Raw genomic sequence first — 70619 nt, 5'->3', positions numbered from 1 at the left:
CACCCCTCTGCCAACTGAAACCTACTCTTGGGGTGATTTGATGGCTCAGGAGGGGAATTCAAACTCGAACTTGTGAACTTTGTGACTCACTAACAGTTCCACTTTGGGGTGGGAGAAAAATGCAAGTATGAGCTAAAAAGGAGATTCTTTCAATTGCCTTTGCCCTTCTGTTTTCTAGGCTGTCTATGTCCTCCAACAAGTCAGAGACTCAGAGCTGATGGACTGGATTCTACTGCAAGTTTCATCTTGATAAACGTAATTACCCTATGAGCCAGCAAATTCCATTTCTAGATATATACCCAAGAGAAATAGAAACTCATGTTTATGTGAATACTTGTACACAAATGATCACAACAGCATCGTTTGTAATAGCCAAAGTGGAAGCAACCCAAATGTCGATCAAATAATGGATGGATAAACAAAATGTGGTCCAGTCATACAACAGAATATTATTTTGCCATTAAAAGGAATGAAATACTGATCTCTGCTACAACACGGATGGACCTGGAAAACATTAGGCTAAAAATGCCAGACACAGAAGGTATGACACATAATCAGACACGTGTTGTATGATTCTATTTATATGAAATGTACGGAATGGGCAAGTCCATAGAGACAGAAAGGAGATGAATGGTTGCCAGGGGCTGGGGGAGAGGGATGAAGAATGACTCCTTAATGGGTGCAAGCTTCCTTGTAGGGTGAAGAAAATATTCTAAACTTAATTTTATAATGGTGATTGCCCAACTCTGTGAATGTACTAAAAACCACAGATAGTACATTTTAAAATGGTTAAGTGGTAAATGTGTCTTTAAAAAATTTTATCGTTGCAATATATATATCTTAAAAGTTATTATTTTGGCCATTTTTAAATATACAATTCATTGGCATTAAGTACATTCACAAAATATGCAACTGTCACCACCATCCATCTCCAGAACTTTCTCATCATCCTAAACTGCAACTCCATACCCATTAAACACTCGCTATTACTCCCTTCCCCTAGTCCCCAGATTTTTTTTTTTTTTTGAGATGGAGTCTCACTCTGTCACCCAGGCTGGAGTGCAGTGGTGCCATCTCGGCTCACTGCAACCTCTGCCTCCTGGGTTCAAGTGATTCTCTTGCCTCAGCCTCCCGAGTAGCTGGGATTACTGGTGCATGCCACCATGCCCGGCCAATTTTTGTATTTTTAGTAGAGATGGGGTGTCACCACGTTGGCCAGGCTGGTCTTGAACTCTGACCTCAGGGGAGCTGCCCGCCTTGGTCTCCCAAAGTGCTGGGATTACCGGTGTGAGCCACCGTGCCTGCCTCCACCCCGCCCCATGGAGATTTCTAATCTATTTGCTCTCTCAATGAATTCGGCTATTCTAGGTACTTCATATAAGTGGAATCAAACAATATTTGGCCTTTTGTGTCTAGTTTATTGCACTTAGCAAAATGTTTTCAAAGTTCATTTGTCAGCCAGGTGCAGTGGCTCACGCCTGTAATCCCAGCACTTTAGGAAGCTGAGGCGAGTGGATCGCTTGAGCTCAGGAGTTTGAGACCAGACTGGACAATATGGTGAGACCTCATCTCTACAAAAACAAACAAACAAACAAAAAATTACCCAAGTATGATGGCATGTACCTGTGGTCCCACTACTTGGGAGGCTGAGATAGGAGGATCACTTGAACCTGGGAAGTCAAGGCTACGGTGAGCAGAGATGGCACCATTGCCCTCCAGTCTGGGTGACAGAACAAGACCTTGTCTTAAAAACAAAATAAAATAAAAACAAAAACAAGCTGGGCGAGGTGGCTCACACCTGTAATCCCAGCACTTTGGGATGTTGAGGTGAACGGATCATGAGGTCAAGAGATCGAGACCATCCTGGCCAACATGGTGAAACCCTGTCTCTACTAAAAATACAAAAATTAGGCAGGCGTGGTGGTGCATACCTGTAGTCCCAGCTACTCGGGAGGCTGAGGTGGGAGAATCACTTGAACCCAGGAGGTGGAGGTTGCAGTGATGCAAGATCATGCCACCGCACTCCAGCCTGGCAACAGAGCGAGACTCCATCTCAAAACAAAAACAAAAACAAAAAGCAAAATTCATTCTTGTTGTAGAATGGATTAAAATGTTAAATTTTATATTATGTGAGTTTTATCTCAATTTTAAAATTATTGGCCGGGCACAATGGCTCACGCCTGTAATCACAGCACTTTGAGAGGCTGAGGTGGTCAGATTGCTCAAGCTCGAGAGTTTGAGGCCAGCCTGGGCAACATAGTGAGACCTCGTCTCTACAAGAAAAATATACAAAAATGAGCCAGGCATGATGGTGCCACAGCACTCCAGCCTGGGTGACAGAGTGAGACCCTGCATCCAGGCTGGGCTCATGTCTATAATCCCAGAACTTTGAGAGGCCCAAGCACGAGGATCGCTTGAGCTCGGGAGTTCAACACCAGCCTGGGCAACATAGTGAGACCTTATCGCTACAAAAAATTAGCTGGGCATGGTGGCACACACCTGTAGTACCAGCTACTGAAAGGGCTTATTGGGGTGTGATATGTGGAGGATCACACAAGACTGGGAGGTAGAAGCTGCCGTGAGTCATGACGGCACCACTGCACTCCAGCCTTGGCAACAAAGCAAGACCTTGTCTCGAAAATACATATATAAACTGCACCCTGATGTGAGGTTTCCCTGTGCGTTAGGAACAGACACCTCTTAAACAACCTTGGTGTCAGGACATAGGGCCTAACCGGCCCCCACGGCCCCCTTGGGCTGTATGTAGCCATACATACAGGACTTCCTTCATACATGCATTTGAAACCCCTGTGCAGTTGCTGGGATCAGACATGCATGCACCACCCAGTCCGCACCCTGAGGGAATGGCATGGGTCAGACAGGCCTTCAAAGTGAATAACAGATACACAGAAGTGCAAGGACAGAGAAGGAAAGAATTGCTTTTGGAGGGGTTGCTGAGGGAAGTTGTCTTAGATGAAGTGGCCCTTGGAATCTGCACAGAGAGAAGAATCAACATGAATTCTGGTGGCAGAGATATTTAAGTTCACATCCTTTCTTGGTACTAGTTTTCTTTGGCCATTGTAACAGACTACTATAAATGTAGTGGCTTAAGAGAACACATATTTATTCTCTTCCAGTTCTGAAGGTCAGAAAAGGCTGAAATTGGTCTCACTGGGCTAAAATCAATGTCTTGGCAGGGCTGCAGGCCACCTAGAGACTCCAGGACAGAATCTGTTTCTGGGCCTTTTCCAACTTCTAGAGGCTAGCTGCATTCCTTGGCTCTGGCCCCTTCCTTGTATCACTCCAAGCTTTGGCTTCCATTCTCACATCTCCTTCTTTTTTGTGTCTAATGCCTCTATGCCCCACCTTTATAAGGGACACTTGTGATTGCATTTAGAGTTGACCTAGATAATCCAAGATAATCTCCCCATCTGAAGACCCTTAACTCAATCACATCTGAGAGTTACTTTTGGCATATAAGGTAACACTTAACAATTTCTGGAGCTTAGGACCTGGACATGTTTGGGGATCATTATTGAGCCAACCACAGACTTCATCACCTATTCGCTAGGTGACTGTGAACAAATCGCCTTCCATTTCAGTGTTTTAGTTTTCATAACTGGCGGAAAACAGGACTAGCCTTTCCTACTTTGCAGGACTCTTGTGATGACTAGGAGATACTACAGATGCTTTAGCGAGCCTGACACCTAGGAGGCGCACACCGTCTCCTCACTGCTCTTGAATGGTGAGTGCACTTGCAGGATTTCAGAAGACAATGCAGGCATTCTGAGCTGAGAGAATGTCATCAACAAAGGCAAAAAAGGCTAGGCACAGTGGCTCATGCTTGTAATCCCAGCACTTTGGGAGGCAAAGGTAGGAGGATTGCCTGAGCCCAGGAGTTTGAGATCAGCCTGGGCAACATGGCAAGACTCCGTCTCTATTTAAAACAAACAAAGGCACCAAGGTAGCAGTTCCATGGTTTGTTTCAGGAGACAGAAGTAGTCCAGGGAGAAGGGAGTAAAGGCTGTAGGTAGAGAAAGGAGGTGTTGTTGAAGACGGGGCTGACCCATCTATAGGGCCTGATCATGGAATGCCTTGCCAAATGGGAACCACAGAACTTAATCCTGCTGTCAGCCACGGGGAGCCACTGAAGGGCTTAACAGGGTGTGATATAGGGAGACATGGGCATTGGGAAGTTCATTCTCGGGCAGTGAGGGGGAAGAAGGGTTGTCGGGGAGCTCAGTTGGCAGGCTGGCATGCCACTACACCCTTGGAAGAAATGTAGGCATTGAGACAGGGCATTCCTTGGGGTAGTGCATGTGGCTCACTCTGCTGTGTCTGTAACGGGCTCTACCATACATATGAAGGCTGAAAAGTGCCATGATGCATCAGCAAGCAAAAACAGGTGATCTATTAACAAGAAGCAGTAATCAGGGAATATGGTGCTGACCTGAGGTCCAGGTGTCCACAAGACCAGTGGCTGGTGGCTGCTGTTGATCCCAGGAGCAGTGCTCCCGGTTTACCTGGGCACAATGTTCCTGGTGTCATTGTAATTCAGACCAGCAGTAAAAGAGTCTCTTGAGGGATCCTGAAGCCTCTCTCGTTGCCATTTTCCGCAGAAGGTTTGGGTTGGTCAGTGTAGATTCCAAACCCACAGGCAGACAGTTTCACCTCTTCTCCTGTGGGAAATTGAATAATGGCCTGCAAAGATGGCCACATCCTGATTCTCAGAGCCTGTGAATGTGATCTTAAATGGCAAAAAAGACTTTGCAGATGGGATTTATTTAAGGATCTTGACGTGGGGAGATTATCTTGGATTATCTGGATGAGTCCTCAAAAAAATCACAAGTGTCCTCATAAGAGAGAGACAGAGGGAGCTGGGCACGGTGGCTCACACCTGCAATCCCAGCACTATGGGAGGCCAAGGTGGGCAAATCATGAGGTCAGGAGTTCGAGACCAGCCTGGCCAACATGGTGAAATCCCGTCTCTACTAAAAATACAAAAATTAGCTGGGTGTGGAGGTACATGCCTCTAATCCCAGCTACCTAGGAGGCTGAGGCAGAAGAATCTCTTGAACCCGGAAGGTGGAGGTTGCCATGAGCTGAGATTGAGCCACTGCACTCCAGCCTGGGTGACAGAGCAAACCGCTGTCTCAAAAAAAAAAAAGAGAGAAAGAGAGAGACAGAGGGACATTGCACACAGAGGAGAAGGGCCATGTGACCACTGAAGTATGATGCTTTGCTGCTGGCTTTGAAGGTGGAGGAAGGGCCCATGAGCCAAGGAATGCCAAGAATCCAGCTGTAAATGCTGAAAAAAACAGGAAAATGGATTATTTCCTAGAGCTTCCTAAGGGTGGGCAGCCCAACATACACCATGGTTTGGAGCCAGTGACACTGATTTTGGACTTCAGACTTCCGGAAATGTAAGAGAATAAATATGTGTTTTTTTAAGCCATTAAGTTGTTACTAATTTGTTATAGCAACTCTAGGGAACAAATAAAACATCCCTGATGTAATCAGCTTCAAAAAGGCCCTACAATCAGAGGTATATTCTCAGGAACAGGGCATTTGGTGACCATTTGCTCTTTGCTAAGGACAGTCTCCACTGGCCTGACTGAGCTCTGTTATGTGCAATGCCCTGCCTGCTCTGGAACTTGCTGGAATGTTCCATGGAATAGTAGGAGGCATGCAGAGGGCCACACTGTTCAGTCCTGGCAGACCAGTTTGCCCGGTGTAGAGGATCCTGCTCCCTTAGCCTACAGTTGTGGGCAGAGCTGGCCCTCCCCAGCTCTGCCCAGGCATCCGAAAGGGCAGAACATGTTTAAAAGGAGTATATGTTCATTGTCTTAACAAATCTACTCTGCAGGGTCTACTCCAAGCAATGATTAAAAAGTCCTGATTTAATTCAAGTACTTCTTCGTTCTTCATTTCTTTCCAAACAAGTCCTGCTAATTTAGAGGGACCTCGGAGTGTTGGGTGAAAAATTAAAGTGAGACTTGAAGGGAAGTGGAATCACATGAAATAAAAAGAATTCCACGGGAACCCTTAGCTCTTACCTCTTTCATGTTTGGACCGTCTACAGGCTCCAAAGGTTATTAGTGGATCAGAAAGTGAGAAGGGGAGAAACAAAGGCCTATGGGCCTTAGACATTCTGCCTTGTGGCCGGGAAGACGTACATTTTCCCAGCCTGCTTTGAGAGCTCACCTTGGCAGGGGCCTTGTAGGCTCTTTCCCAGGTAGTTCTTGGCTTGCCCAGCAATCATCAGGCCTTCATGAGTTTCTCCTCTGTGCCCTTATATAAAATGGTGGGGTTTTTTTGGTTTTGTTTTTTGTTTTTTTTTGAAGGCTTAGTATTGCTCTGTTGTTCAGGCTGGAGGGCCGTGGTGTGATCTTGGCTCACCACAAGCTCTGCCTCCTAGGCTCAAGCAATCCTCCCAGTTCAGCCTCCTGAGTAGCCAGAACTACAGGCGGATGCTGCCACACCTAGCTGATTTTTGTAGAGGCGGGGTTTCACCATGTTGGTTTCAAACTCCTGGGCTCAAGCAATCTGCCGACTTTAGCCTCCCAAAGTGTTGGAATTACAGGTTTGAGCCACCATGCCCAGCCCGGTGTAATATTTGTGTGTAGTCAATGAACATCCTCCTTTATACTTTAAATTATGTCTAGATACAATAACTAATACAATATAAATGCTATACAAAAAGCTATTATACTGTATTTTTTAAATTTATAGTATTTTTATTGTTGTGTTATTTTTCATTGTTTTTTTTCCCCCCAAATATTTTCTCTCTTTTTTTTTTTTTCTTTTGAGGTGGAGTTTTGCTCTTGTCGCCCAGGCTGGAGTACAATGCCTCGATCTCGGCTCACTGCAACCTCCACCTCTTGGGTTCAAGCGATTCTTCTGCCTCAGCCTCCCGAGGAGCTGGGATTACACGCGTCTGCCACCATGCCTGGCTAATCTTTTGCATTTTTAGTAGTGATGGGGTTTCACCAGGTTGGCCAGGCTGGTCTTGAACTCCTGACCTCAGGTGATCCATCTGCCTCAACCTCCCAAAGTGCTGGGATTACAAGCGTGAGCCACAGCACCCAGCCTGCTCAAATATTTTCAAACTGAGGTTGGTAGAATCCACAGATACAGAATCCAAGGATATGAAGGGCTGACTTATTAGTTTACCCAACAGTCACCAAGGGCCATGCTCCCTCTGAAGGCTCTAGGGGAGGATCTGTTCCAGGCCTCTCTCCCAGCTTTTGGTGGCTTCTGGTAATTCCCGGCATTCCTTGGCTTATAGATGCATCACTCCAATCTCTGTCTTTGTCTTCACATTACCTTCTCTTCATGCATCTCCGTCCTTATGTCTTTACATGGCCTTAATTTTTTTTTTTTTCGGTAGAAACAGTCTTGCTATGTTGCCCAGGTCAATCTTAAATTCCTGGGCTCAAGCAACCCTCCTGCCTTGGCCTCCCAAAGTGTTGGGATTATAGGCATGAGCCACTCGCCTACATGGCTTTTTCACAAGGACACCAGACATTGGATTTAGGGCCTACCCTACTCCAGTATGACCTTACCTTATCTTGATTATATCTGCAAAGAGTCTACTTCCAAATAAGGACACACTGACAGGACAAGGGGTTACGACATTACCATATCTTTTTGGGGGATGTGATTCAACCCCGAACACCTTCCAAACAGTCTTGCCAATATCTTGCTGCTTTGGAACAAAGCTGACAGTCCCTCACATCCAGCATCAATTGTATTTCTTTTCCTTTTCTTAGCTAGGGCATCAGGATGAGAAGCAGACATCTTCAGGGCTGGGTGCAGTGGCTCACACCTGTAATCCCAGCACTTTGGGAGGCCGAGGCAGCAGGATGGCTTGGCCCCAGGAGTTTAAGACCAGCCTGGGCAACATAGTAAGACCCTGTGTCTACAAAAAATTTTGAAAAATCACCCAGGCACGGTGTTACGTGCCTGTAGTCTCAGCTACTCAGGAGGCTGAGGTGGGAGGATTGCTTAAGCCCAGGAGTTTGGGGCTGCCATCAGCTATGACCGAGCTACTACACTCCAACCTGAGTGACAGAGCAAGATCCTAACTTTAGAAAAAGGATAATAAGAAAATGAAAGAAAATTGACTGTGGTAATGGTGGCACAACTCTGTGAATATACTCAAAATCATTGAATTACTTACTTTAAATTGGTGAATGGTATGTAATGTGAAATATATCTCAATAAAGGTGTTTAAAAATATGCCATGGATTCATGTTATTCGTACATAGTATACTCATAATATATGGTTCCTATCTACTAAACTTACATGAGGGCCTTACACTCAGCTATCTTGTTATTACATGGTCGTTTTGTTTAATTACATTGGGTTAGTTCCACCCATAGTTTTGAATGATCACTGGAATTCAACTGACATGCAACAAGTAAACCTAACTTTACTAAATAACCTGTACTTTGTTCTTTAAGATAATTGGTATTTACCCATCGTCTGTTTTGTTCTATAATGCTAAGACTGGCCTTTAGTTTAAATGGATATATCAGTTTCCTATTGTTGCTGTAGTTAATTACCACAAACTTAGTGACTTCAAAGAACACAAATGCATTACTCTACAGTTCTGGCTATCAGAAATCTTAAAATGAGGGTGTCAGCAAGGCTGCATTCCTGCTGGAGGCCTAGGGAACAATCTACGTTCTTGCCTTTTGTAGCTTTCAGGGGCCACCTGCATTCCTTGGCTCATGGCCCTTTCCTCCATCTTCAAAGCCAACAGAGCAACATTTTCAAATCTCTGACTCTGACCCCCTACCCACCTCTTCAAAGGACGCTTGTGATGGCGTTGGGCCCACCTGGAAAATCCAAAATGATCTCCTTATCTCGAGATCATGAACTTAATCATATCTACCCCTTTTAGCATGTAAGGTCACATATTCACAGGTTTCAGGGATAAGGACAAGGCCATCTTGGGGGGCTGTTATCCAGCCTACCACAGTGATGTTTCTTTTTATTTATGTTATTTTTATTTTTACTTTTTTGACACAGAGTCTGACTCTGTCGCCCGGGGTGGAGTGCAATGGCTCAATCTCGGTTCACTGCAACCTCCACCTTCCAGGTTCAAGTGATTCTCCTGCCTCAGTCTTCTAAGTAGCTGAGATTACAGGCATCCACCATCACACCCGGCTAAATTTTTTGTATTTTTAGTACAGACGGGTTTCACCATGTTGGCCAGGCTGGTCTCGAACTCCTAACGTCAAGCGATCCACCTGCCTCGGCCTCCCAAAATGCTGGGATTACAGGTATGAGTTCCTTTTTAGATAGGATATTTTATGCAGAGTCTCTCAGAAGACTACCAGTGAGAATTATAAGAGAAGGAAGAGGTCTTGGCACCTATAATCTCAGCACTTTGGGAGGCCAAGCTGGGAGGATGGTTTGAGTCCAGGAGTTTGAGACCAGCTTGGGCAGCATGGCGAAATCCCATCACTACAATAAATACAAAAATTAACCTGGCATGGTGGCATGTACCTGTAATCCGAGCTACTCAGGAGGCTGAGGTGGAAGGATCGTTTGAACCTGGGAGGCTAAGGCTGCAGTGAGCCATGATCGTGCCACTGCACTCCAGCTTAGATGATGGAAATGAAACCCTGTCTCAAAAAAGTAAAAATAGAAAGAAGGAAGAAGAAACTTCAAAACCTAGTTATTCTATGTCTTCTGTAGATGATCCTCCCATTTGGAGATACCACAAGGCAAAATCTGCTTTCCTGTGTGATGTAGCCTCTCCACCATCTCCAGCCCCAGGGCACCACTTTGCATATCCAACATGCTTGGTAACCATGGGCCCAATACTGGGTCCCTGCCTCAGGAGAGGATGAAGGGCAGTCTAAAAGGGTCCCAGTGGATGGACTGTTTCAAGACCATCACTAAAGAATTCTTCTTAATTAACAACTCCACTTCTAAAAACTCTTCTTGGGAGCTAATTTAAGTCTCTCCTATCATGATGGAAGCCCATATCGTTTGCTCTTGTCTGCATCTCAGGGCAAGTGCACAATAGCTTCTGACCAGAACATCCAGATACTGGAAAAGCATCATTAGTTTAAGGCCTTTGGGGCAGGTGAAATCATCTCAGTTCCTTTATTTTTCTTCATCATAAGGCCTTCTTTCTCAGAAACTATCCACACGGCAACGAATGTTACTTCTGTTCTTCTAAAAGGCCCAGAAACTCCTATGTCCACTCCTTCGCTGCTAACAGATACTCATCGAGTAATCCGCTGCGAACTCGTGGTCTTTCCTTCTTTCCCCACTGGCCTGGCTTTCTGTCCCCGACTGATTTTTGCTTGTTTCATTGTAGGCAGGCATTGTGGCAGAATAGAAGAAACATGAAATTTGGAATCAGAAAACATGGATTGGAGTTTAGCTGTAAACCTGCTGGCTGTGTGACCTTTGGCCAGCCACCTCCCCTCCAGAGCCTAGGTCTCTCAATTTGAAAGGGAGATAAGTGGTTAAAAATCCCTATGTTGGCTGGGCACAGAGGCTCATGCCTGTCATCCCAGCACTTTAGGAGGTCAAGGTGGGTGTATCACTTGAGGCTGGGAGTTCGAGACTAGCCTGGCCAACACAGTGAAACCCGTCTCTACTGAAAAATAGAAAAATTTGTCTGGGTGTGGTAACACACACCTGTAATCCCAGCTACTCCAGAGGTTGCAGTGAGCTGAGATCGTGCCACTGCACTCCAGGCTGGGCAACAGAGTGAAACTCTGTCTAAAAAAAAAAAAAAAAAAAAAAAAATCCCTGTACTCAGCCAAGTATGACAGCTTATGTCTGTAATCCCACCACTTTGGAAGGTTGAGGCCAGAGGAGCACTTTGGGACTAGCCTGGGCAGCATAGTGAGACACTGCTTCTACAAAAACACAAAATAGCCCGGCATGGTGGTGTGTGCCTGTAGTCCTAGCTACTTGGGAGGCTACTGTTTGAGGGTTGTTTGATCCCAGGAGTGAGCCGTAATTGTGTCACTGCACTACAGTCTAAGTGATAGAGCAAGACCCTGTCTCAAAAAAGGGCAAAAAAAGCCCTTGCTCAGTCTCTCCCTCCAAAAGTTTGGGGATGGAGCAAGAGGCTTCTTAGGACCTGCTGATGAAATGTTGCTTTCCTCAAATCTCTTGATGAAGTTGTGGCAAAAACAGCAGAGTTCACTTCATCTTCAGAAACCTTTAGGAAGCTGAGACATTGAGCCTAACAGAATGTAAATCAAACCAGCCATCTTTGTCATTAACTCAAAATGGATCCAAGACTTGAATATGAGAGCTATAACTTCCAAAACTATAAAATTCTTTGAAGAAAATATAGGGGTAAATCTTTGTGACCTTGGCAATAGTTTCCTTCATATGGAAACAAAAATACAAGCAACCAAATAAAAATTAAATAAGTTGAACTTCATCAAAATTAAAAACATTTCTGGCTGGGCATAGCAGCTTTTACCTGTAATCCCAGCAGGTGGGTGGGTGGGTGTAGATCACTTGAGGTCAGGAGTTCGAGACCAGCCTGGCCATCATGGTGAAACCTCATCTTTACTAAAAATACAAAAATTAGCCGGATGTGGTGGTACACACCTGTAACACCAGCTACTTGGATGGCTGAGGCAGGAGAATCACTTGAACCCAGGAGGCGGAGGCTGCAGTAAGCCAAGATGGCACCACTGTACTCCAGCCTGGGTAACAGAGTAAGACTCTGTCTCAAAAAAGAAAAAAAAAATTAAGACATTTCTGCTTCAAAGAATATGTCCTGTGGAGAATACTTCCTTGCAGTTATATTGTCTTTATAACTCTGAATAAAAAATTGCATGAGCAGGGTTCTGGCACAAGGATAGACATACAGGTAAATGGATGTCTATCCAATGGAATAGAATTGAGAGTCCAGAAATAAAATCTCACAGCTACGATCAATTGCTTTTCCGCAAGTGTGCCACAACAATTCAGTGTGAGAAGGAATATTCTTTCAGTAAATAGTATTGGGAAAACTGGACATTCACATGCAAAGAATGAATTTAGACTTTCTCCTTCACATCATATACAAACATTAACTTAAGGTGGATCAGAGATCTTAATGGAAGAGCTAAAGTACTAACATTCTTAGAAGAAAATGTAGGTGTCAATCTTCATGACCTTCAGTTGGGCAATGGTTTCTTAGATACGACACCAAAAGCACAAGTGACTGTGATGGTTAATTGTATGGATCAACTTGATTGGGGTAAACAATGCCCAGATACCTGATCAAACATTATTTCTGGCAGGATGTAGGAGAGTGTTTCCAGAAGAGATTAGCATATGACTTGGTAGACTCAGTGAAGAAGAACCTCTCTTCCCACTGTGAGTAGGCATCAGCCAATCTGCAGAGGGCCCCAACAGAACGAAAAGGTGAATTTGCTCTCCCTGCTTGAACTGGGACATCCATCTTCACCTGTCTTCAGACATCAGTGCTCCTGGTTCCTGGCCCTTCAGATTCACACCGAATTACATCACTGACTTTCCTGGTTCTCTAGCCTACACGGACAGCAGCTCAAGGAGATTCTTGGCTGATTCTTCCATATTGTGTGTGTGTGTGTGTGTGTGTGTGTGAGAGAGAGAGAGTGTGTGTGTGTGAGTGTGTGTGTGTATGTGTGTATTGCACTTAATAAATATAGGCTGTGCTCATATGAGTATGGTTGTGGTGTGGTTGCTAGTCTCAGCTGGACAAGAGAAGACTCTTGAGATGGGCTAGCATCTGTCTTAAATCCCTTAAGGGCTATAAAAGAGAGAAGGAATTCAACTTTCTCCCCAAGTCTGAGCAGTAAAAATGGGAACAAAAGAAGGTTGTTATAGGGAAACAGGCTTCAGCTCAAGGTAGCAGGGAATTTCCTACAGGGCTTCACCAGGAGGCAAGGGCTGCCTCAAAAGGTGGTGAGGAGAGGAGAGGTGTCCAAGCAGAGCCTGGACGAGCCCTTGGCGGTGTCATGCTACACATAGTGGTCTGGGCCAGACAACCTCTAAGACTCCAACCTTGAGGAGCTCGGGTTTTGTGGATTACACAGCGAGTCAGGTGATGACTCTGCAGGGAGGCTGCCAGCATTCTCTGTGATGCTCTCGTGAACTGGAGAAAGGCCAATTTGCTTCAGCAAGGAGAAAGAAAGAGGCAGACAGTAAATCCCTGTTGTGGCAGGCACCCTTTAGAATATGGACTCTGTGAGTAGGTGGGAGAGCTGCTCTTCGGCAGGCTGGCTGCCTGCGTGTGCGCACCTGTGTGTGTGCTGTGTGCGTGTGCACCTCTCTTCCTGGGGTGCGAAGGAAAATAGGGCTCCGTCTAGCTCCTCCCGAGAATTGAACAAGTGGCTCTCCTTTTCTCCCTCTCCTTTTGGGATGGCAGCTCCAGGAGAGACCAGCCTGAAGGATATGTTAACAGAACAAGGAAGGGTAGGTCCCTGTGGGCACAGGACCTTGAGGCTCTCCTGGGGTAGGCTGTGGCTGGGTGGGGCTGGTTCACACTGAGTGGAGGGCTACCCCTTTCACATCCCATCTTGAAATACTCCTGCAAATATGGGGTGAGAGCCTCTCCTTTTTCTGCCCACCTTACTCTCAATATGGAGGAACCCACCTATCCCCAAAATGCTGTTCTTCAGTCCTTTGGCAATTTTCCTTTTGAAAAGCTGACCAATAAAGCTACATACTATATACTTGCATTCAAATGAAAGTCCAGACTAGGAAAATCTACAGGGACAGAGAGTAGGTTACTGGCTGCTTCCGGCCAGGAGGAGAGGGATGTAGGAGGAAAATAGTTAAAAGGGTATGAGGTTTCCTCAGGGAGTGACAAAAATGATCTAAAATTGGCTGGTGATGATCGCATAGCTCCGTGAATACACTGCAAACCATTACATTGTACACCTCAAATGGGCGATTGTGTGTGATGTGAATTTTATCTCAATAAAGCTGCTTAAATGAAAGAAAGCTGATTGATGGGCAGTCCTTCCTTAGCTGCCCCACCTCTCTTTAAATTTCCAAGGAGCCCGGAGGAAGGTGTGCCGAGATCTTTCTGCACCAGGCCTGTACCAGGGCCACTCTTGGGGATGTTGTTGCTCGTGCTGGACGCCACTCTGTGGGGCTGGGCACCTCATTGTGATTGCAGATGGTTGGCCAATGCACCGTGTGTGTGCAGCAATGAGAACTATCTGGAAGGCATTTAATATAGTGACTCACAGGGTCATGCTTGGAAAATTAATTCAAATTGGCTTGGCATCGAGCCAAGGAAAACTGTCTGAAGAGGCTGTAAACAGAAGGTAATGGATTGAGCTGAAGAAGGGCTAGAGGGAAGGAGCAGGGGGAGGCAGCTGGCGGGAGGGGGTTGCTGTGGGGGCTGGATTGGGGGTGGGGCACAGAGGCTGAAGTCTGGGAAGTCTGGCTCCCGCCAGTTCCTCTCCCCACTCCAGAGTCCCCGGTACGTGGTCTGCTTCCCCTGGTCACACTTTCTCTCCGTTTCTACTGGGAGCTCCCTAAGGGCAGAAAGCGGGTGTCTGTAGACAAAAGAGAGCTATGTGTTCCCCAAGAGTGCCTGAGAGTCCCTGGTGGGCTGCCAAGGGGCCCCACCTTTTTCAACTCACACCTCCCCAGATGAAAATATTAATGCAAACTTTACATCCAGCGGTTTGCACTGGGAAAATACAGCTTTCTTTATGGGTTTTCTAAAGAGATGTCATAATGCTTTTTTTAAAAAAACAGATTTATTGAGGTATAATGTAGATACCATAAATTGCAGGTGTATAACTCAGTAATGTTTAGAAAATTTATAGAGTTGTGCAAACATCACCACAATCACTGCTCAGAACATTTCCATCACTAAATATGTCTTCTAACTATGACCCCATATTCTGATGCACACAGAATGCAAGATGTCCCCTTTCTCCCTCTCCTCAGGTCTGGGGAGTGAAAAGCTCAGTGACCTGGGTCCTGCCATCGGTATAGGAGCCAGCTGGACCCAGTTGTTGGGCTCTGGACTTGCAGGTCCCAGAGCTCTCAGCCTTTGTCCTGCCCTCCTGGCATTGTGAGAGCATCTCTCCCTGCACAGGTGGGAGCTAGGGTAAGGAAACTTCCTGATGCTTCCTAGGCAGTGTCTTTGGGTCTGGGATTCCTTTCCCAGGCGTTAAAATGCAATAGCAAAGACCTGGAACCAACCCAAATGCCCATCGATGATAGACTGGACAGGAAAAATGTGGCACATATACACCATGGAATATTATGCAGCCATTAAAAATGAGGAGTTCGCGTCCTTTGTAGGGACATGGATGAACCTGGAAACCATCATTCTCAGCAAACTGACACAAGAACACAAAACCAAACACCACATGTTCTCATTCATAGGAGGGTGTTGAACAAGGAGAACACATGGACACAGGGAGGGGAGCACTGTACACGGGGGTCTGTTGCGGGGGAGTGGGGGGGACAGCGGGGAGGGGAGTTGGGGAGGGATAGCATGGGGAGAAATGCCAGATATGGGTGAGGGGGAGGGAGGCAGCAAATCACACTGCCATGAATGCACCTATGCAACAACTTTGCATGTTTTTCACATGTACCCCAAAACCTAAAATGCAATTAAAAAAAAAAAAAAAAAAAAAAAATGCTCTCACCCCAACTCCCAGCACATTACCATCCCCGCAGCCAAGCAAGACCGAACAGAATGGAAACGTACATAGGAAACCCGACTCCATCAGAAAGGGGCGGGAGGCCTTGCACATTTGTCACGGCCCTCTGCCCTCAGTGCTTCTCCTGGCTGAGTGAATTCAAACATTTCCTGAGTGCCAACTAGGGGTCAGGGTTCAGGTGACGAGGCCCTGCGAGGGATGGGGACGTGACGAGTCATGGTTCAGGCCTTGGGGAGCTCCACATTGTCCACAGTGGAGGAAACAGGGTGCATTAGTTTCCTGCCGCTGCTGTAATGAATTGCCACAAGTTTAGTGGCTTTAGGACAATGCCAATTTATTACTTTCTTTAGTTTGCTTTTTGAGGCAGGGTCTCATTCTATCCCTCAGGCTAAAGTGCAGTGGAGCCGTCACAGCTGAAGCAATCCTCCCGCCTCAGCCTTCAGAGTAGCTGGGACCATACCTAGGTGCATGCTGCCACACCTAGCTAATTATTTTGTTATTTTTTTAGGAACAGGGCCTTGCTATGTTTCCCAGACTGGTCTCGAACTCCTGGGCTCAAGCAATCCTTCCACCTCCGCCTTCCAAAGTGTTGGGATTACAGGTGTGAGCCACCATGCTGGCCACCAATTTATTATCTTACAGTTCTAGAGGTCAGAAGTGTTGGACGAGTCTCACTGGACTAAAGTTAAGACAGGGCTGCATCATTCCTTCTGGAGGCTCTAGGAGAGAATGTGTTTCCTTGCCTCTGATACCTTCCAGAGGCGGGGCTGTTTACATCCCCTGACTTGTGGCCACATCACTTCTCCCTCTGCTTCCATCAACACATCTCCTTCTCTGACTCTCATCCTCCTGAATCTGTCTTGTAAGGACCAGTTGTGTTTACATTGGGCTGGCTCAAATAATCCAGGATAATTCTCTTATCTTAAACTCTTTAACTTAATCATAGCTGCTAGGTGTCTTGCCATTTAAGGTAACACACTCACAGGTTCCCGGAATTAGGACATAGACATCTTTGGGGGCCATCACTCTCTTCACCACTTAAGGCCTGAGTTGGGCAGCCCTCTGGGTGCCACCCAAGTAGGGCAGGTGAGAACACTCCAGGCAGTGGGGCCTGGCTTTGTGACAGCCTCCATGATAGAGGAGCTTTGGCACTAAGGATGGCTTTCATATCTAGAAAGTAAAGTTTGAGGAGTAAGTTGAGACATCAAGGATAATATGCAATTAGAAGGACAACCAAAGTGTGACTGTAGATCAGCGTGCCTGGGGTTCGTTCCTCTAGAGCCAAACGTAGCTTTGCAAGTGTTACCTAAACATGAGGTTGTGCTGGTGCACGCCTATGTTCCCAGTTACTCAGGAGGCTGAAGCGGGAGAATGGCCTGAACCCAAGGGTTTGAGGCTATGGCGTGTTATGATGGCACCTGTGAATAGCCCATGTACTCCAGCATGGACAGCCAAGTGTGACCTCAGCTCTAAAAAAAAAAAAAAAAAAAAAAAAAAAAAAAAAAAAAAAGTAGCCCTCATTATAAACAAATAAATAAAACATACAAGTCTATTTCTTGTATGTTTTACAAGAAGGGAAAGGAAAAGAAGTGGGGCAGGAGACCTGGGTTTATACATTTTTAAAAACAAGTTTTAATTTTGAAATGATTTTAAACTTTAGAAAAGTTGTAAGAATAGTACAAAGAACTCATTACTGGCTGGGTGTGGTGGCTCGTGCCTGCCGTCTCAGCACTTTGGCAAGCTGGGGTGGGAGGATCACCTGAGGCCAGGAGTTTGAGACCAGCCTAGGCAACACAGTGGGGCCACATGTCTACTAAAAATAAATAAAATAAAATAAAAATTAGCCAGCTGTGGTGGCATGTGCCTGTAGTCCCAGCTACTCAGGAGGCTGAGGTGGGAGGACAGCTTAAGCCCAGGAGGTGGAGGCTGCAGTGAGTTATGATTGTGCCACTGCATCCCAGCCTGTGGCAGTCTGAGACACTGTCTCAAAACAAAGCAAAGCAAAACAAAGCAAAGGAAGGACTCGTGACCTCTTTAACCTTCCGGTAGATTCCCAATTGTTAACATTCTACCACATGCGTCTTATGGTTCTCTCTCTCCTGCTCTGTCCCTCTCACTATTATTTTTACCAAATCATTTGAAAGTAAGTTGCTGACATGATGCTCCATTACCCCAAAATAGTTGAGTGTGTTTTTTCTAAAATTAAAGACACTCTCCTACAAAACCATAGTATGCCAATGAGAATCAGGAAATCAACATTTAACGCTGTGACCTAATCCATAGATTCTACTTAAATTTCTCTGATTGTCCAAGTAATTAATACTCTTTGCAGTGAAAACAACAAACAAACAACAAAAATCTTTGCCTGCGGTGGCTCACGCCTGGAATCCCAGCACTTTGGGAGGCTGAGGCGGGCGGATCAAGAGGTCAAGAGATCGAGACCATCCTGGTCAACATGGTGAAACCCCATCTCTACTAAAAATACAAAAAATTAGCTGGGCATGGTGGCGCGTGCCTGTAGTCCCAGCTACTCCAGAGGCTGAGGCAGGAGAATTGCCTGAACCCAGGAGGTGGAGGTTGTGGTGAGCCGAGATCGCGCCATTGCACTCCAGCCTGGGTAACAAGAGCGAAACTCCTTCTCAAAAAAAAAAAACAAAAAAAACAAAAATCTTTGCCATCATCATCAGCAACAACAACTTTATTTTTCCTGGTTTTCTTTCTGGTCCAGGATCAATCCCAGACCATATGTTGCATGTGGTTGTCCTGCCTCTTTGGTCTCCTGCAATCTGGAATAGTTTCTCAGTCTTTCCTTGTTCTTTATGACCCTGACATTTTTGAAGAGTACAGGCCAAGTATTGAACAGCGTGTCCCTCAATTTGGGTCTGCTTGATGCTCCTTCAGGAATACCTTGGGAGTGATGTGTTCTCAGTGCATCCTATCAGGTTGTATAGAATATGGATTAATGTAATATGGAGTAATGATATGGAGTAATGATAATGTTAGCATTACTGATAACATTAACTTTGATCACTTGATTAAAGTGTTATTTGTCAGACCTTTCCACTGTAACATGAATTAGCAGGGCTTTTGTACTTACTAATGTGTAAATAATTAATAAGTATCGGAGGAGGTAACTTGGGATTGTATAAATATCTGTTCCTCATTAAAATTTCACTCAATAGTTTTAGCATCTATTGATAATTCCTGCCTGAATTAATTATTGTTATTATGTTTGCCAAATTATGATTTTCTCATGTCATTGTTCCTTCTACATTACTAGCTGGCATTCTGCTGTAGGAAGGACCTTCCCTTCTCTCCCATTTGTTTGCTTGTTTATTTATTTATTTATTTATTTATTTATTTATTTATTTATTTTTGAGACAGAGTCTCGCCATGTCGCCAGGCACCAGGCTGGAGTACAGTGGCACAATATCGGCTCACTGCAATCTCCGCCTGCTGGGTTCAAGCAATTCTCCTGCCTCAGCCTCCCTAGTAGCTGGGACTACAGGTGCATGCCACCACGCCCAGCTAATTTTTGTATTTTTTAGTGGAGATGGGGTTTCACTATGTTGGCCGGGATGGTCTTGATCTCTTGACCTCGTGATCTGCCCACCTCGGCCTCCCAAAATGCTGGGATTACAGGCGTGAGCCACCGCGCCCGGTCTGCTTGTTTGTTTATATTGGCATGGGCGTGCGAACTCCTATTGCATGGTTTATATTCTGATGCTGATACTGTTCCAGACTTGGTTAGTGGGAGCCCCTTTTCTCATGGCCCCATCATTCTTTGAACACATCCTTAGTTTCTCGGCAGCACAGGATGTTTCAGGTTCATCTTGTAACTTCACTGTCCCAGGGAATCAACCATTTCTCTTAAGAAACCTGGTTCCTAGGCCGGGTGAGGTGGCTCATGCCTGTAATCCCAGCACTTTGGGAGGATGAGGCGGGTGGATCATGAGGTCAGGAGTTCAAGACCAGCCTGGCCAACATAATGAAATCCCGTCTCTACTAAAAATACAAAAATTAGCCGGGCGTGGTGGCGCATGCCTGTAGTCCCAGCTACTTGGGAGCCTGAGGCAACTTGGGCAACAGAGTGAGACTTTGTCTCCAAAAAAAAAAAAAAAAAAAGAAACCTTGTTCCTTTCAGTGGACAATATTATTCAGAAGCTAAGATCTGGGTGCTGGGTGCTAGGTGTGCTCATTGCTACCAGGGTGTCATTGTTTCTAGGCCCTCTCAGTGGACAGAACTAGGAAACAGATGTGTGTATATTCATGCACATGTCCACACACTGCTATAGATTGAATCTGCATGTCCCTCTCCCAAATTCCTGTGCTGAGATTGCCACACACAAGGTGATGGTGTTATGACATGGGGTCTTGGGGAGGTTATTAGGTCATGAGGATGAGGTCCTTATGAATGGGATTAATGGTCCTTATGAATAAGAAGAGGCCCCCCGACAAGTGCAGTGGCTCACACCTGTAATCCCAACACTTTGGGAGCCTGAGGTGGGCAGATCATGAGGTCAGGAATTCGAGATCAGCCTGGCAAACTTGGTGAAACCCCATCTCTACTAAAAATACAAAAATTAGCTGGGGCGCGCCTGTAATCCCAGCTACTCAGGAGGCTGAGGCCGGAGAATCACCTGAACCTGGGAGGCGGAGTTTGCAGTGAGACAAGATCACGCCACTGCACTCTGGCCTGGGCAATAGAGTGAGACTCCATCTCAAAAAAAAGGACTCCCAGAAAGCTCCCTTACCCTTTCTGTCATGTGAGGACGCAGGGAAAAAACAGCTATCTATCTAAAACCAGTAATTCACACCAGTTCCTGCCATTTGAATCCAACAACCCGAGTTGACTCTTACACGCCACTCTTCATATTTACACGTCTCTCCCCACCCCTGCCGAGAAACCTGGTTTTTATAATCCTCTACATATTTATTTTTTTGCTCAATTTCCCCATATGGCCACTGATCTACTGGTCACAAAGGCCATCTCAGCTATGGCCCTACTGAACTTGCCAGCTGTACCTGCTGAAGCACCCTGCCCTGGCACTGCCAAAGGCTGGCTGTGCCAGTTGACTTTGCCTGAACCCGACACCAACCTGCTGCATAACCTTAGCCTGCTCCCTTTGTCTGGCCCAGGCAAAGGGAGTGGCAAGGAGAAGTTTGTGTCTTTTCTGAGCAATGAGCAGACCACTGCGTGTGTGGCCATAGTGTCAGGAGAGAGTGGCAAGTGACATGGGATGAGGTGAGACCCTGGGGCTTTGTTTCCCGTCCCAGAGAGTGGTTTGGACTGGGTCAGTGCTTCTCAAACTGGAGCTCAGAGACACCCAGAGGCTGCTGCTGACTACAGGGGAGGCTAGGGCAGGTCCTGGGGAAGTAAGGAGTCTGGATCAGGACTGGGCCCTGTGGGGACTGGAGCTGTGAAGCCTGTGAGCCGGAGCAAGCAGATCAAAATTGCATTTCATTTAGAAGCTCTAGTGATACAGTGAGTTTTCAAGGGGGAGTTGGGAGCAGATAGAGGAGGGAGAAGACAGGAGGCAGAGACCCGTTAGGAGGAGGCTGTTGCAGGAGGCCAGGGAACGGGGGATGGGTGTAGGAACTATGGCAGGGGCAGAAGAGGAAACAAGCCACAAGACGGCCAAGGCCGTGGCACTTAGAGACCAACTGTCTGAAGTCAGGCTGGAGAGGCCTCAGGCAGACTGCGAGAGACAGGGAGCGAGCTGCTGCGGGAGGGAGAAGGCAGAGAGAGGTGAAGGGAGGGGTTTTTTGATGTGGAGGTGACAGTGGGACCTTAAAGAGAAGCCTCTGCACCAGGTAGATGAATGTCCAGGATTCAGAAGAGGCACTGTACACAGGAAAACTCATCAAGGTCACAAGAAGCCGGAGCTCTCCAAGTGGCAGAGAATGTGGGGCCCCTGGCGGGGACCTGGGTATTAGACAGTCGAGGTGGTGGGAGTGTGGACGGAAAAAGAGCCAGGGCAGGAGACAAAGGGAGGAGGGGAAGGAAGGAGGGGAGACAAGCAGGAGTGCAGCATGTCCTGCACAGCGGATCACCCTGGCAGGGGAGGGTCCGCAGCTGGTCCTGGCCGGTGACCTGCTGGGATTGTTGGAGTGACTGTTGTCTGTAAGCTCCAGCAAATGCTGGAATCACCTGGGAGATCATCCAGCATGAAAATCTCCAACTACCCCCGCCTGAAGGAAGCCTCAGCTGGTCACCTGCTCATCCATATGGGTCCTATTCAATCCTATGGATTTCTCTAACAATCTTTAAATACCCTCTCCTCCAGGCAGGCAACCATGATTTGCAAGAGGCTCTGAGGATTCAGGTGTTCCTGAAGGGTCACATGCAATTCCCATCTCAAACTTTCCTTTGTACCATTGACAATTTCAACAGGATTACCCCCTTTCACATGACCCCAGTGGTACGTGTCCCGGTTTTCCTAAAGGGAGCACCCTACGGTGGCCCAGAATCAATTATTGATGACATCGCTTTATTTTAACTCCTACCTAGGCAGTGAAGAGAAGATGAGGCCATTCCCAGAAGCAATGTGGACAGCAAGAAGAATGACCATGTCACCCATGAGCATATGTGACTCCCTGACGCAGCCTGGTATGCCTTGGTGACTTGGCTACTCTTCCCACCCCACTCACTCCTCTGTCTAGGCCTGAAGCCAGTCCCTAACTCCTCTGCCTCCACCCTCCCGTGAAGGCCCAGAACTCTGGCAGAGGTCTCCTTGCCTGCCTGGAGTGCTCATGACAGCCGTGGCCGGAGCCTGAGCAGAGGGCTGGCCCTGAGAGCCTGGTCCTCTTTCTGGCCTCCATATGGCATTATCCTCCAGGCTGCTCATCAGAAGCACCCACAGCACCACTGGCCTCTTAACCTAGCACATCTAGAGTAAGGCAGGGGACCCAGCACAGCAGAGCTCACAGGCTAGCCTTGGAAGCAGCGGGCTGCCTAGGGTCCTGTTGGATTAATCTGGCTGGCTTCTACGTAAGTGTGTGCTTTATAGACTGTTAGCAGACAGTGATTATTTGTTGCTGACTTTGAAAGCCATGTCATAACCCATTTAGCTAACTTGGCCAGTCGATTCATTGATCCGTACAGTGTAGGCGCGGAGCTCAGGGTGTTCCCAGGCCCTGAGGAGAACTGCAGGGGAGGGCCCAGCAGACAGGGCCAACTCTCACTGCGCCTGTCCTGAAGCCAGTGGTAATTATTGTCAATTCAATTCAACACACATTTCCCAGCAGGTCCCCAGTGAGAGGCCCTGGACAGGTGCCATGGGGACACAAGGTGAAGCAGCAGCTCTGGCCTGGAGCTTGGTTTGCTGTGTCTGGTCTTGTATGCAACCTAGAGGCATGACCACTATTTAGTTATCCTTCTCTCTACAGTCACTACGGCTGTCCTTAGACCACCTGGGTGTCCTCATAAGCTGGGGAGCAGGCAGATCCAGTGGTCTGGGTGAAGAATATGGTGTTCACAAAGCCATGAGGAAGAAAGGTTGGTCCCTAGGTCGAAAGGGGAGCAGGATGGAGCTGTCTTTTTTTTTTAAACAAAATAAAATACAACACCTAGAGAGGGTTTCAAAAATACACCCTCCTTTGACCAAGCCTTTAAATCTCACTGCCAGGTGACAGGAAATACAGGAGCTAGACACATGTGTCTCTCTAGTAGCAGGGGAACACCATTCATTCATTCATTCAGTCAGTCAGATACTCTTAAATATTGACTGAGCATTTACTAAGCACTCAGATGCCAAGAACACATACAACCTTGAACGAGAAAAGACAGCCTCTGCCGGGGCAGAACTCACAGGCTAGTGGGAAAGATATACAAGCAGAGAATGGCAATGTGGCCCAAGAGCTGCTGGGACAGAGGCACTTGGTGGGCATAGGGAGGGAGGTCCCTATCCTGGCCAAGGGTGACCCTGGGCAGCAGTAATCCCTACCTGCTCTATAGAGAGGGAGGCAGGTATATAAATAAATGAGCTCAGAGGTTGGCAAGCTTGACTGTGCATCAGTATCCCGTGGAGGGCTTGTTGAAATGCAGATTCCTGGGTCTCAGACCAGAGTTTCCGATGCAATAGATCTGGGATGCGGCCAGAACATTCACGTTTGATGATGATCAAGTCCCCGTATGATGCTGATGCTGTTGGTCTGGGAACCACACCTCATCAGCTCCTCAAACTGCCAGGCCCTGGGACAGATATCTGCACAGGAACGGAAGTACCCCAAGGGGAAGGAGGACGTCAGGCTTGGGGAAGTAACAGGCTCAGCTGGGAAAGGCTCACATCTATAGAAAAGCAACTGTATCAGCTTCCTATCACTGCTTGAACAAACCACTCCAAACTTAGTGGCTTTAAATCACGCGCATACATTATCTTGTAGCTCTGGAGGTCGGAAGTCTGAAATGGGTTTCACTGGGCTAAAGTGAAGGTGTTAGTTAGCTGGGCTGTGCTTCTTCTGGAGGCTCCAGGGAAGAATCTGTGCCTTTGTCTTTCCAGCTTGTAGAAGCCACCTGCATTCTTTGGTTCGTGGCTGCATCACTTTGAACTCTGCTTGCCTGGTGTCATCACATCTTCTCTCTGACCCTCCTGCCTCCCTCTTCCCTATTTAAGACCACTGTGGGCCGAGCACGGTGGCTCATACCTGTAATCCCACCACTTAGGGACGCTGAGGTGGGCAAATCACGAGGTCAGGAGCTCAAGATCAGCCTGACTAATATGGTGAAACCCCCATCTCTACTAAAAATACAAAAATTAGCCGGGCTTGGGAGCCGGCACCTGTAGTCCCAGGTACTCGGGAGGCTGAGTCCGGAGAATCCCCTGAACCCAGGAGGTAAAGGTTGCAGTGAGCCAAGATCACACCACTGCACTCCAGCCTGGGCAACAGAGCGAGACTCTATCTCAAAAAGAAAAAAAAACAACAACAAACCATTGTGATTAGTGTGGTCCTGCCTGGATAATACAGGACACTCTCCTCTCGTCAAGATCCATAACTTCATCATGTCTGCACAGTGCTTTTTGTCACGTAAGATCCCAGACATATTCATGAGTTCTGGTGATTGGGACATGGACATCTTTTAGGAGACAGCATTCAGCTGTCCATAGCAACTGAAGTTAGCACCAAAGAGTAATAGCAGCTAATCTCAATGGGGCACCTACTATGGGGCAGGCACTGCCCTGAGGGTGTCACATCTACCATCCCTGATTTTCACTGCAGCCCCATCCATAGTAGATCTTAGGGACACTCAGTTTTATGGCCAAGGAACCAGACTTAGAGAGGCGAAGTGGCTTGCCCAAGGTCACATTGCTAGTAAGCGATGGAGCTGGGATTGGAGTCCAGTCTCTCTGACCCCAGAGCCCATGTTTTGGCCATTGGTCTGGACTCTACTGCTTGGGTAGGGCAGCTCAGGTTGGTAAGAAACTGAAATCTCCAAGACAAGTCCTTCTGGGCTTTCTTCTCTCCCTATTTCCCCACCCCACCTTCACCCAGACCCCACTCTCTGTATGCAGCACTTGGCTCCTTGCCCCTGGGTCTCCTTTCTGCCAGGTGGCCCACTACTGACCTTCCTATTGCCCTCAGTTCTTGTGGCTCAGAGGCCTTCCTCTCTGCCCAGCTTCCAGGTATCCTCAGCAGGAAGGAGAAAAGACTCCAAAACCAGCAAGGGCTCCTGGGGGACTGGTTCCTGTTCTTTTACTTCAGGGAAAGGGACAGAGTCGTGAGGATGGGGACTTCTGCTTCACTTCCACCTCCCCAGTCAACTCCAGCTGGTAACGTCTGGATGGGGGAAGGATGGTTAACTAGTCTGCTAGCCTGTTGGTTTTCTGGTTGGAGCTTTAGGAGTGGAGCTGGCAGCCTCCCACCTGCTCCTAGTTGTGCGACCTTGGAGAAGTTACATAACTTCTCTGTGCCTCAGGTTCCCCATCTGTAAAATGGGGATGATAATAGAAGTCACCAAAGAAATAACAGCTACAGGCTGGGCACGGTGGCTCATGCCTGTAATCCCAGCACTTTGCAGGGCCGAGGCTGGCGGATCATCTGAGGTCAGGAGTTCGAGACCAGCCTGGCCAACTTGTTGAAACCCCATCTCTACTAAAAATACAAAAATTAGCTGTGTGTGGTGGCAGATGCCTGCAATCCCAGCTACTGGGGAGGCTAAGGCAGAGAATCGCTTGAATCTGGGAAGTGGAAGTTATAGTGAGCTGAAATCGCACCACCATACTCCAGTCTGGGCAATGAGTGAGACCCTGTCTTAAAAGAAAATAAATTAAATTAAATTTTAAAAACACCTGTTATCCAGGTTCAGTGGCTCATGCCTGCAATCCCAGCATTTTGGGAGGCTGAGGCGGGCAGATCACAAGGTCAGGAGTAGATCAGCCTGGCCAATATAGTGAAACTCCGTCTCTACTAAAAATAAAAAAAAATCATCCAGGCGTGGTGGCAGGCACCTGTAGTCCCAGCTACTTGGGCGGCTGAAACAGGAGAATCACATGAACCCGGGAGGCAGAGGTTGCAGTGAGCCGAGATCACGCCACTGCACTCCAGCCTGGGTGACAGAGTGAGGCTCCATCTCAAAAACAAAACATAAAAACAACAACAACACCAACAACAAAAAAACCCTGTTAACTGCTCAGTACATTAATGAGCACGTCGTGGAACCGGTAACTGAGAACCATTGCTCTGATTGTGACTCTACCAGTAGCCTCTGCCATGGCTGCTAGGCTGCACAGCAGGCTGGCTCTAACACCTCTTAGAAGATTCTGGCTGTCATAGCTTTTGACCCTGCCTCAGTGACCCCCTTTTACCTGGAAAGGAGCTAAGAAAACAGCCCAAGGCCCCACTTCTACCTCCATCACCCCCAAAGCTATTTCGCTTGTCACCTAGGCTCCCTTCTTCCCCTTCCCCTAGTTCGAAGCTGGCAGGCTTCATGGAGCTAAAGGGAAGAGCCCCTGGGGTACATAAGCCAGTGTGAGTGTGTGTGTGTGTGTGTGTGTGTGTGTGTGTGTGTGTTCAGGGTGACCAGAAATTGGCCAGTGGGGAGGTGCTGGCCCAGCTGGAGCCCAGGCTCGTTTTGAACTCCTGTGCTCAAGCGATCCTCCCACCGACCTTGGCTTCACAAAGTGCTGATATTACAGGCAGGAGCCACCACAACCAGCCTGCCTTCCTCCATCCCAAGCAGCACTGGACAACCCACGGAGGAATGAAGTGGGAAGTGAGTCCCTTACCGCCTGTCAGCTATGTTGATGAGAGAATTTCAGGGACCTGAATTTTCTCCATTAGGCTCAGTTCTTTGACCTGAGACTTTAGCACCTGTTAACGGGCAAGTGTCCCTGGGAAGGGTAATCAATCCATCCTTTATACTCACCTGTGATCTTGAAACCTGAGTGGGAGGTAGGGGGCACAGCCAGAAGCTCTGTTACAGGAAATCCAGGTCTCTACCTGGGGAAGAGTCAGCTTGGGCTTCTCATGTGTTAAAAGCAGATGCTGTTCTCTCAGAATCCCCCTGGTCCCAGGAGAATATTCTGGGATCATGAAAGAGGGACTTCATTTGGGCACTCATGCCCCCGATGTGGCATTTATCAGCTTAACCCACTAGGTGCTCCTTGAGGGCAGAGCCTGGTCCTTGCTCTTGCATCTGTTGTGACAAATTACCACACACTTAGTGCCAAAAAATGACAGAAATTTATTCTCTCCTAGTTCTGGGGGCAGAAGTCCAAATCAAAGGGTTGGAGGACCACACTTCCTCTGGAGCCTTTAGGGGTGACTCCTTCCTGCCTCTCCCAGCTTTGGTGGCTCCTTGCATTCCTTGGCTTGTGGCCACATCACTCCCATCTCTGCCTCCACCTTCATATGGCCCTCTCCTCTGTGTGTATGTGTCATCAAATCTCCCTGTTATGGGGATACATGTGTTTGCATCTAGGGCCCACTTAGATAATCCAAGACAATCTCCCCATACCAAGGTCTTAATTTAATCACATTCACAACGACCTTTTTGTTACATAAACTAGCATTCACAGGATTCTGGGATTAGAAATCATTATTAGCCACCCCACAGCCCTCAAGTACCTAGCCTGGGGCCCAGCTCACAAGAGGTATTCCAGAAGATGTTTGTAGGCTGGCCAACTGAATTGAATGAATCATAGTTTGGACTTTAAACTCTAAACCCAGTAGCCTCTATGTGGATTCTAGGCCACGGAGAAAGGGTTTGTTTTGGAGTTAGTTGTCTGCTTGTTCCTGTATTGTGGGAAGAAGATGTTACAGTCAGTTCTGTATTGCAGGGGTAGAGACAGATTAATTTCAAGGTTGAGAGTACTGGGCTAGCTGGGCCGCTTAGTGCAAGTCCATTGCCGTCTCTGGACCTCCATTTCGGTAGAGATAAAATCACATTCGGCTGGGCACGGTGGCTCACGCCTGTAATCCCAGCACTTTGGGAGGCCAAAGCAGGAGGATCACCTGAGGTCGGGAGTTCAAGACCAGACTGACCAACATGAAAAAATCCTGTCTCTACTAAAAACACAAAATTAGCTGGGTGTGGTGGCGCATGTCTGTAATCCCAGCTACTTGGGAAGCTGAGGCAGGAGAATCACTTGAACCCAAGTGGCAGAGGTTGTGGCGAGCCAAGATCGTACCGTTGCACTCCAGCCTGGACAACAAGAGTGAAACGCCATCTCAAAAAAAAAAAAATTCAGATTCATAATCCCTGCCCTGCCTGCCTCCAGGTACTAGGGCAATGACAGCGTGAAGAAGGGATGTCTAATGTTGTACAAGTGCCAAGCATTACTAGAAACATTACTATAGAGCTTAAAAGGAGGGAGGAGGCTGAGTGCAGTGCCTTATGCCTGTAATCCCAGAACTTTGGGAGGCCAAGGTGGGAGGATCACTTGAACCCAGGAGTTTGAGACCAGCCTGGGCAACATGGCGAGACCCCGTCTCTACCAAAAAAGACACAAAAATTAACTGGGCATGGTGGTGTGCACCTGTAGTCCCAGCTACTCAGGAAGCTGAGGTGAGAGTATCGCTTGAGCCCTGGAGGTAGAGGTTACAGTGAACCTAGATCATGTCACTGCACTCCAGTTTGAGTGACGGAGTGAGACCCTGTCTCAAAAAAAAAAAAAAAAAAAAAGAAGGGAGAGGAGAGAGGGCAACGTTCAACTCAAAGAATCACATCTCTGATGGAGGAATTTAGGTTTGTAGAACTGCAGGAGTCTCTCAAGTCCTGTGAGCTCCTCTAGCCGTCAATAAAGTGGCCCCAGCACTTTAGGCATGGCCCCTCAGAGCTCTCCTGCTGCCCTGAATAGAGGGGCCAGAGTGGGGGACTTCCTTGAACACACAGCCGCAGCTCTGACCTGTTGCTGGCCTTCCCTCTACTTCCCCACAGCACGTGAGCCGAAGTATGGAAGGCCATGCCAATCCCTCTTGGCATAGACACGAGGAGGTGCTGCCCATGGACTCCTTCCTCAGGGGCTGAGCTCACCTGGGGTGCAGATGCCCTGGAGAAGAAGAAATGCAGCAGCAAAGTCAGATAGTTTTTTAAAATGACATGAGATTGGCTCTTTGGCCCCTCCTGAAATTCCTGGGTTTTTGTTTTGTTTTCTTTTCTTTTCTTTTTTTTTTTTTTTATACAGGGTCTCCCTCTGTCCCCCAGGCTGGAGTGCAGTGGTGCGAACGTAGCTCAGCGCAGCCTCAAGCGCCTAGCATCAGGCGGTCCTGCCACCTCAGCTTCCCGAGCAGCTGTGACTACAGGCATGCACCACCATGCCCGGTAATTTCTTTTTCATTTTTTTGTAGAAACAGGGTTTCCGCATGTTGCCCAGGCTGGTCTCCTGAGCTCAAGCAATCCTCTGCCTCAACCTCCAGAAGTGCTGGGATCGCAGGCATGAACCACTGCACCCAGCCCCAGAATTCCTCTTTTCTTTGTTTTTCCCACCTTGCTCTCTCCTATGGAGAACCAGATGGCCTGACAAATCCAGGCTGGCCTTCTACCCACCCTTGGGTTGAGTTCTGGCCTCTGGCCTTGCCAGGACCTGTTCCTGTTTGCCCTTATGGTCCTCACCTTCCAGCCTGCTCCCGGGACTTCTCTGTGAGTTTCAATACCTGTGTCCTTTCTGCAAACAAGGGAAGAGTAGAGCACAGTTGTGCCATGTGAACTTCACAAAGATCAGGCAGCGTTTCACCTGCTGGCCTCCTCCCACTGGGCACAGAATGGAGCATGCCTGCAGCAGCACAGGTGATGCTAAAAGCATCGGGCAGAGACAGGCTTCCCTTTCCACCTGCTTCCAGCAGTTTTCCCATGGAGAGAGCATTGTCTCAGGAACAACTTGGCATTACTTGTGCCAGGGGCTATTCCCCAGTTGCCTTTGGGTCCTGCAGATTTCCTTTGTGTGCAATCACCAGAAGCAAGTGGGGTCGATGTGAGGAGGGAGCACTGACTTCAGGGTGTCCAGACTGCCAAGCCTCCAGAGGTCATCTGGTTCAAGGTCCCAGAAGCAGCCAGGTACAAGAGATGGGAACCCCTGAGGGCAGGCAGGCTGAAAAAGATGCTGAAGAGTGAGAAAGCAGGGATATGTTAGGATAGAAAAGCCTCCTTTGGAGGGGCTGGGGCCAAGCCTTCTAGTCTCCACTCTACCACCGACCAGCCTGCGACCTTGGGCAATTCAATTCCCCTCGGCCGGACTCACTGTCCCCATCTGAACACGAAGGATTAGGATTTGACTCATTTGTTCATTCACTTTTTGGCCAAATAGGTGTTAAGCGCTTGCTGTATTTCAGGTCTATTTCAGGCACTGGGGATGCAGAAAGAAACTGGACCAAGCCCCGGACCCCAAAGAGCAGGATGGAGGGGCAGAGAATAGAGGGGAGCAGAGGAAAGCAAGCCTGGCCTTGTGGGGACAGGAGACAAGGTTGCAGCATGACACGAAGACTGGAGCTGGACTCTGAAGGCAGAGGAAGAGTGTGGAAGGACAAATGGGAATGAACGCTGGCTTTTATTTTTAGTGGTAAAATACACATAACGTGAAATTTAGCATTTTAAGGCCAGGCACAGTGGCTCACGTCTGTAATCCCAGGACTCTGGGAGACCAAGGCGGGTGGATCACCTGAGGTGGGGAGTTCGAGACCAGCCTGACCAACATGGAGAAACCCTGTCTCTACCAAAAACACAAAATTAGCTGGGCATGATGGCGTATGCGTGTCATCCCAGCTACTTAGGAGGCTAAGGCAGGAGAATTGCTTGAACCCAAGAGGCAGAGGTTACAGTGAGTGGAAATCCGACCATTGCCCCGCAGCCTAGGCAACAAGAGCAAAACTCCGTCTCAAAAATAAATAAATCAATAAAATAAAGGGTAAAATTCAATGACATTTGGTACAGTTACAATATTGTGCAACCATCACCTCTATCTAGTTCCAGAACTTTTCCATTATCCCAAAAAGAGACCCTGTACCCATTAAGCAGTCACTCCCCATTCTCACGCTCCCAGTCCCTGGCACCCATTCATCTACTTTTTGTCTCTATGGATTTCTCATTCTGTACATTTCATAGAAATGGAATCAGACGGCCAGGCGTGGTGGCTCACGCCTGTAATCCAAGCTCTTTGGAGGCCAAGGTGGGCAGATTACCTGAGGTCGGGAGTTCAAGACCAGCCTGACCAACATGGTGAAACCCTGTCTTAAAAAAAAAGAAATGGAATCAGACTGTGTTTGTCCTTTCGTGTTGCTTCTTTCACTTAGTGTAATGTTTTCAAGGCCTATCCAAGTTGTAGCAGGAGTTGGCACTTCATTCTTCTCTTTTTTTGAGACAGGGTCTTGCTCTGTTGCCTAAGCTGGAGTGCAGTGGCATGATCATGCCTCATTGCAGCCTCAAATTCTTGGGCTAGAGTGATCCTCCCACCTCAGCCTCCTGAGTAGCTGGGACTACAGGCACACACCACTATGCCCAACTAATTTTATTTTATTTATTATTTTTAAAAACGTTTTTGTAAGGCCGGACACAGTGGCTCACCTCTGTAATCCTAACACTTTGGGAGGCCGAGGCAGGCAGATCACCTGAGGTCAGGAGATCAAGTTCAGCCCAGCCAACGTGGTGAAACACTGTCTCTACTAAAAATACAAAGAAAATTAACTGGGCGTAGTGGTGCATGCCTGTAATCCCAGCTACTCAAGAGGCTGAGGCAGGAGATTTGAACCCGGGAGGCAGAGGTTGTAGTGAGCCGAGATCGTGCCATTGCACTCCAGCCTGGACAACAAGAGTGAAACTCCATCTCAAAAAAAAAGTTTTTGTAGAGATGGGGTCTCACTAGGTTGTTCACGATGATCTCAAGCTCCTGGACTCCAGCGACCCTCCTGCCTTGCCCTCCCAAAGCGCTGAGTTTACAAGCAGCCACTGCACCTGGCCTTCATTCTTCTTGTGGCTGAATAATGTTCCGTTGTATGGCTCGGCTACCTTTTGTTTATTCATTTACCCGTTGATGGACACTTGCATTGTTTCCACCTTTTGGCTATTGTGAATAATTCTGAATGAAATTTGTGTGCAATTCCTGTTTTAGTATACAACTCCTGGGTCCCTGTTTTCAGTTCTTTTGGATATATACTCTGGAATGGAATTGCTGGGTCATGTGGTAATTCTATGTTCAACCTTTTGAGGAACCAAACTGTTTTCCACAGCAGCTGCACCATTTTCCGTTCCCACCAGCAGTGTCTGAGAGTTCCGATGTCCCCACACCCTCCCCATCATTTGGTATTTGGATGTCAACTCATGAGGGGTAGGTTAAGGAGGATGAGTCTGAATGAGACCAGCAGAAGCAGCAGCCACGGAGAGAGGAGGAAAATCTGGAAGCCAAGGAGACAGCAGGCAGTCAGCAGCATGAGCTGCTGGCAGGATGACTGGTCAGAGGGCTGGGGCTGGGACGGGGGCAAGGGCAGGGCCTGGCCAGGCACTCAAGGCCTGGGGGGAGATGAGGGCGTGACAAGATGTGGACGTGTAGCCAGCTGGGAGTGGGTAGAGTTGGCGTGTGGCAGTAGCTGGGGTGGTGGGGGGGGGGGCGGGCACATGTGGGAACCTGGGGTTCAAGGTGGGGCTTCTGGCAGGGCTGAAGGACTTGCTGGCTGGGGAAGGCCAATGCGCTCCTCTCTGCCTGGGACTGGAGCATATGCCAAAGGCCAGAGGTCCAGCTGAGCTGACAGCTTTTTGGAAGAGAGACTGGTCAGAGCCAGCCCCCAGGAAATCTGGTAAGAGCAGCACTGCGGCAGCCGGAGCTGGGGCTTGGGGAAGTAGGATCGCTGGAGCGGCGCCAGCACCATCTCCACTGTGGAAATGAGGGGTTGGTTCACGGCAGTGCCCTGTGGGCAGGGCCTCTGAAAACCCCAGTGCTCAGCTCCATGCCTGGCTAATTGTGAGGACTCAATAAATGCATTTGGCTGAATGAATGAAAGGCTGTGAGGAACATGTGAGGTCATGCGTGAGATCCCGTGAGCTCAGGGACAGGTGGTGTTGGCAGATGCAGATGCCGTGGAAAGCCAGGGCAGCCTAAAAGCTGAGAGGCTGGCAGGCCAAAGGGCTTAAAGGTCACTCCCGGCCATGTCCACCTGCCCCTTTTCCTTGCGCCATTCCCCTATATTTGATAAAAAGGCCCTGGAAAGCCCCACAGTGAGGGTAAAGTCCCGAAGCAGCCCTTTGACAGTGGCCAAGCACCGAGGAGTGAGCCCAGCTGGCAGGGCCTATGCCTGACTCCACTCAGCAGCCCCACGGCCAGTGGGGCTTGGTGCAGTTGGCACCACTTGGTGCCCAGTGAGTAGTGGAAGGTCTGATTGGCATGGTGGGCCACCCACAGCACTGGGGTCTCTGGATGCCCTGCCAATCTCCCCAGCCTGGCTGATGTTTTGCTGAAAACTGGAGAGGCTGGACTTCCAGAACTGAAAGGTAAGAGGGAGAATGCAAGGTGGGGTGGAAAGGCTGGGTGCCACGGCCCATGCCTGTAATCCCAGTGCTTTGAGAAGCTGAGATGGGAGGATCACTGGAGGCTAAGAGTTGGAGACCAGCCCGGGCAACGTAGTGAGACCTCACCTCTACTATATATATATATGTTAGCCAGGCACGGTATTGTGTGCCTGTAGTCCCAGCTTCTTGAGAGACTGAACCAGGAGGATCACTGGAGCCTAGGAGTTCAAGGACGCAGTGAACTGTGATGGGGGCACTGTACTCCAGCCTGGGTGACACAGTGAGACCCTGTCTCTAAATAAATAAATAGTAAAGCTAGTCTCAAAACACAAAAACAGACAAGATGGGGTAGGGAGGTAGGGGTAGGGGTGAAGTGGGGGCTGGTGGTGTCAGAACCGTCCCACTATGCTGCTTCTTTTTCAGAAAGCATATCATCCTTTCCAAAGCCCTTCCCTTGTACTCTCCCCATCCACAGGAGCCCCTAGGGCCCCAGCTCCCTGCTCCCCATGCACTAAGTCAGCCCCCAGTACCTTCTGTGGCTGGGGCACTAGAGGCTCTTCTGCTTCACCCACTGCCTCCCTGCAAGGTCCCTCTTGGAGGAGCCACCTCCTGCTATTCCCTCGCCAAGGCTATTCCGCATTCCCTCCCCTGTGTTCTCTTCCCGTCCCTCTTCCCCTCCCTCTCACTTCCCCTTCCCACTCCACACCACCTTAACCTCTCTTCGCTGCCTTCCCTTTCTATTTCCTTGCACCACCACCCCCTCACCCCTCTTCCCTCCTTTCTCTCCAATCTCCCACTCCCCTCTTTATTTCCCTTCCTTCCCAGCCATTCTCCTTTCTTGGAGGGGGCCCTGTCCCCTAGCTGAGCTGCATAGCATAGGGGTTGCTTCCCCTGGCTTTAGCTTCTCCACTCTCTCTCCGCATTCTTCACTGCCAGCTCAGAAAATATGCTATCTCCTTTGCCAGGTGGAGGAGGAGGCCAGGATCAAGTCCTCTTCCCCTCCTGCCCTCCTGCCCTCCTGCCTGGGGGGTGGGGAGAGGCATTGGGTCCCAAATGTGGGGCTAGTGGGCACGAGGAGGAACCCCCTACCCTGGCCCCAGGAAGCCTACTGCCAGTGTGAGTGACAGAGCCAAGCAGGGATAGAATCTCTTGGGGGTTTGGGGGGATCTGTCTATGTCTCCCCACCCACCACTCCATGCTCCCTTCCTATACACACAAAATGGCCCCCAGTGCTGCTCAGAGTGCCCAAAAAGGAAGGAATGAGGGATGGCAGGGCTGCATGTCACGTGGATGCCTTCTAGGTACTGCTTGGCTTCTTTCTGCTGGACAAGCTGTGATAAAAATGGTGATGGTGGGAAATACTGCAGGGCGACCGTCAAGGGCACCCTTCCACCATTTCAAAGTAAGTCCTCAAGATGTGGAGGGCCATGTTTGTGTCCCTTAGGAGAACTAGGATGGGGAGTGTGAAGAGAAAAGAGCGCTGATACCAGACAGTGTGGCCTCGGCCTTTATTTGTTTATTTATTTATTTATTGATGGAGTCTCCCTATGTTGCCAAGTCTGGTCTCAAGTTCCAGGGCTCAAGGAATCCTCCCACTTCAGCCTCCAAAAGTGTGGGATTACAGATGTGAGCCACCATACCTGACCTAGGCCACAACTTAATTGTGTGACCTCGGTCAAGTAACTGACTCCTTTGGGTCTCATATTTGACCTCTGTCAAAGAGTTTGGCCTTTGTGGCCTCAGGGGTCCCTTTTAGCACTGGCATTGAATGATTACAAGTGACTTCCCTATCTTCCTCAGATTTCCTGGTGCTGCTTGGCCAGCTGACGAGCAGCCGTACTTTCTATTTCTTCAGAGCCTCAGCAACATTCTGGCATTCCCTGTGTACTCTAGAGTGGCTCTCCAAGTGTGCCTCTGGGCCACTAACGTCAGTGTCACTGGGAGCTTATCAGTGGCACAGATCCTTGGGCCCCACTCCAGACTTGCTGACTCAGCAACTCTGGCGGTGGCACCCAGGAATCTGGGTTTAGGAAGCCCTCGGGGTGATTCTAGTGCACAGGAGAGTCTGAGAACTGCTGTGGTGAACTGTTTGTGTTGGTGCAGGGAGCAGAGGAGCAGTTAAGCCTAAAGTTTAGGCAATGGACCCATCCTGAGGGTTGACATTCAGTCAGCGGTTGCATGCATGCACAGCACACACACACATACACACACACACACACACAGTAACACTCACTCTGTTTGCACAATAGTCCCTGACCCATCCACCCTTCTGTTGTCAGCCTTGAATTAGATTTGTTATTGTATTTTATTTGTTTTAATTATGTGGAACACTTTGTGAACTTGTGCAGGGCCATGCTAATCTTATCCATATAGTTCCAATTGTAGTATATGCACAGCCGAAATGAGCACTCAAATTAGATTTGATTACAGCAAAATTAAGCATTCCTTTCCATGAAGGACAGCACAGATAGAATTAACAGACAGACAACAGATGGGGAGAATATATTTGCTGTTTAAAACCAACAAGAGATTAATGGATAAAATATACAAGAACATTCTGCAAAACAACAAGAAAAAGACCCAACAGGAAAATGAGCAAAGCATATGCATAGGCAATTCTCAGGAGAAGCAACTGAAAAGGCTGGCAAGTAACTATGTGAAGAGATGCTCGAATCCCAGATTCATTAGTAATCAGAGAAATGCAAATGACAACAATGAGACAGGATACACACATGTCAGATTGGCAAAAATCAGCTGCATGATGCCAAGTGTTGGCTAGAATAAGCAGAAAGAGGAACCATTGTGTGCCGCTGCTGAGAGTCCCACTAGATGGATGCAGGCACTTTGGAGAGCCACCTGGTAGCATTTAGCCAAATCGGGTCTGTGCCCACAGTGTCTCAGTAAGCCCACTCCTGGGTATACCCTCAAGAAATTCTCCTGCAGACCCACAAAGAGACTGAGTTGCTTGTGGCTGCTGTAACAGAGTATCATAAACTCAATGGCTCAAAACAACAGAAATGTATTCTCTGGTACTTCTGGAGTCAAGAGGTCCAAGATCACTATCTTTGGGCTGAAACCCAGGTGTCAGCAGGGCTATGCTCTCTCAGGAGGTTCTGGGGTGGGAGGACTCCATTCCTTGCTTCTTCCAACTTCTGGTGGTTGCTAGCCGTCCCTGGTCTGTGGCTGCATTTGATGTTCAAGGCCAGCATCTTCAAATCTTCCTCTGCTCCCTCTTCACTCTGCCTTCTCTGTGTGAGTGTCAAATCTACCTCTGCCTCTCTGTTATAAGAATTACACGAGTAGTGGGCTGAATAGCGTCCCCCCCGCAAATTCACAATCACTGACAACCTCAGAAAGTGACCTTATTTGGAAGTAGGGTCTTTGCAGATGTAATTAGTTAAGATGAGGTCATACTGGAGTAGGAGGGGCCCTTAATCCAATTTCTGCTGTCCTTATAAGAGGCCAAAAGGACAGACAGAAAAACAGGGGAGGCCATGTGAAAATGAGGGAGAGGTTGGAGTGATGATGCCACAAACCAAGGAACACCTGAGGCCACTAGAAGCGGGAAGGGGCAAGGAAGGGCTTCAGAAGCACTGTGGCCCTGCTGACACCTTGATTTCAGACTTCTGGCCTCCAGAACCATAAGAGAATAGATGTCTGTTGTCTTAAGCCACCAGAACAGTACGGTGCTTCGTTACAGCAACCACAGGAAACGAATACAACACGTAACTCCATTTCCAGCCCACCCTGATACCCCAGGATAATCTCCCCATCTCAAAATCTTCAACAGAATCACATCTGCAAAGACCCTTTTTCCATATAAGGCAACATTCACAGGCTCCAAGCATTAGCATTTGATACCCTTGGGGTCCATTCTCGAGCCTGCTACAGGGACCCACGCAAGGATGTTTATTGCACAGTGCTTGTGCTAACACAGAATTGGAGGCCATCCAGATGTCCACCACCAGCGAAAAATAAAAGCAACTGAGTGGTTACAAGCAACTCAAGAGCACACAGCAGCATGGACAGTTAACACACACAGCGCTCAGCGAAAAAGCACCCGGTAAGAGACTGAACACACTCTCCAGGCCCCTACCACTATATTTATTGAAAACACACACACACACACACACACACACACACACACACACACACCTCTACACAGCTTGACAGAGCACACACTTGAGTGGTTGCCACCGAGGGGAGCAGAATTGGAGTGGAAAACAGTAATTAAAAGGACTGGAGAAATGGATAGATTTATTCAACCAGAGAGGAATCTCAGACCAATGATGGTGGTATCATGAATTGAAAAGCAACATTACCTGAAAGCCAAAAAAAAAAAAAAAGAAAAAGAAAAAGAAAAACTCTGTGAGAGGTCCTTTCTGGGGAAAGCTGGCCACCTCTGGAAGTGTCTGGTGTGTTTTGCATAAAGACACATTGTCCCCCAGCTTGGGCAACATAGCAGGTAACAACTTGTCTCTCCCCCCAAAAAATTTTTTTTAACTTATCGGGGCATAGGCTGGGTGCAGTGGCTCACGCCTGTAATCCCACACTTTGGGAGGCTGAAGTAGGTGGATCACCTGAGGTCAGGAGCTTGAGACGAGACTGGTCAAGGTAGTGAAACCCCATTTCTACTAAAAATACAAAAATTAGCTGGGTGTGGTGGCACGCGACTGTAATCCCAGCTACTCTGGAGGCTGAGACAGGAGAATAGCTTGAACCTGGGAGGAGGAGGTTGCAGTGAGCCGAGATTGCGCCACCGCACTCCAGCCTGGGTGACAGAGCAAGACAACATCTGTGGAGGAAGCGGGGAGGAAAGTGTCTAGGCATGGCGGCACATGCCTGGAGTTCCAGCTACCCAGGAGGCTGAGGTGGGAGGATCTCTTGAACCCGGGAGGTCAAGGCTGCAGTGAGCCATGATGGTGCCACTGCACTTCAGTGTGGGTGACAGAGCCATACCCTATCTCAAGATAAATCAGTAAATAAATAAGCAAACAAACAAATAAATAAAAAGACATATTGTTCCTTCAGTTGTAACAGCAGTGGGTGGCAACCAGGAACCTTCATCCTTCCCTACTGTTTGGGGAGAGTGGAACCATGTGGCCTCCAGAATGGAGGGAGGACATCCTCCCTAGCAACACCAAAGAACAAAGGAAGCCACGCTAATGCCATTTGCTGTCGCCTGCCAGTTGTGTTCTATCTGCTGCACTGAGTGTTCCCTCCCAGCAGCCTTGAGCAGGCAGCTGACATTGTTGGCTCACCCGCTGGTCTTGCTCAGGCTTCTCATTATTTTATTCATTCTCGGAACACACCCTGACCTTCCTCTTTCCAGATGCAATACTTCTCTCAATGCCACTTGGTCAAGTAGCAGGGATGAGGCCAGTGGAAATAGGCATCTAAACGGTTGTGAATTCTGAATCAGTTTGGTAAATGCTCAGCCATTTTTAACCCCTGGAGAAGGGTTGGATCTTATTTGTTTAATGCCCCATCAGGTTCCTCGGAGTTCCTTGTAAAGTTCTCTTTGAAAATGCCATCTGGGCCTGGCACGGTGGCTCATGCCTGTAATCCCAGCACTTTGGGAGGCTGAGATGGGCGAATTACCTTAGGTCAGGAAACCGAGACCAGCCTGACCAATGTGGCGAAACCCCGTCTCTACTAAAAATATAAAATTAGCCGGGTGTGGTGGTGCACCCCTGTAATGACAGCTGCTCGGGAGGCTGAGGCAGGAGAATCGGAGGCAGAGGTTGCAGTGACCCAAGATCGCGCCATTGCACTGCAGCCTGGTCAAGAAGAGTGAAACTCCATCTCAAAAAAAAATAAAAAGAAAGAAAAAAAAAAGGAAATGCTATCTGCAAGGTGCAGTGGCTCACACCTGTAATCCCAGTACTTTGGGAGACTGAGGTGGGTGGATTGCTTGAGGTCAGGAGTTTGAGACCAGCCTGGCCAACATGGTGAAACCCCATCTCTACTAAAAATACAAAATTAGCCGGGCATGCTGGTGTGCACCTGTAACCCCAGCTACTTGGGAGGCTGAGGCAGGAGAATCACTTGAACCCAGGAGGTAGAGGTTGCAGTGAGCAGAGATCGAACCACTGCACTCCAGCCTGGGTGACAGAGCGAGACTCCATCTCAAAATAATAAATAAATAAATAAATAAATAAATAAATAAATAAATAAATAAATAAAATCATTAGGCCGGGCATGGTGGCTCACGCCTGTAATCCCAGCACTTTGGGAGGCCTAAGTGGGAGGCTGAGGCATGAGAATCACTTGAATCCAGGAGGTGGAGGTTGCAGTGAGCCAAGATCATGCCACTGCACTCAAGCCTGGGTGACAGAGTGAGACTCCATCTCAAAAAAGAAAGAAAGAAAGAAAATGCCATTTTATCTCGACTATGCTTGGGAAGGAAAGAGAACCTGACTTTTAATGCCTTGTCTATTAGTACCAAGGCCACAGGGAAAAGGGGGGTAATATTTTATTGTAACCTTTTCTTTATCCTCCACAAAGGCCTTCAGCAGAACTGACCTTCAATATTTTAACATCTAACAACAACAAGAAAAATCTGGTGTGGCATTCAGCTGCGCTCTTGTCTGGGCTCTTCTCGATCCACTTAGGGATTCATGTTTCTGGGTTCACTCCTGTCCACCTCCTCACCCCCACTGTTGCAATCATACCCATGAGACACAATTTGCAAATACAGGTGAGGAATCAGGCAGTAGTTTTTCACCTCCGAAGATGCCTTAAGAGCCAGCTCCAGGTCTGTGCTCTTCATGAGCACATATTTCATTTGAGCTTTGCCATATTTGACACACTTAGCAGTCCCTGTTCAAAACTGAAACTAGTGCTAAAAACAAAATTCATCTAGAGACAGCAACATATTCTTAGTTGTTTGCTTGGGTGACAGGGATTTGGCCAAACCAGGCAAGAGAAGATGAAAGAGCAGGTAGGAGTAACTTGCTTTGTTTTCCTCCCTATGAATGTTCCTTGCTGCCCGCTAAGGGAGGCCTTCAGCCAATCACTCAGTCCCTAGAGGCTCAACTTCCTCATCTGTACAATGAGGTTGGAACTAGACGCGTGTTTTCACACTCTTTTGGTGGAAGGTCCCGGGAGGTGCTTCAGGAGCCACCATCAAGGGGATTTAACAGGTGGGGATCTGTGCCTCCTTTTTCAATCATCACTCCTCTGGTTTCATCTGTAGTCTCTATAGGCAATGGTTTCATTTGAAAAGTAACTTATTTTGGTGCTAAGAAAATCGTTAGAGACTGAGCATGGTGGTTCACGCCTGTAATCTCAACATTTTGGGAGGCTGAGGAGGATTGCTTGAACCCAAGAGTTTGAGACCAGCCTGGGCAACATACTGGGACCGTGTCTTTACTAAAAACAAAACAAAATTACCTGGGCAAGGTGGTGCCCAACTGTGGTTCCAGCTACTTGGGAGGCTGAGGTGGGAGGATTGCTTAAGCCCGGGAGGTTGAGACTGCAGTGCGCCATGATTGCATCACTGTACTTCAGCCTGGGCAACAGAGTGAGAGTCTGTCTCAAAAAAAACAAACAAACAAAACCATACCTTGGACAAGATGAACTCTAAGGACCCTGTGTTAGTTTCCTGGGCTGCCATAACAAAGTGCTACAAACTAGGGGGCTTTGAACAACAGGAATGTTTAGTCTTTAACAGTTCTGAAGGCCAGAAGTGTAAAATCAGTATCACTGGGTTGAAACCAAGGTGCTGGCAGGGCCCTGTTTTCTCTGGAAGCTCTAGGGGAGAATCCATTCCTTGTGTCTTCTAGCTTCTGGCAACTTCCTACATCCCTTGGCTTGTGGTCGCATCACTCCAATCTTTAAGGCCAGCATCTTCAAATCTCTCTCTGCTCCAGACATCACCTTCTCTGTGCATCAGATCTTTCTCTGCCTCCCTTAAGAGGATGTATGTGTTGCATTTAGGACCCACCCAGATAATCCAGAATAATGTCTCCATCTCAAGAGCCTAAACATGATCACATCTACAGAAACCTGGTGATTTACTTATTTATTGCCATTTAAGTTAACATACTTGTGGGTAATGATAAGAGAGAGGAAAAACAACAACAAATAAGTTAACACGCACACGTTTTGGTGACTAGAAAGTGGATCTCTGTTGGGGGACCAATTTGTAGCCTACCACAGGCCCTTTCAAAAAAAAAATTCTAAGATGCCCCTTCCCCCAAATAATTCGTATCTCAGTAGCTTTCTCTATGTTCTCATGTCTTAAAGAACCTAAAAGTAGGCTGGGTGCAGTGGCTCACGCCTGTAATTCCAGCACTTTGGGAGGCTAAGGCGGGTGAAACCCCGTCTCTATTTATTAAAAATCCAAAAATTAGCCAGGCATGGTGGTGAACACCTGTAATCCTAGCTAGTTGGGAGGCTGAGGCAGGAGAATTGCTTGAACTCAGGAGGCGGAGGTTGCAGTGAGCCAAGATCATGCCACTGCACTCCAGCCTGGGCGACAAAAGTGAGACTCCATCTCATAAACAAACAAATAAACAAACAAACAAAAACCCTAAAAGTAGAGCATTACTTTTTATTTAACTCAGGAATAAAAAACCCAAACTTTCCTCCTTGATCATGAAAGATTGTAGATTTGAGAGCCCTGCCTGAGCTGAGAGCTTGTGGATGCGTGTGTGAGACGGACTTTCGCTCTTGTCACCCAGGCTGGAGTGAATAGCATGATCTTGGCTCACTACAACCTCCACCCCCAGGTTCAAGCGATTCTCCTGCCTCAGCCTCCCTAGTAGCTGGGATTACAGGTGCGCACCACCATGCCCAGCTAATATTTTGTATTTTTAGCAGAAACGGGGTTTCACCATGTTAGCCAGGCTGGTCTCGAACTCTTGACCTCAGGTGATCTGCCTGCCTCAGCCTCCCAAAGTGCTGGGATTATAGGCATGAGCCACCACGCCCTATCCTACTGAGATGTTTTTATTTCTGTTAAAGTCTAGTGGAGGCTGGGTGCGGCAGCTCATGCCTGTAATCCTAGCACTTTGGGTGGCTGAGGCAGACGGATCACTTGAGGCCAGAAGTGTGAGACCAGCTTGGCCAACATGACAAAAACCGGTCTCTACTAAAATACAAAACTTAGCTGGGCATGGTGGTACATACCTGTAATCCCAGCTACTTGAGAAGCTGAGGATCTATTTGAAAAATGTTTTGTTGCATAGTTTTATTTCTCCCTTTATGCTTAATTTTTTCTGGACATAAAAATAATTCCTGATTAGTATCAAATAGTATAAAGAAATAGAAATTTTTAAAGAGATTTTACCTCCAAAAAAAAAGAAATAGAATAAAAGATCACCCATTGGTCCAGGCACAGTGGCTCACGCCTGTAATCCCAGCACTTTGGGAGCTGAAGTGGGTGTTTCACAAGGTCAGGAGTTCGAGACCAGCCTGTCCAACATAGTGAAACCCCATCTCTACTAAAAATACAAAAAACTGGCTGGACGTGGTGGTGGGTGCCTGTAGTCCCAGCTACTCGAGAGGTAGAAGCAGAAGAATCGCTTGAATCTGGGAGAGGAAGGTTGCAGTGAGCTGAGATCGTGCCACTGCACTCCAGCCTGGGTGACAGAGCGAGACTCCACCTAAAAAAAAAAAAAAAAAAGAAAAAAAAAAAGAGAGAGATCTCACATTATTTCAACTTCCTGGAACAATCACGTTTATTGAATGCTTTCTATGTGCCTGGATCACGATATAGTGTACTCCATAGTTTTCCCTACAATTCTGACAATAATTCTGTGAAGTGAGTATTATCAGACCCATTTTCCTAGTGAGGAAACCGAGATACAGAGAGGGTCAGCAACCAGCCCAAGGGTGCTCAGCTAGAAACAGACAGAGTTGAGGCATAAACTCAGGTTGCTCTGGCTCCAAAGCCTGTGTGTTTTTATTTTTTTTATGTTTTGTTTTTTGACAGGGTCTCTGTTCTGTTGCCCATGCTGGAATGCAGTGGTGTAATCATGGCTCACTGCAGCTTCGACCTCTACTCAAGTAATCCTCCCACCTCAGCCCTCTGAGTAGCTGGAACTACAGCTGCAGTGTGCACCACCACATCCAGCTAATTTTTTCATCTTTTGCAGAGGCAGGATCTCATTACGTTGTCCAGGCTGGAAGCCTGTGCTTTTGACCTCTGCACCCACCACGTGCCCTCAGTACAATTTTGTATTCGAAGCTCTGAAGACAATATGACAACAAGACTATATGCCCACCAGGACATAGCCCCACCAGGACGCATCCTCACCAGGACTCAGTTATATTTAGCCTGCTCAAAGTCTCATTCTGTAAGGCTGTTGTATCATTCTGAGTTTCTGGAGGTGAAGTGCACTTGGTGGGGTACTCATGGATACAAATTGATCAAGAGGTTTGGGACACCAGGTACTGCGGTTCATACCTATAATCCCAGAACTTTGGGAGGTTGAGGTGGGAGGATTGCTTGAGCCTAGGAGTTGGAGACTGTCCTGGACAGCAAAGTGAGACCCCATCTCTACAAAAAAAGCAAAATTAGAGGCTTGGGAAAAGCAAGATCCGTCAGCAGGCCCTGAGAAGTCTCTCCCCACCCTCGCTGTTTTGGAGGGAGGGGCATAGTGGTATACTCCAAAGGCCAGTTCATACACTCAGGTCAACAGGAGTGGCACTACCCCAAGTGGTGGCTTTGCTGGGGTAGAGGACAGGTGAGATGGTGGGAGATCACATCCTCTTCTCTCAGGCTTGAGTGAACTCTCTCGCCATCTACATTCACTTCCTTTATTTCCTTTCCTAGAGAATGATGCGCCTTGTTTTCCCTTGATGCAGTATGAACATGGCTCACAATCAATACAGCTCACAACTAACACACCGATATGCTTGCCAATCAAACACTGTGTTGCTGTGATGGCTCATTTCAACCTGAGGCAGGCATTGGCATCAAGGAGTTTGGAGTGTGCTCCAAAGCATCAGAGGTTTTCCAGTTCTCACTTTGGTGAGGGAGGCAGGCAGTGTGGTGTAGTGAGCAGAGTCCTGGGCTGTAAGGCAGGAGCCCTGGGTTCTAGGCCCAGCTCTGCCACTAACATCTATGTGACCTTGAGTCAGCTCCTGGCCCTCCCCAGGACTCAGTTCCCCATCTAGAAAAGGAAAAGTTTACATTTGATGCTAATGGTCCTTCCACCTGGAAAGTTCTATGATTTATAGAGTCTCAACACTCTGGCATGTTAAGAGCTGATTTGAAAACCAACCATAAATATTTAAATTAGCTAGGAACATATGCTGAGCTCATCACATAATCAGGAGCCACGTTAGTGGAGCAAGATCTAGAGGAGAGAGGGTGATGCCTGACTTGGTACTCTCTTCCCTCCAGATCCCCCAGTCAAGTGTTCCAGAAGCTGGCTTTCCGTGGAATCCCTAGCTTATCATCATCATTAGCATCACCCAGTTCTTAAGATGAAAGGCAGAAAGCTGGTGGGAGGCACTTCCCAGAGGCCCCCGCAGCAGCCGCAGCAGCAAGGCCGCTGCGGATCTTTCTTTCTCTCTCTTCATCCTTTTTTTCCCTCAGAGCTTTTAGGTTGCTGCACTTGTTACCACATGATGCTGCCCCTCATCCCTGAACACCGGCCAGCTAACTCAATTCTGTTCTAATTTTACTGCGAGTTCCTAGTAAGGAACAAAGCCTCTGCAGGCCAATGGGTGGTCTTAGAGAGCTCTAGGACATGGTTCCCACCGTGGGGGCCCTCCAGGTCTGCTGGAGGAGCTAGGCAGGGACAAAACCACCTGAAACACCCAGCCCACCCTCAGCTTGCAGAGCTGCCAGTCAAACGCTGTGTTCCTGTGATGGCTTGTCTCAACCTAAGGCAGGCATTGGCATCAAGGAGGCCTCAGGAGGAAGGTGCTGTTTGAGAGTGAAGAGTAAGCAGAATCTCCACAGAGATGAAGGAGAAAGGGCATCCTGGCCCTCAGGAATAGTGTGAGCAAAATGCTTGGAGGCAGCGAAGTGCCGAGATGAATCAGGAAATCTGTGTGTGCAATTGGCGGGTGGGGGAGATTGGAGGCAGGAACCTGGCTGGAAATGAATCTTGGAGGGTATTTTTATTTTTTTTCCCTAAGACAATGTCTCACTCTGTTAGCCTGGCTGGAGTGTAATGGTACAATCATAGCTCGCTGCAGCCTTAATCTTCCAGGCTCAAGTGATCCTCCCATGTCAGCCTCCGAGGAGCTGGGACTACAGGCGTGTGCCACCACACCTAGCTAATGATTTTATTTTTTGTGGAAATGGGGTTTTGCCATGTTGCCCAGGCTGGTCTTGACTTCCTGGGCTCAAGCAATCATCTCACTTTAGTCTCCCAATGCCAGGATTACAGGCATCAGCCACTGTACCCTGCCTTCAAGACTCTTTCTGTGGCTTTCTCTCAAGGTAATGAAGAGTTATAAAGGATTTTATTTTATTTTGTTTTGTTTTATTTTATTTTTTGAGATGAATTTTCACTCTGTCACCCAGGCTGGAGTGCAATTGCGTGATCTCAGCTCATTGCAACCTCTGCCTCCTGAGTTCAAGTGAGCCTCCTCCCTCAGCCACCTGAGGAACTGAGACTAGAGGCACGCACCACCACACCCAGCTAATTGTTGTGTTTTTAGTAGAGATGGGGTTTCACCATGTTGGCCAGGCTGGTCTCAAAGTCCTGACCTCAGGTGTTCCACCCACCTCGGCCTCCCAAAGTGCTGGAATTATAGGTGTGAGCCACTGCACCCGGCTAGAATTTTAAATAATACAGAAAAATGTGCATTTATAAAAATTCAGCCAGGCATGGGAGCTCATACCTGTAATCTCAGCACTTTGGGAGGCCAAGGTAGGTGGATTTCTTAAAGCTAGGTGATTTGAGGCCAAACTGAGCAGCAAAGGAATACCCTGTCACTACAAAAAATTAAAAATAATAAAAATTGGCTGGGCGTGGTGGCTCACACCTGTAATCCCAGCGCTTTGGGAGGCTGATGTGGGCAGATCACGAAGTCAAGAGTTTGAGACCATCCTTGACAACATGGTGAAACCCTGTCTCTACTAAAAATACAAAAAATTAGCCAGGCATCGTGGCACACGCCTGTAGTCCCAGCTACTCAAGAGGCTGAGACAGGACAATTGCTTGAACCCGGGAGGCGGAGGTTGCAGTGAGCTGAGATTGCACCACTGCACTCCAGCCTGGCGACAAAGCGAGACTCTGTCTCAAAATAAATAAATAAATAAAAATAATAAAAATTTTTTAAAAGTAAAAAGTTTCCTCTAGATGATAGGAGATAGCTGAGCAGGGAGACCAGTTGGGGAGAGAGAGATAGACGATCACTGCTTGGTAGGTGGAAAGGAGCGGCTGGATTCAGATATGTTTAGGTTTTGCTGGTAGCCTGGATCCAGGAAATGATGGAGAGGGAAGAGCCAGGTGGGACGCTGGGGGGATGATGGTGCCATTCTCCATTCTCTAAGCACGGATATGGAGGCAAGGGCAGAGGTTGGGCATTTAGTTTGGGACACACTGAGGTGCGCAGGTCACGTATCTGATGACTTCAGCAATTGCCCTCACGCCCTTTCACCTTTGCTGCCCTTTTCTCTGGCTGTCTGGAGGCAGAAGAGTCCTGAATGGTCGCTGACACCGGGAATGCCCTCTGTGCATCCAACTCTCTCCTTGTTTGCTCACTGAAAACAACCAGGCAGTAAAGCCTTTTACAAAAACTGAGAGGGGAGGGTCACTGGAGCTCAGGAGCTCGACAGTGCCGTGAGCTATGATTGCACCCCTGCACCCCTGCCTGAGCAAAAGAGTGAGATCCTGTCTCAAAAAAAAATAAAAAGAAAACGACAGAGAGGCAGAGTTCCAGTTTTCCCACAGATGGCCTGGTACACTTGGACAAAACAGTTGCCTCCTCTGGTTTTCAGTTTTTCCGAAATATGCCAAAACATCCCACATGATCATTAGAGGTGCGATTCAGACAGTAGACATGTAAGCGCCAGGCAAACTGTTAAGGAACAAAATGCAAGGTGGCCTCGTTACCATTCACATCATGTTCTCTGCTTTGAATTGGGCCGTTTGCTGTTTCTGTTTATAGTTCCTTCTTCTTATCATTTTATCTGATTGTCCTTTTCTCTGATAACCAGTGAGTTATGCAGACCAGGTAAGAACATAACCAAAAGTAAATGGAAAGTTGAGATGCTAGTTTAGATAAATCATGTTTATAAGAAAGGTTTTTTCTTGAAACATTTTGAGGCAGGCTGATCTGAGAGGCACAGTGAATCTGACACCAAGCTGTCCAGAGTCACTAGAAAAGATGATTACCAACCAAAAGACATCTGTTTACATATACAAACATACCTTTTCAAATTAGCCGGGTGTGGTGGCACAGCCCTGTAGTCCCAGATACTGAGATGGGAGGATCACTTGGGCCCAGGAGTTTGAGGTTGCAGTGAGCTGTGATCATGCCACTACACTTTCAGCCTGGGTGAGAGAGTGAGACCTCATCTCAGAAAAACCAAAATCCCCAAAACAAAAACAAACCATACCTTTTCCACTTCACTACAAGACCTTAGAATCACAGCGTCTTCATTCATTCATTCAGCAACTATTCACTGGGCATATACAATGGGCTTTCTTCAAGGCATCTGGGAAACATCAGGAGGAAAAGCAAAACAAAACGAAACACAATTTGTGTTCTCCTTTAAGGAGCTATCAGTACAGGAAAAGGCCCTGGAGATGATCCAGTATCTAGTGCGACGCGCTGGCTGCACAGAAGGGGAAACTGAGGACCAGCGAAGCTCAGGGATTTGCCAAAGCCTCTTGCAGCTGTAGAAGAGCAGAGAGCAGAGCCACATCCTATGGCTCCTGGGTTACTAGTCCTTCTACTGTACCTTTCTTGGTTTGGTTTTGGCAACACAGCTATCTTGCTGCGTTGCCAAATACCCAGAGAGGTGATTTGCTAGGGAAGATGCAATTCCCAGCAAAGGCAATTCTCTCTTGGTTGTAGACAAACACAGTTCAAAGCTTGTGCCACTGAGGTTTGGATTATCCTTTAACAGCTGCTCTTCTGCACTGTCTGAAGAATTCAGAGTGAAATCAAAGGTGACCCTGTCAGAACAGCAAACGTTTCTTGGGCACTTATTTTTGTGCCAAGCATTGCTCTAAGTGCTTAATATATATTAATTTATTTAATCCCCACCATTTATGAGGTAGGTACTATTACAAGGCTCATTGTGAAAATGGAGAAACTGGTCAGGCGCCGTGGCTCACGCTTGTAATCCCAGCATTTTGGGAGACCAAGAAAGGTGGATCATTGGAGGTCAGGAGTTCGAGACCAGCCTGGCCAACATGGTGAAACCTTGTCTCTACTAAAAATACAAAAATTAGCCAGGTGTGGTGGCCCGCACCTCTAGTCTCAGCTACTTGGGAGGCTGAGGCAGGAGAATCACTTGAACCTGGGAGGCGGACGTTACAGTGAGCTGAGATCACACCAGTGCACTCCAGCCTGGGCAACAGAGTGAGACTCTGTCTCAAAAAAAAAAAAAAAGAAGAAGAAGATGATACTGGGGTGGAGAAAGAGGTGAAATCACTTGCCCAAGTCACCTAGCTGGCAAGTGGTGGGATGTGGAGCCAAATCCTGCTCTTCCTCACCACGCCTGCCCCATGGGACCTACAGGCGGTGCTCTTCAGACTTTAGAGCTCCGTTTGCAAGTCAAAGCCCTGGTTAGCACTGCATATTGGTCATAGGATTCCAGTGCTCAGAATTAAAGAGGAGGGTGTTCCTGGAGCCCACTCTTCCTCCAGGTCCCCAGCTGGGACCTGTGGCAGCCAAATGGGAGCACTTGGGCCTCCCTATAGGAAGGAGGTGGCTGTGCAGCAAATCCCCGGCTTGACCGAATGAAGTCCTCTCTTTTCCTCATCTCCCCTCCCCTCAGCCAGGTCTTCTTCCTTGTTTGGCTGAAACAACCTGTTGTCCCAACTACTTGGGAAGCTGAGGCAGAAGAATCACTTGAACCCGGGAGGCGGAGGTTACAGTAAGCTGAGATTGCACCACTGCACTCCAGCCTGGTTGACAGAGCAAGACTCCGTCTCTCAAAAAAAAAAAAAAAAAAAAGTGAACAAGAGACAAGAGTCTACAGAGACAGGCAGGACCGTGACTCGGTTTCACCATGTTGGTCAGGCTGGTCTCGAACTTCTGAGCTTAGGTGATCTGCCTGCTTTGGCCTCTCAAAGTGCTGGGATTACAGGCATGAGCCACTGCGCCCAGCCACCTCTTTATTATTTTTATTTGTTTATGTATTGATTTATTTTTGAGATGGAGTCTTGCTCTGTCATCCAGGCTGGAGTGCAGTGGTGTGATCTTGGTTCACTGCAACTACTGTCTCTTGGGTTCAATTGATTCTCCTGCCTCAGCCTCCAGAGTACCTGGGATTACAGGCATGCGCCCCCACACCCAACTAATTCTTGTATTTTTGGTAGAAACAGGGTTTTACCATGTTGGCCAGCTGGTCTCGAACTCCTGACCTCAAATAATCCGCCCACCTCTGCCTCCCAAAGTGCTGGGATTACAGGAGTTGAACCACCGCGCCAAGCCTGAGATCCTGTCTCTTTTCACGAAAAATCCGGTCATGGCTTCCCATTTTCTGCTGGTGAGAAGCAGTGGACAACAACCTCTGCCAGGAACAGCCTTGGTCTGTCCAGGCTGTGCCCCACCTCTATGTCCCCAGAGCAGGTCTCACTGCATCCCTCCCTTGACCATCCCAGCCTTATGATCCTCCTACCAGTCCAGTAAACTTACTCACAGCCTGGGGTAATTGGCTCGTTTACTTCTCATGGAAATCTCACTAACTCTCTGCATCCATTTCTCTCTTTCTCTCTCTCTCTCTCTTTTTTTTTTTTTGACGGAGTCTTGCTCTGTTGCCAGGCTACAGTGCAGGGGCACGATCTCAGCTCACCGAAACCTCTGCATCCAGGTTGCAGCGATTCTCCCGCCTCAGCCTCCCAAGTAGCTGGGACTACGGGCAGGCACCACCACACCCAGCTAATTTTTGTATTTTTAGTAGAGACGGGGTTTCACCATGTTGGCCAGGATGATCTCGATCTCTTGACCTTGTGATCCGCCCGACTCGGCCTCCCAAAGTGCTGGGATTCCAGGCGTGAGCTACCGCGCCCCGGCCTTTTCATCCATTTCAAAATTACCTCTTTTGTTCATAAAGCCTTCCCAGACCCCACACCACCCACAATCAGACATGAAGTCTTCCGTTAGTGTTTGCTGGCTCTGCTTGCGTGTCCCTCTATTTGGCATTGGCATTTATTTCCTGCACATTCCATTGCAGGTGTGTCTGCCCTCCCTCCATTGCAAGTTTCTGGAGGGTGCAGAGTTGGCCTTAGGAATCTATGGACGTTCTCTTGCCCTGGGGCCTACTTAGAACATGGTAGGGGAGTGGTCAAGGTCAATGGAAAATGCATTCACTTGTCCAACAAATTTTAATGGAGTGCTTGTTCTATGCCACATAGGGGGATCCAGTGGAAAACAGAGCTGACTGAGGTCCTTGCCCTCATGGCGCTCACTGTCTCCTGGGGAGCCAGATCACCATGAGGGTGCAGCCCCATAGCGGGCGTGAATTGCGTGTGGAAAAACCAGCAAGAAAAAGAGAGGCAGGCATGGATTTCGATTCGCAATAGGGTGCTCAGGGAAGGTGACATATTTGAGCAAAGATGGAAGGGAGGTGAGGGCACAATCCTGGTACATGTGTGGGAAAGCGTCCCAGGCAGAGGGCAGGGCAAGTAGCAAGGTAGCAAGGTACTGGGCGGCTGCTCCTGAGTGAGGCTGAATCACGTGTGTGCACTGGGGGGCAAACTGTGCTGACTTTTGAGGGCCATTGGGAAGACCGGAGCTTTCCCTGAGGAGATGGGGAGCCCCCAAAGCATCCTGAGTCCCACCTCTATGTCCCCAGAGTGCCTCAGGCCCCAGGGCCAGGCCATCTGCATTTCACCCAATAGCTGCGTCCTGGGTCCATGCCAGACTTCCTTCATCCCAGCCCCCTGAGGAGGGACAAGGGCTGACCTAGCAGGACCCGTCTCACCACTGTGTCCAGGGCTGAGTGAAATTGGGAAGCATTACTGACACTCATGGTCATGACAAATGCCACCCTTTTTAGAGTGACACATAAAAGACCTTTGCAAGGCCGCCTTTCAGACTTGTTTGCTGTTTGCGGGGTTTATTTTGGTGGGTGGGGAGGGGTAAGGTGGGTGGAGGTAGGAGTGCTGTGTTGCCTTGGGGGCACGTTTACGAAGCCCCACCAGCAATGTCAAGAATATTCATGCCGTAAGAGACCACAGAGAGCAACTCCTGTGCCTCTTTTAATGATAAGAATCAGGCCCAGGCTGGGTGCAGTGGCTCACACCTGTAATCCCAGCACTTTGGGAGGCCAAGGTGGGTGGATCACCTGAGGTCAGGAGTTTGAGACCAGCCTGGCCAACATGGCATAACTCTGTCTCTACTAAAAATACAAAAATTAGCTGGGTGTGATGGCGCGCACCTGTAATCCCAACTACTCGGGAGGTTGAGGCAGGAGAATGGCTTGAACCAGGGAGGCGGAGGTCACAGTGAGTGAGATCCCGCCATTGCACTCCACACTCCAGCCTGGGAGACAGAGTGAGACCCCATCTTAAAAAAAAAAAAAAAAAAAGAATCTGGCCCCAGAAAGAGGGAATGAGGAGCATTTTAAAAACGGCAACTGCAATCCCATTTAGAGAGTGGTTCCTCCTCTCCCCACCGCAGGAATCCTTTTGGTTCCGGTAAAGAGAAACCACTTGTACTTTTGCATTACATATTACATGTGGCAGACACAGAAAGGCCTGTCACCAGCCAGTTGGAAACTCGTGTGGGTGGGGACTACAGCCTGCTGCGTGTGCAGGCCTTCTGGACGGGATGGGGCTCGGAGGTGAGAATCTAGACCAGGTAGTTCAGCAGCATGGTGAAGACTTCAAGACGGGACAGGGCAGGGTGGTTCAGTAATGAGGGGGTCAGTGGGAGCTATCCCAGTGGAGCGTCCCCTCCCTTCGGCTCCCTTCCCCTCCTCCGAGGGAGACCGGTGCCTAGAAGGGCCAGGACCCTTCAGTTTCATCTCTGTCTTCCCCACAGGCCCCGACCTGCCCGGCATGTCTTTGGCCCTTGATGGGCTTTTGTAGATTAGGACTGTATTCCCACAAGGCACCGGCATGGAGAGTAAAAAGTAGGAAATCCTTTGGTTACTGACCCACTTCCCGCTTTTCATTCAATATGAAAGGAGCCCAGAGCAGGGACGTGGTGGTGCTGATGCTGCTGAAGAGGCCTGTGTCATGCTGAACAGCCCTGGCTTCCGCACTCCTTTCTCTTTCGGACTCGGCAGATGCTGCTGTTCCTGTCCGGGGCTAAAGCAGTGCTGTGGGAGGGAGCCGCTCTTGTGGCTCCTTTCCCGCCTCTTCAGCCCTCTAGGGGATGGTGGGGAGGGGATAAGGGAAGTCTGCAGTGGCCAAGGGCGCAGCCTTCAGGTGAAATGCAGACGCCGGCCAGCCGGGTGCGGTGGCTTATGCCTGTAATCCCAACACTTTGGGAGCCCAAGGCGGGTGGATCATCTCAGGTCAGGAGTTCGAGACCAGCCTGGCCAGCATGGCAAAACCCTGTCTCTACTAAAAATGCAAAAATTGGGCCGGGTGCGGTGGCGCACGCCTGTAATCCCAGCAGTTTGGGAGGCCGAGGCGGGCAGATCACGAGGTCAGGAGGTCAAGACCAGCCTGGCCAACATAGTGAAACCCCTGTCTCTACTAAAAATACAAAAATTAGCCGGGCGTGGTGGCGGCTGCCTGTAATCTCAGCTACTCGGAAGCCTGAGGCAGGAGAATCACTTGAACCCGGGAGGCGGAGGTTGCAGTGAGCCTAGATTGAGCACCACTGCATTCCAGCCTGGGCGACAGTGCGAGACTCTGTCTCAAAAAACAAACAAACAAAAAAAAAATTAGGCGTGGTGGTGGGCTCTTGTAATAGCAGCTACTCAGGAGGCTGATGCAGGAGAATCACTTGAAAGCAGGAGTCGGAGGTTGCAATGAGCCAAGACGGTGCCACTGTACTCCAGACTAGACGACAGGAGCGAAACTACGTCTAAAAAAAAAAAGAAAGAAAGAAAGAAAAAGAAAAAAGAAAAGAAAGAAAGAAATGCAGATGCCCGTGCCGTCTGGGCTCTAGGTCCCCGCGGCCTGAACTGTGCGGTGTGGGCGAGAGACGTGGCGCAGGCCGGCTTCAGCCGCCGGGTTCCCCGCGGGTCTCTCTCGGCAGCTGTTTGTTTGGAACCAGGACATCTCTTCTCGAGGTAGCTGGCTGCTCTCGACAGTTCACCAAAGGCCGTGGCACCCACAGTGGAGCTGAGCTATCAAGAGCAGGACAAGTGTGGCACTAGGTTAAAGGTCAAGAGACCAGAGTTCCCGCCCTGGCTCAGCCACGGACCCATGTGGGGACTTGGGCAAATCTTCAGGCCGCTGGGCCCTCTATGCTACGAGGAGGCTGGGTAGGAGGACCTGTACAGATTCATTCTAATAGAGAACCACCTCTGAGAAGATTTTCCCCTCCATGGGAAAAACAAGTGGAGATGGATGCAATTCCCACCGAAGCGCAGAAGGGAAGGGGAGGGGAGGGGAGGGGCCCGGGGGCGGGGTAACGGGGAGGGGCGAGGAGGGGAGGCTCCTGGTGGTGAAGTTGTTCACAGGAGGTAAGCAGGGTGCAGCAGGGGGCCTGGGAAGGCCTGGAAGCCAGTAAAGACTCCCTGTCCCTGAAGATCTGCACTTACAGACTCGCAATTTACCAAGGCTCCTAGGTCCTATAATGAAAGATCTTGTTTCATTGTAGGGCCTCACAGCAAGTTCCTTTAATACATATATAGATATATAATTTTATTTCTTTTTTTTTTTGTTGTTGTTTGTTTGTTTGTTTTTTGCTGTGTTTGGTTTGTTTTTGGAGACAGAGTCTCTACCTCAGGCTGGAGTGCAGTGGCGCGATCTCAGCTTACTGCAACCTCCGCCTCCTGGGTTCAAGTGATTCTCGTGCCTCAGCCTCCCCACCTTAGCCTCCCAAAGTGCTGGGATTACAAGCGTGAGCCACGCGCCCAGCCTATTACTTTGTTTTGAGACAAGGTCTCACTATATTGCCCAGGCTGGTCTGGAACTCCTGGCCTCAAGTGATTCTCCCACTTCAGCCTCCCAAACTGCTGGGATTATAGACATGAGCCACTTCGTCCAGTTCATATATATATACTTTAGAAATGAGATCTCACTGTGTTGCCCAGGCTGGTCTCGAGCTCCTGGGCTCAACCAATCCTCCCACTTCAGCCTCTCAGGTAGCTGGAACTACAAGTGGGTGCACTGCATCTGGCTTCCCTTAATATATTTTAAGTTATTCAACAATCGCATTGCACCCCTACCCCCCATATCCACTCTGGCTACACTTCTGTTGATATTTTTATATGGGGGTCTCTCTATGTTGCTCAGGCTAGTCTCAAACTCCTGGCCTCAGGTGATCCTCCTGCCTTGGCCTCTCTAACGGCTGGGATTACAGGTGTGATTCTTTTCCCCTCTCCCCCACGAGACAGTCTCACTCTGTCACCCAGGCTGGAGTGCAGTGGCATGATCTTGGCTCACTGCACCCTCTGCCTTCCAGGTTCAAGCAGTTCTCCTTCCTCAACCTCCTGAGTAGCTGGGATTACAGGCGCCCGCCAACACACCAGCTAATTTTTGTATTTTTAGTAGAGTTGGAGTTTTGCCATGTTGTCCAGGCTGGTCTCGAATTCCTGACCTCAGGTGATCCACCCACCTCAGCCTCCCAAAGTACTGGGGTTACAGGAGTGAGCCACTGCACCTGGACTATAGGCATGATTCTTAAAAGGAGGCTGGCCTGGCCCAAGGTACCCAAATGAAGACTTTGTGGACTCTGGATGGGTGGGGTGAGTGGGTAGGGGGTGGGCCAGGGGACCAGGGTTTCATCTTTGTTGAACAATGAGGATTCACCTTAGTCTTTTAGGGGCCTTAAACTGACAGGAACTGAAACCCTCTTTAAATAGCATTTGCCACACTTCATCCCATTTCTTATTTACTTTTAGTGTTTTTATAACTTCTCTAGGCAGCCAAACAGCTTAAGGGATTCTGGTTTGAGGTTCTCCTGTGTGTATGGGCTTTGCCTGTTTCTAGGTAGCACTTGGGCAGAGGCCTAGAGTATCCTTCATTCCATCAAGCCTTTGCACGTTGACCCGGGCACTGCTGCTGGAGGTCCCCTCCAGCCGACGGACACTGAGCTTTGCTGCAGAGGAGGCAGCCTGCCTTGGGCTCCCTGAGTACACAGTGTGTCCAGGCATCCCCGGCTTTCTGTCACTGTTTCTTTGCTTTTTTTTTTTTACCTTCCAAACTAGTCTTTGGCCCTCCCCTGGGTGGCCTCTGACTGGCGAGAAGCAGACCGCTTTCACTCAGTCTCCCTCACCACCAAGACTGGCAGTAGTCTGGGTGGATGGGGCGGTTGGCATCACCTTTGATAGAGGACCCTGAGGCTGAGAGACCTCAGGTGACATGGGAAAAGACATGCCAGGAAGTCAGTGACAGAGCCAAAGCCTCTATCTTTTCCCTTCCAGCCTTACCCCTACAACATCTCATCTCCCTTCTGTTACTTATTAGTAGACATACAATACATGTACATGAGAGTGTCTGCTGAGGCAGGACCCCACTGGGTCACAGTCTGTGCCACACACAGTGAAGTGTGAAGGAGAAACCTGGCTGTGAGGAGCCTCCAGCGGTTGGTGGGCTGGTGGGGGGATGGGGAGGAGCAGGGAGCCATCTTTGGATCTCTGACATTCAGTGATGTCATAGTCATGTTCCGTGAGGTTCTGACAGTGACCAGTTTGTAGTTTAGCTTCAGGCCAAGTGCTTCAGCTCCATATAAGAGGTAGCTTTCTTAAGAGCAGAGGTGGAAAAGTTTCCTGTGCAAAAGATGGAAATACTTCCTGTGCGTAAGCACCAGCCTTTCATCCTTCAAAGTATATGGGCAGAAATAGATGGTCAATAAGCAGGGTTGGGGTGGCGGGGTGGGGAAGCATAGGTCTTGGGGGTGGTGTCTGGGTGCCACTTTGGGTTGGGAGATGCTCTTATTTCTCTGGTTTGCCCTTGAAGCTGCTGCCTCTGGCACTGCCCTGGGTGTGCCCACCTGTGAGTACGTGTATACATGTGCTGCTCTTGACCTGGCATGGGCTTGTATGATCCTTGTCATCCACCACCATGGTGCCTGCCAACTGTGCCAAGTGTCACTTGCCAATGTGGGCAGTTGCTGGGCAGTAGCTGGACCCCGGCTTGAATATCTGGTCTAGAAAGGCCTGGAAACCTTGAGAAGCTAGGGTGCTCTGACAAAGGAGGGGTATTGGTCAGATTACTTGTGGAAACCCTGCTCCCCTCAGGGCCTTGGGGAGACAAGGGAGGAGGGAGTAGCTTGGGCATGTCAGATCCTGGGAACCTGGTTGTAGAAGGATCAGAGAGGGGCTGTCTGTCTGGAGAAAAGGCCTGGCCTGCCATAAACTCTCTGAAGGGTGAGGGATTACAACATGTAGAGATGGTGACCTCAAGGCTCAGAGGTGGCTGGAGATGGAAGGGACTGCCAAAAAGGAAGATGGTAAGCTCCCTATGAGTGGAGGTATGCAAGCGGAAGTCAGGCAACACTCAGCTGGCTCTGACGGGGCAGAGGGATGGACGAAGTGGCCTTAAGATCCCTGAACTCCTGAGTCTGGAGTGGGGACCTGGGTTAGTGACTTGATACCTGCCTGCTCTTGTCAAAACCAGCACTATCTTTGCCTTGTTTTTTTTTTGACAGAGTCTCGCTCTGTCACCCAGGCTGGAGTGCAGTGGTGCAATCTTGGCTCACTGCGACCTCCGCCTCCCGGGTTCAAGTGATTCTCCTGCCTCAGCCTCCAGAGTAGCTGGGATTACAGGCTTGGACCACCACACCTGGCTAATTTTTTGTATTTTTAGTAGAGATGGAGTTTTACCATATTGGCCAGGTTGGTCTTAAACTCCAGACGTTGTGATTTGCCCACCTCGGCCTCCCAAAGTGTTGGGATTACAGGCGTGAGCCACCACACCTGGCCTCTGTCTTTGCCTTTTGATCTAGATTGGAACCTTGATGATGGGCACCAACAGTACTGGCTGCAGGGGCTTAGGCTTGGCTGGGAGGCTTAGAGGAGTTGGCAAGTGGTGGGCAGGGAGAGGCAGGTGGGCCTTCAGGCCAGATCCTTTGCACACCTCAAACTCAGCCATAGTTTCTGGAAGCAGCATTTTGAAAACTCATGTTCTGGTGGGGCTTATTTCTGAATATAGGACTCATAAATAGCTGGCTCTCTTAGCCTTTCAAAGAAAAGAAAAACCAAACTCATGACATCTCTTCCTTTGCATTATTTTCTCCAACTTTCAATTTTTTTTTTTTTTTTTTTTTTTTTGACAGAGTCTTGTTCTGTCGCCCAGACCGGAGTGCAGTGGTGCGATCGATGGATCTCAGCACACTGCAACATCTGCCTCCTGGGTGCAAGCGATTCTCCTGCCTCAGCCTTTCGAGTAGCTGAGACTACAGGCACGTGCCACCATGCCAGGATAATTTTTTGTATTTTTAGTAGAGACGGGGTTTCACCGCGTTAGCCAGGGTGGTCTCCAACTCCTGACCTCGTCATCCACCCGCCTCAGCCTCCCAAAGTGCTGGGATTACAGGTGTGAGCCACCGCGCCCGGCCTCAATCTTTAAACTGCTCTTTTTTTCACCCTTCCATTCTTTCCAGGCAAGGACCCTTAGATACTTTCTTTCCAAATAGGGCTGATACTCGCATTTGAAGTGGAAATGTTTCTTCCTTGCATGGGACTGTCTATGCAATGTAGGATATTTAGTATCCCTGGCAATTCCTTCCTGTTACTGAATCCCAGCAACACCTGCCAGTCATCCAGGCACAGTCCCTACGAATTTCAGAACATCCCTTACAGAAGTGACATGAGGCTCCTACACTTTGAAAAACATTGCCTGAATAGGAGAAGTGACTAGATCAAGGCCATACCATCAGCCAGTGGCAAAGTGGAGACCAAGTCAAATCCCATTCTTTCATTCATTCACTCACTCATTCATTCTTGAAGCTCTAATTCTTCGCTCTAGGGTGTGTCAGGAGAGCAGAGAGAATAAGCGCCTGAACCGAGGCAGTGAAAAGGGTAAAGAAGAAAAGTGTTATTCTTTGCCCACGAAACTACAGTTTCTCACAAATTTTCTGCTCTTGTCAAGCTTTGTTTTCCTGTTTTAGTCGTTGGTTCCGCAATTTGGGGCGCCAATAAAGATTTTCTGGCATTTAGTGGAAAGAGCCTAGTTGAGCAGGATCCGCAGAAGCGGAATTAGGTGCCTTTTGGGTGGGCAGCGAGATCTAAGGGCCCAAATCTCTAGGTCTCGGCAAGGAAGCAGCTGTCCTCTGCCAGGCATGAGGAGCGAGCTGCAACCGCGTTTCTCTCGCGGCGCGGCGGCGGAACAGGGTAGAGGTGGCCTGCCATCGGCCCTCCGTGGTGGGCCCAGGGGTGTTTTCCCGGGCAGGGGAGCTGACAGGGGGCCAGGGGCGCCCAGGCAGCGGTGCGGCGGGAGCAGAGGGCAGCGCAGCGGGGCTGGACTTCCCCTTCCCACGCCAGAGGCCGAGGGCTCCGGGAATCGCTGGACCACCTCTTCTAAGCCCTTGGCGATCCCGGCTTGGTTCGGGGAGGGGTCTGGCGGGGTGGGCGGGGCGGGCAGGAGAGACGGGTTCTTCCCAGTTTAGCCTCGGTAGCCAGCGCCAGTAGGTCGTTCTGTTTGAATGAATGATCCCAGTGGCCGCGCCCAATGGGCGTCCGCGCCTGCTTAATATGCATGAGGCCCGCAGCCAATGGCCAGGCGAGGAGGCTGTTTTAAACGGCAGAGCCCGCTGGCCAATCAGGCGGCTCTCGTGGAGGCAGCTAGCGCGAGGCTGGGGAGCGCTGAGCAGCGCGTCGTGCCCTGCGCTGCCCAGACTAGCGAACAATACAGGTACGTCTCGCACCGCCCGCGCCCGCCGCCGCCGCCGCCGCTGCCACCGCCGCCACAGCCGCAGCGCCCGCACAACTTTCCGGCCCGCGCCGCCGCGAGCGCGCCCCGCTGCCACCTCCCCCTACCTCCCCTCCCCGCTCCCCTCCCGCCCCCTCCGCCTTCCCTCCTGCTAGGCGGCCGGGAAGGAAGAAGCAATTCAGGTGTTTCAACTTTTCCAACGCGTTCTCCTAGCTCCCCGCTTTCGGGGGTCTGTTCCCTCGGCGGACGCCCGCCCGTGGCGCCCCAGGGGCCGCAGCCAGGAACCCAGGGTCCCCGAGGCCAGATGTTCGGGCAGCTGCGGCTCCGGCGGCGGGGCGAGCAGACGGGCGGCTGCGGGCTGTGGGCTCTGGGCTCCGGCGGTGCGCGTACCGGCGCTGGGCGGCGGCAGAGGGAAGGGGGCCGGGAGCTCCCCGGCCCGCGACGGACTCCGTGGGGGGCGGGCGGGCGGGCGGCCGGTGCCCGCCGGGGGCGGCCGCGCGGGCAAACTTCGCTCCCGGGCTCGCCCCGGCGCCGCGCCGGCCCGCGGGCTGCGCCGCTGGCTCTGCGTTAACATGGCCGTCGCGGAGCGCCGGGCGGCCCGGGGGGGCGCGGGCCGGCCGCCCCCCTCTAGCCTCCCGCCCGCCGGGCGCCGCCGCCGCCGCCGCTAACATGGCTGGCGCGGCGGTGGCCTCTGGCGAAGGCAGGCGAGGCGAGCGGAGTGGGCGGCGGGGCGCCCGGCGGGCTCTGGCCTCGGCTCCGGTGCCCGCGGCCCGGGGCGGGCGGCATGGAGGGCTGGGGGCGCCGCCGCGGGCCCTGGAACGGCCGAGCGTCATGGCTGCATGGGCGCCTTTGTTATCCCGAGGAGTGCGCCCCGCGCCGGGGGGCGGGGAGGTCCGGCCCCGGCCCCCGAGACCCGGGCTGCCCGGGCGGGGCGGGGAGGGGTGGGGGCCGGCGGGCGGGCTGCGGCGGCGGCGGCGGCGGCGGAGCCCGGGCCGCTTTGTTCGCTGCCGCTGCTGCCGCCGCCGCCGCCGCCGCCGCCGCCGTCGTCGTCGTCGCCCGCGCCGGCCGCGCGCGGATCAGCCATTTTAGCGAACGGGACCCCGATGCGCGGCGGACGCCGCCAGCACTGCCGCGGCTGCCGCCGGCCCGGCCGCACACACCCCGCGCGCCGCCACCGCCGCCGCCCCCGGCTCCGTGCGCCCCCCGGGGATGACAGCGGCGGATTTCAGGGGTACTTTCTTTCATCAGGAGGCTTTTGACAAAATGGAAGGTGAATTACGGGTGTCCCGATGACCCGGCACGGTGGCCGAGGCGGGCTGCCTGCTGCCGGCCGGGACTCCCCCTCGCCTGGTCCCGCCCCGCCCGGGCTGCCGCTGCAGGGCTCTGTTGGGCAGTCTCTCGGGCGGCCGCTGACAAGGGGAGCGCTTTAATTTTACATGATGACCTTGGGTGTGGGAAAAGGAAAAGATGGCGGGAAGCTGGGGGGTGGGACAGGGACGATGACATGCCGCAGCTGCATTTTTATTTGGAAACTTTGGAGAAAGTATTCCGGGCTTGACCTCCGTTCTGGGTTACAGATGAGCACCACTAGCCCTTTTGATACACCCTCCCCCTTTACATAGTGACGAAGTGATGAATTGAACTAATAGTACGGGGTACCTGCTCACTTTTCAGATCTCCCGTGTTGTAAAGCCATTTAAACAAGCCAAAACGCATCAACAATAGTGACATTTCAGATGTTGCCTACATGTAGTTCTGCTTTGGTCTTGTGTTCAGCAGTGGCAACAGTTTTTTTTTTTCAATTGCATAAGAGTTAGCAGATGACCAGATAGTCTTAAGTCATTGATTTCAAGCTTCTGTCACCCCCACCAAATGTGTCCTCGCTGTGCCCTTCCCACTTTGTGATTATAGTTTCCGAAACGTAGCAGTTCCGTAAGGCAGCACTGAGTACCCTACTTGGGTCGGCTCCATTTGGAGAACTTGATCGCTCTTGAGAAGTAACTCGCAAACCAGCGCGCTTCATGCTGGTCAAAAGTTAAATGACAAGCGACAGTGAAACTGATTTCTTTCCCACCCTGCCTTCTGCCACCGGTGTCAGGCATTGGGGGAAGGGGACTTCCTAACGGCAAGTGTAGTTTTAATTTTGCTCTGCCTTTGGTACATCTTGTAGTTCTCCAATTCCTCCTTGCTTTTCCTCATTATGTTTGTTTCTTTCTCTTCCATCACAGTCAGGATGGCTAAAGGTGACCCTAAGAAACCAAAGGGCAAGATGTCTGCTTATGCCTTCTTTGTGCAGACGTGCAGAGAAGAACATAAGAAGAAAAATCCAGAGGTCCCTGTCAATTTTGCAGAATTTTCCAAGAAATGCTCTGAGAGGTGGAAGGTATTTTTTTTCTGTACCCTTCAAACTAGTCTTAGTTGGATTTCTCACTGTAGGGTAACTTACCTTCAGAGTTTCTCCACATGCTTGCTTCCTCTTTTACTTAGACTCATTTTGCAGGTCAGACAGTATGTGTTCACTGCTTCGAGGGATTTAACAAGTCCTGTTCTTTGCAGACAATGTCCGGGAAAGAGAAATCTAAATTTGATGAAATGGCAAAGGCGGATAAAGTGCGCTATGATCGGGAAATGAAGGATTATGGACCAGCTAAGGGAGGCAAGAAGAAGAAGGATCCTAATGCCCCCAAAAGGCCACCGTAAGTGACTATAGGATTCAAGCTTGGAAGATTTGGTTTTTTGGTCGTCCTGTATTTCATTTCGAAATGACACTTTTTTTGTTGTTTTTGAGATGGAGTCTCACTCTGTTGCTGGGCTGGAGTGCAGTGGCGCAATCTTGGCTTACTGTAGCCTCCTCTTCCCAGGTTCAAGTGATTCTCCTGCCTCAGCCTCCCTGAGTAGCTGGGACTACAGGCGCGTGCCACCACACGTGGCTAATTTTTGTATTTTTAGTAGAGATGGGGTTTCACCATGTTGACCAGGATGGTCTCAATCTCTTGACCTCGTGATCTGCCTCAGCCTCCCAAAGTGCTGGGATTACAGATGTGAGTTAGCACCCCTGGCCAAAATATTTTTTAAGAGATACTTTACCTAAAAGATGGTGACGTGGGCTTTGTGCTGCAGTGCTGGTGTTGTCAGTGGTTGAGGCTGAGGTGTTTGTGGGCTGTGGGTACACGTTCACAGTGCTTCTCTGTTGGCCTTTCCACTGTGCTGGAGGCACCCTAGTTTTGGTGTCAGTGTCCTGGAAGTATGTTCTTTATGCCTTTCCCAGTAACTGAAAGACTGAGACAGCAGCATACATTTTAGAAGCACTTTACACGTTCTAGAACCTACAACTTTGTAGTATTGTATCATAGATCACTTTAGGGAGAAGTCATAGTGGTAGGAGGGAGATTCTACTCGGGAATGTGGGATTTCAACTGCAACTCAAATTTTTTTGTGATTTCTCATCTAATTTATGTAATTCTTCCAAGGTCTGGCTTCTTCCTGTTCTGCTCAGAATTCCGCCCCAAGATCAAATCCACAAACCCTGGCATCTCTATTGGAGACGTGGCGAAAAAGCTGGGTGAGATGTGGAATAACTTAAATGACAGCGAAAAGCAGCCTTACATCACTAAGGCGGCGAAGCTGAAGGAGAAGTATGAGAAGGTAAGGCGGGGCTGGTGGCCTGGACTGGCGAACAGGCGGTGGCTGTGCTATCAGTAGGTTGCAGGGCATGTGGCAGCTTTGCTGGGCTGAGCACTTAGCATAGCACTCAAGGGCCCATCCCTCTGCAAGGTAGCCACGGGTGCTGGTGTTCATACTTTTTTGACAGGTCTTTGTTTTGGGGACAAATACAGGCTTGAAACGTTTTTGCTTACTCTTTAAGAAAAAAAAATGATAGGATTTGATAGTGCTACTAATATGACTTGAAGGACAGTTGAACACTCATTAACTTTTAAATTCAAATGGCTATAGAACCAAATTCATAGATGGAAACATACTTCAAGTATATATGATAGCAGCCCTATCTTACTTAATTTCAGTTCCTGTTTTCTTACCTGAGATGAGGACTGCGTATTTCTACTCGGTGTTAAAACGGCTGTACACTCATTTGAAACATGTCCCTGTTCCTCCAGGATGTTGCTGACTACAAGTCGAAAGGAAAGTTCGATGGTGCAAAGGGTCCCGCTAAAGTTGCCCGGAAAAAAGTGGAAGAGGAAGATGAAGAAGACGATGAGGAAGAGGAGGAGGAGGAGGAGGAGGAGGAGGAGGATGAATAAAAAAACTGTTTATCTGTCTCCTTGTGAATACTTAGAGTAGGGGAGCGCCGTAATTGACACATCTCTTACTTGAGAAGTGTCTGTTGCCCTCATTAGGTTTAATTACAAAATTTGATCACGATCATATTGTAGTCTCTCAAAGTGCTCTAGAGATTGTCAGTGGTTTACATGAAGTGGCCATGGGTGTCTGGAGCACCCTGAAACTGTATCAAAGTTGTACATATTTCCAAACATTTTTAAAATGAAAAGGCACTCTCGTGTTCTCCTCACTCTGTGCACTTTGCTGTTGGTGTGACAAGGCATTTAAAGATGTTTCTGGCATTTTTTTTATTTGTAAGGTGGTGTTAACTATATGGTTATTGGCTAGAAATCCTGAGTTATCAACTGTATATATCTATAGTTTGTAAAAATAACAAAACAACCAAGACAAACTCTTGATGCTCCTTGCCTGGCGTTGAGGCTGCGGGAAAGATGCCTTTTGGAGGGGCTGTAGCTCAGGGCGTGCACTGTGAGGCTGGACCTGTTGACTCTGCAGTGGGCATCCATTTAGCTTCAGGTTGTCTTGTTTCTGTATATAGTGACATAGCATTCTGCTACCATCTTAGCTGTGGACATGGGGTCAGCTGGCATGAGATATTTTTGATTTTTGTTTAAGTGCGGTAGTTTTTAAACTTTGTTTTTAAACAAACTAGAACTCTTCATTGTCAGCAAAGTGAAGAGCCACTGCATCAATGAAAGTTCAAGAACCTTCTGTACTTAAACATGATTTGCAACGTTCTGTTATTTTTTTTGTATGTTTAGAATGCTGAAATGTTTTTGAAGTTAAATAAACAGTATTACATTTTTAAAACTGTTCTCTATTATAACAGTCAATTTCTGACTCACAGCAGTGAACAAACCCCCACTCTGTTGTATTTAGAGACTGGCCTCCCTGTGAATGTGGTAGCTTCCTTTATTACTCAGTGGCCGGCTCACTTAGGGCTGAGATGAAGGAGAGGGCTACTTGAAGCTACTGTGTGCTTTTGTTTGTGTCTGAGTGGCATTAAGATGAAGTCTGGAGGAGCCAAGGGAAGCACGTAGGCCAGGCTCAGCAGCCTTCCAAGGTACAGGAAGGTGGATGATGAGGACTAAGGCTGACTGACTAGGTTTCGCTTTTTTTGTTCCACCTCCACCCCCTATTTTGTGTGCCAAATGCATCGCTAAATAGCAGTTTCAGACCGTCTGGCCTTTCAAAAATTCAGGCCTTAGTTTTCCTCTTTCACGCCTACCCCCGTGCTCCTGGCACATGATATTCGTGGTGCCCAACATCTGGGGTCTTGAGCCTGCTGCTTGTCTCCTGGACACCAGTGAGGGTATGTGGGATGGGGTGGCGGGGTAGGAGACAGTATCCTACTTTACTCCTTCAAAACTCCAAACCCCCAAGGAAGATTGTAGGCTCCGTCTTCAGCCACCTGAGCTATAGGGCAGGCTAATAGAATCAACCATTTCTAATCACTAAATGTATCATGAAAAGTTGAATGGCCTACTCACAAGATCAGCTCATTCACTGGAAATGTAGATTGATGTTCAATGTTTTTAAACTGGAAGAAGCTTGGTTTGTGTGTCAGTGGTTGTATTAGTGGGTAGAGTAAGATTTTCTCCAGGTTGGAGTGAGGGGAGATGGCCACAATGGCAAGTGGTGACACTAAATGGCATTTTGAAGGCTGAGGTGTACATACATCATTACTGTCTGTAGCAATGAAGGATACGGTACTGTGTTGTGGGCGAGTGTCGTTATTGCCCAGCATTAATATTTGGGTGTGGATGTTTGAGGCTATGAGACATGCAGGAGTGTTTTTGTGGTATTTTAAGAGAAAGCAGCTTTTTTTAAAAATTCATTGTTCAGAAACCTGCATTTCTGGAGGCGGCGTCCTCTCCACCGTGTCGGGTCCTGGATGAGTACAAGTTGTGGTCATGGTCACAGCCTGATCTCTATGTATTCATAGCCCTTCCCTCTCCCATCAGAACTGTTTGTCCTGAATGTGTTCTCTAGTTCTAGAAAATGATCACTAATTTAAAAAACTTGGTTGTGAGGTTTGCCCAGAGGCACTTGTTCCGGAATTGCCCCTCCTGCTTCAGCCATGTCCTTGTCACTTGGCATTCTAAGCTAAAACTTCTGCTTCCCAATCCATGATGTGCTAGGCCGAGATCTGGGAGCTGTGGCCAGCCTCGTCAAATGTGGAAGAGAAGCAACCTGCAGTAGAAAAGTGATTTGTGAAGTGGTGCCCGTCTACCTCGTAACTAGACATACCAACCAGGGAAGGGCAAAGGATGGAAAGGGGTAACTTGTGCTTCCAAAGTAGCTAAGCAGAAGTAGGGAAGCAGTTTCGCCAAATGATTTTTGATTAGGCAAACATTGAGTTTTAAAGAGACGGTCAAGTTGAGGCCACTTGGTCCATTAGCTGGTGCAGGCAAGACCACTACTCAGCATTATCATGCTGTCACAAGATTGCTCCTCTGATGGAATAATGCCCTAGTTTCTCTTGAGATGCTGTAAGTGGCATGTTACCTAAGGCATAGGCTTAGCTTGATTGCTGGGCTCACTGTGTTCTTAAGATGCCAACCTGTTGCTCTTTATTTTCCCCCATTTAAAAAGATAGTACCTGTTCCCTCTAACCACCTCACCCCATTCTTGAATGACATTTTATCCTTTGGAAAGAACAAGGCTGTGATGAAGTGACTATTGTCCGTGTCTCCTGTGTGTGTCTGTTCTTGTCACAAATGTATTTGGGGACGTTGGATGCATTCATTTTTCTGTAATAAAGTTTCTTAATCACTCTTCCCAAAAAGTAATCAGTGGGCTGTCTGCAATCTGTTTGAGATACTGAATCTCTCTACTTCTGGTTGATTATAATCAAGGTTTTAAAAGTACAAACTTTGTGTTAACCATAGATCTGAACTAACATTTACTGGAATGATACTATCAAAATGTTGCAAGTGTTAAGGACTCCAAAGCCCCAAGATCAGCCTCTTCGTCAGAGGCATAAGAGGGGGAGTTGGTTCTGAAGCCCTGGACCGGGGATAAATGGGCAATTTGCAGGATGCTAGTAAGCTACTGTTTGATAAAGTGGTTAATAACTTGTAATCAGCCAGCCCTGCCCACCAGGGCTCCTCGAGGCCAAGGGTCTGGGCTTAGTTGGCTGACTTAGCCATGCCCAACAAGGAGTTCTGGATGAGAGCCATGGGGGCCACTTGCTGTTCTTGGCTCCCAGCTCAGTTTTCTGTGGAGCCCAGGGCTACCTGGGAGAGAAAGGCCATTGAGCCAGCTTGGCAGCCCCAAGCTTCCCTTACTGCTTCAACCAGAGCAGTCTTCCACCCTGTTTTATATGTTGGGCATCCTACGATTTCAGCTTTCAAAAGAAGCTGGGACACCATATCAATAAAAGGATAAGAGACACACATGACCATCTCAATAGACACAAAAACCTTGAACACTTTTTCATGACAAAAACAAGAGTAGAAGGGAACTTCCTGAACCCGATATAGGAGGTTTAGGAAAATCCATGTTATTCATCATCATACTAAAAGTTCTAGCCAGGGCAATTAGGCAAGAGAAAACATCCAGACTGAAATTGAGAAGACAAATTGAGAGATCAAATCATAGATGATATGATCTTGTATACAGATAATTGTAAGGAATTTCCAAATAAAACTGCTAAAAGAAATAAATGAATTCAGTTGCAGTATACAAGATTAACATACAAAAACTAGTATTTCTATACACCAGCCATGGACAATCTGAAACTAAGAAAACAATTCTATTAAATATCTACAATAACATCAAAAAGAATAAAATATTTAGGAATGAACAATATAAGTGCAAAACTTATATGGGGAGAAGTACAAAACATTAAAGACCTAAGGAAATAGATATTCCACGTTCATGAATTGAAAGGTTTAATATTGTTAAGATGGCAATACTCCTGAAATTGATCTAGAAAACAATCCCTATCAGGATCCCAGCTGGCTTCCTCTAGTAGAAATCAGGCTGATTCTAAATTTCATATAGAAATTCAAGAGATGCAGGATGCCCAGATCAATCTTGAAAACAGTTGGAGGATTCACATTTCTTGATTTCAAAACTATTTTATTAAAACCTTTTTTTTGAGACAGCATCTTACTCTGTCACCCAGGCTTTTGTGCAGTGGCACGATCACAGCTCATTGCAGCCTCAACGTCCCAGGCTCAAGTGATCCTTCCACCTCAGCTTCCATGTAACCGGGACTACAAGTGTTCACCACTGCACCTGGATTATTTATTTAAGAGACAGGGTCTCACTGTGTTTGTTGCCCAGGCTTGTCATGAACTCCTGGATTCAATTGATCCTCTTGCCTCGGCCTCCCAAAATGTAGAGATTACGGCACACTGGTGAGCCACCACACCTGGCCTATTTCAAAACTTACAACAAAGTCAGGTGCAGTGGCTCACGCCTGTAATCCCAGCACTTTGGGAGGCCAAGGCAGGTGGGCCACTTAAGATCAAGAGTTCAAGACCAGCCTGGCCAACATGATGAAACCCCATCACTACTGAAAATACAAAAAAAAAAAAAAAATCTGAGTGTAGTGGCACATGCCTGTAGTCTCAGCTAATCTGCAGGCTGAGGAAGGAGAACCACTTGAACCCAGGAGGCAGAGGTTGCGGTGAGCCAAGACCATGGCCACTGGATGCCAGCTTCGATGACAGAGTGAGACTCTGTCTCAATAAACAAAAACAACCCAAAAACTTACAACAAAGCTACAGTAATCAAGACAGTGTAATACCAGCATAAGGACAGACATATTGGCTAATCCATTTGCGGCCAACTGATCTTTCAATGAGGATAAAAACATTCAAGGGGGAAAGTAATTTCCAATAAATGATGGGACAACTGGATATCCATATGCAAAGGAATGAATTTTGACCCCTCCCTAACGCCACATTCAAAATTCAATCAAAGACCCAAATATAAGAGCTACAACTATAAACTTCTTAGTAGGAAACATAAGTGTGAATTTCATAACCTTGGATTTGGCAATAGTTTCTTAGGACACCAGAAACACGTGCAACTAAAGAAAACAATAGACAAGTTGAACTTCATTAAAATTAAAACAAACAAAAACTTTTCTGCCTCAAACAATACAACCAGGAAAGTGAAAAGCCAACCTACAGAATGTGGGAAAATATCTGCACATCATATATCCTATAAGGGTCTAGTATTCGAAATATACACAAAACTATTATAGCCGGGCGCGGTGGCTCACGCCTGTAATCCTAGCACTTTGGGAGGCTGAGATGGGTGGATCACCTGAGGTCAGGAGTTCAAGACCAGCCTGGCCATCATGATGAAACCCCATCTTTAAAAAAAAAAAAAAAAAAAAACAACTATTACAACTCAGCCATAAAAAGACAATCCGATTTAAAAAAAATGAGCAAAAGATCTTAACAGACATTTCTCCAAATAAGATGTACAATAAACACATGAAAAGATGCTCAGCATCATTAGTCATCAAGAAATTTAAATCAAGACTATAATAAGATACCATTGAACACTCACTAGGATGGTTATAATAATGATAAAAAAGAAGGGAGCTCTTTCCTTTCGCTGCTGCGGCCGCAGCCATGAGTATGCTCAGGCTTCAGAAGAGGCTCGCCTGTAGTGTCCTCCGCTGCGGCAAGAAGAAGGTCTGGTTGGACCCCAGTGAGACCAATGAAGTCTCCAATGCCAACTCCGGTCAGCAGATCCGGCAGCTGATCAAAGATGGGCTGATCATCCTTAAGCCTGCGACGGTCCATTCCTGGGCTTGATTCCGGGAAAACACCTTGGCCTGTGGGAAGGGCAGGCGCATCAGGATAGGTAAGCAAGAGGGTACAGCCAATGCCTGAATTCCAGAGAAGGTCAAGTGGATGAGGAGAATGAGGATTCTGCACTGGCCGCTCAGACGATACCGGGAATCTAAGATTGATGGCCCCATGTATCACAGCTTATACCTGAAGGTGAAGGGGAATGTGTTCAAAACCAAGCAGATTCTCATGGAACACAGCTGCAAGCTGAAGGCACGCAAGGCCCGCAAGAAGCTCTTGGCTGGCTAGACTGAGGCCCTCAGGTCCAAGACCAGGGAAGTACACAAGCTCCATAAAGAGTGCCTCCAGGCCAGGGAGGAAGGAGATCATCCAGACTGTCCAAGGAGGAAGAGATCAAGAAATAAAAGGTCCTTCTTTGTCTGTACATACTGACCTTCGTGATTACACAGATCAGCCATTAAATTAACACAAGCCTTTATCTGCTTGCCAAAAAAAAAGAAAAAAAAAGAAAAATAACTAATATCGGTGAGAACGTAGAGAAATTAGAGTCCTGGTACATTGCAGTTGGGAATGTAAAATGGTGCAGTCACTATGGAAAACAGCTTGGAGATTTCTCAAGAAGTTGAACACAGAATTACCATATGACTCATCAGTTCCACTCCTAGGTATATATCTAAAATAATTGAAAACAGGTATTCAAACAAATACTTGTACAGCAATATTCATGTACATAATTCTTAACAGCCAAAAAGTGAAAACAACCCAAATGTCCATCAAGTGATGAGTGGATAAAATGTGGTATCTCCACATGAAGAAATATTGTTCAGCCATAATAAGGAATGAAGTACTGATACATGCTACAACATA

General features: G+C 48.5%; 1 protein-coding gene, 1 long non-coding RNA gene and 2 pseudogenes across 3 annotated transcripts in view; 3 read left to right on the top strand and 1 right to left on the bottom strand.

Annotated features, from left to right (window-relative positions):
- The window catches only part of LOC135277961 (uncharacterized), a 3733-nt gene extending 3410 nt beyond the window's left edge, over positions 1 to 323 (top strand). The window contains exon 3 of the long non-coding RNA XR_010345497.1: positions 179 to 323. This is a non-coding gene — a long non-coding RNA (uncharacterized LOC135277961). The remainder of the gene's footprint in view (positions 1 to 178) is intronic.
- Positions 324 to 33311: 32988 nt separating this feature from the next.
- HMGB3 (high mobility group box 3) lies at positions 33312 to 66764 on the top strand. Of its 2 annotated transcripts, none has more exons than XM_012477346.3 (5): positions 33312 to 33568; positions 61902 to 62056; positions 62230 to 62369; positions 63144 to 63318; positions 63789 to 66764. In XM_012477346.3, the coding sequence occupies exons 2-5, from the start codon at positions 61907 to 61909 to the stop codon at positions 63930 to 63932; spliced, it is 609 nt and encodes a 202-aa protein (XP_012332769.1). In that variant the 5' UTR covers positions 33312 to 33568; positions 61902 to 61906; the 3' UTR covers positions 63933 to 66764. The 2 variants fall into 2 exon arrangements, with proteins under 2 accessions (XP_012332769.1, XP_012332767.1); XM_012477344.3 differs by lacking the exon at positions 33312 to 33568 and adding an exon at positions 59577 to 59655.
- On the bottom strand, positions 35903 to 35993 carry LOC135269287 (U6 spliceosomal RNA; annotated as a pseudogene).
- A 2805-nt stretch (positions 66765 to 69569) lies between the features above and the next one.
- On the top strand, positions 69570 to 70156 carry LOC105734501 (large ribosomal subunit protein eL19-like; annotated as a pseudogene).
- The last annotated feature ends 463 nt before the right edge of the window (positions 70157 to 70619 follow it).

This window comes from Aotus nancymaae, unplaced genomic scaffold, assembly GCF_030222135.1.
Source record: "Aotus nancymaae isolate 86718 unplaced genomic scaffold, 86718_ANA_hifiasm-v0.15.2.pri h1tg000004l, whole genome shotgun sequence".
In the NCBI taxonomy this organism is placed as follows: Eukaryota; Metazoa; Chordata; class Mammalia; order Primates; family Aotidae; genus Aotus; species Aotus nancymaae.
The sequence above is the reverse complement of the archived record's forward strand: the minus strand, read 5'-3'. Positions and strand labels throughout refer to the sequence as shown.

Excerpts from the sequence above, each read along its gene's own strand:
- HMGB3 (XM_012477346.3), top strand. The coding sequence starts at position 61,907 with ATGGCTAAAGGTGACCCTAAGAAACCAAAGGGCAAGATGTCTGCTTAT. Across the intron at positions 62,057-62,229 it reads AATGCTCTGAGAGGTGGAAG|ACAATGTCCGGGAAAGAGAA; the intron begins GTATTTTTTTTC and ends TGTTCTTTGCAG. Across the intron at positions 63,319-63,788 it reads TGAAGGAGAAGTATGAGAAG|GATGTTGCTGACTACAAGTC; the intron begins GTAAGGCGGGGC and ends CTGTTCCTCCAG.